The sequence below is a fragment of the Zalophus californianus genome, chromosome 3 (genome assembly GCF_009762305.2).
Source record: "Zalophus californianus isolate mZalCal1 chromosome 3, mZalCal1.pri.v2, whole genome shotgun sequence".
NCBI lineage: Eukaryota > Metazoa > Chordata > Mammalia > Carnivora > Otariidae > Zalophus > Zalophus californianus.
This window is the reverse complement of record NC_045597.1, coordinates 59,673,199-59,733,267: the sequence shown is the minus strand read 5'-3', so window position 1 is coordinate 59,733,267 and position 60,069 is coordinate 59,673,199. Positions and strand designations below refer to the sequence as shown.

The following is a 60,069-nucleotide window of genomic DNA, read 5'->3' as shown; positions in this document are numbered from 1 at the left end:
GGTTGTAACAGTATACTATAACAACATATGGAACTCTTATTTAAATTTTCCAGCACACACACACACACACACACACACACACACACACACACACACACACATTGTATACAGATCATAAAAAAAAAAAGTTAAATTCAGATTGAACTGAGAGGGACTAGAAGAGAGAGTTTTTGTATCTCTAAATGCTAATATCCACAACCATTAGTGCTGCAATTTAGGCAATTTGCCACCCTTCTAGATCTTTATTCTAATGTAACTCACATCGCAAATGTGGTCAAGTGACTAGTTTCAACCTACACACAAATAAATTTAACTTCTAAAAAAAAGTCCCCAAAGCAAATGTACAGCCAAAGAAAGACTCATTCCAGCCAGGCTGGTGGTCATGGTGGCAGAGGTGCTTCTAGGGTGACGTCTCCCTGAGGCCTGAATGAGGTCTGAAATCAAAAAGGGAGTACTCAGAATGTCCTCCAGGCATTAAGAGCCACAGCCACAGAGCCAAGCTAATCAGCCCTGCTCAGACTTCGCTGTGTTTTTAAGAAACACAAAATACAGGGGGCGCCTGGGTGGCTCAGTTGGTTAAGCGTCTGCCTGTGGCTCAGGTCATCCTGCTCCCTGCTCTGCGGGAAGCCCGCTTCTCCCTCTCCCACTCCCCCTGCTTGTGTTCCCTCTCTCGTTGTGTCTCTGTCAAATAAATAAATAAAATCTTTAAAAAAAAAAGAAAAGAAACACAAAATATTGAGATAGACTTTTAATGGTAAATGCTGGAAAATATCTACTCCCAAACCTTAAATACCCCCTCCTCCTTCCCAAATCTAGGAGTGGTGCACTCCTTGTCAAATACTGAACATAAATAGCCAGAATGTCATGGCAGATGAAAAGTAAAGCTCTGGTGTGAGAAGCAAGAACTTGCATCCATCCACAGCAGGAGTCTGCCTCACTACAACCATTCTGGAGGGCAGTTTGGCTATATATGTCAAACTGGATGCTCTGGAGCTGAGTGACATCCACGAATAGTTTGTTTGGTTTTTTTTTAAGATTTTATTTATTTATTTGACAGAGAGAGACACAACGAGAAAGGGAACACAAGCAGGGGGAGTGGGAGAGGGAGAAGCAGGCTTCCCACGGAGCAGGGAGCCTGATGCCGGGGCTTGATCCCAGGACTCTGGGATCATGACCTGAGCCGAAGGCAGACACTCAACGACTGAGCCCCCCAGGTGCTCCCATCCACGAATGGTTTTAAATGAACCATGGGTGAAACTATTCACCAAAATGCTCTCCCATTTAAGGTATTATATTTTACGTCATCTATATCTGCCCTGAAGACTTCCTGTCAACCTTTCCCACCCCTTAGCACGCACATTTTCTAAGTGGGTTTGGATTCTTAACTTTCACTGGTAGAGTATAACCTCACCCCTATCCACAGTGTCAGGGGCTAGGGGGCTGTTTTTCTTTAGGCCACTTGACTGTAATTAAGTGGTCTAGATCTTTTTCCCAAATGCTGATCTAGGCAGACTGCCTAAGAACTACGGGAAAATTTGTTTCAAATGGAGAGTAATGGGAGCACCTGCCTGGCTCAGTCGATAGAGCATGTGACTCTTGATCTTGGGGTAGTGAGTTCAAGCCCCACACTGGGCATAGAAATTAATTTAAAAAATATTTTTGGTGGGGGAGAGGCAGAGGGAGAGAGAATCTTAAGCAGGCTCTATGCCCAGCGTACAGAGCCCAATAGGGGGCTCAATCACACAGTCTGACATCATGACCTGAACCGAAATGAAGAGTCAGATCTTTAACCGACGGAGCCACCCAGGCACCCCAATTAAAAAAAATTTTTTTAATAAAATAAAATGGAGAGTAAGGCCCCACCTCCAGAAAATCTGACTGTACAAGAGGGAGGTACTATTCTATGTTTTTAACAAGCTGCTCAAGTGTTTCCTAGCTTGAGAAACAATGTTTCAGAAGGCAAAAGTCTAGTCTGAGGAAGGGAGGCTCAGAATGCTGTTGGATTGCAAGAGACCCCAGGCATCTGTTATAGCACATTTTCATAATTTACCTGTTTATATGTCTCTTTCATCCACTAGACTTGAAGCTCCTTTTGGACAAGGAACTTCCCCTAATCTCTGTATCTACAGGCTCAGTACAATTCTACTACATCCAGTAAGTGTTTGGCACTGAATTAATTAATAAAACAAAGAACAAGAATAATTCATCAAAATCTGATCCTACTGGACTAGAAGTTCTTTTCCATCAATAGATTGTTAAAATAAACCTATCATTAGAGTTCATATGCTTTTTATCCTGTGACATTAAATTAAGCTAAACAATTGCTTTTGGGTTTTAACAGTGCTCCATGAGGTAAACACGGTAAGAATAATTATCTGTTTTAGCTGAGGAAACAGGACAAGAAGGGATAAAATGACTAGCAAGTACTCACAATTTTTAGTATCTGCATGACCAAGGATGCATAGTGGGGTAATGAAAAAGCATAGTCTGTATTGCTGGGTTTGAACTGGAGCTCTGCCATTCACTAGTGCGATCTTGAACAAGTTATTTAAATTTTCTGAGACTTCCTTTTTTGTGTATATACTGTATCTACAGGGACAGACAGCAGCCTTTTCTGAAAGATTAAATGAGTCTCAGAGAGTGTTTAGCACATAGCAGGAGCTGAGCAAACATTGTTTTCCTTCCTTCCTGATACACTGTCCACAGCAAGGACTCAGTTTGTCTTGATCAATGTTATATACTCAGTATATAGCACAGTACCTGGCAAGTAGTATGGGTTCAACAGATATTTATTGAATTGATTGATGGACTGATATAATCCTAGGATTAAAAAAAAAAACCTTGTCCTTTTACCTATCAAATGTTATCAGTCTATAAAATTGTAATATTATCATAGTCTCCCCCAATCACAAACCTCAGATGATCTACATACTAATGACAAGTCTCCTCAGTCAAAACCCAAGGAAAGTGACCTAGAGACTGCAGGTTAGAAAATCAAAAAGGGAATTTTCATTTAAATGTAAGACTATACACACATGTTTCTCTGTATAATGAACAAAACTAACATATAAGCATGTCTTTATCTTGAAATTTTTCTAGCAAGCAAAGGATGGTAAAGAGAAATTAATCACATTGTGTGAGAATTCAACTTGTATAAAAACATTCCTGGTGTTCTAATTATTGTGATCCCTTAATTTTAATATTGGCAACTCTAAAATATAATTTATAGGGATACTGTAACTTCACCCAACCCTATATTTTCCAGAAGGATTTAAAGTCTCAAATGTGAATTCTCTTACTATGATTTTCTTCTTTAGGACCATCACCCTCTGGTTGGGAACAGACTCCATGAGAAGAATGAAGAGAACACAGACTTGGAGTCAGATAGCTCTGCCGTTTACTTGCCAAGTGACCATACATAAACACACTGAGCCTCAGTTTCCTAATCTATAAAATTGAAATTAAAAACACCTATTTCACAGCGCTGTTATCAGGATTAGAAAAGGCAATATGTATGAAACGTCTATGTCACACAGCAGGTGCTCAATGAATTGTTCCCTCCTGGCCCTATAACCACACAACAAAGGAATTTAGTAGCTCTAGTTAAAGGTACCAGTCTAGGTATTTTCATACTTAATAACTGTGACATCAAACTAACACTTTTTTTTAAGTCTAATTAGTTGCAAGATCTTTCTATTGTCTCTCTGAAACAGAGTTATTAGCTGATAGCACGCCTAAGACTCACAAATGTTGTGAAGACTCCAACATTTCCAGAGAGGAAAAGGGCTGTGTCAACCCACAAAGGCTTTCTCTTTCCTAGGAATGTTCTCTGGGATTTCCCCATGGGACTTCCCTGAGCTACCTTGAACTAAATGCCCCACCCCTATGACCTGGCCTCCTGAGAGTTTAAAGCTTGCTTTGTCTGTTGCCCTTTATATTCCAGGATGTTGAACATCTTGTATTTATTTCTCCATAACTTCCACTGGATTTTAAACTCCATGAGGACAGGACAGTGTCTTTTTCACTGTCTAAGATTTAGTCTCAAATACAATTCTCTAATTGCAATATTTTCACAAAATTTTCTGCTAGATGGTTCTCTTAAAATTAGTTTTTAGTTTTCTTCTTTTCAAGGTCTGAAGTGTCAATAATCTAGGTATAACAGGGATAGATGTGTTTTATTTATTTATATGTGCCTCAGCAGGTCCTGGAATGGAAATACCAAATCCCTTAATAAAATGAAAGTGAATCTTTCTTAGCACCAGAAGAAAATCCTAGGAGGCATCTGATCTACTGCAGCACCACAGCCTCCTCAGCTCTATTTTTCTGGGCCATCCAACACCCTGAAGGTCCCATGATGCACTGCTTACCCTTTAAACTCCTCTCTTGGATCCAGGCTAATCACCTAAGGCTGTCTCTCTACTCCCCCACCCAGTCCTCTGACCACTATATTCGAGGGATGTTGTAAATATGCCCAAATAACCATGTTCACCTCACCATGGGTGTGTCCATGTCTTCCTTTCACAGCATATTTTAATTGCCTGGTTTTTTTTCCTCCTCTATAAAGAAAATTAGATTGTAAGCTCTGTGAGGACAGGAACTATCTTGCCCAACACACAGTAGGCTCTCAATAAAGATCTGCTAAGTGAATGACTTCCTTTTGCAAGATTTTCAAAAACACTTGACTAAAGAGTAAATGGAAAACAAATGGAAAGAATCTTAAAATACAGTACAAGAAACTTAGCCAGGAACATACAGATTTCTGACACTAGCATAGTCTCTGGAAGCTTCAGCCTTGTCCTATTCACCTTTAGACTGGGCATAACCAACTTGTCTTTTAGGCAGGGCTACTAAACTCCCCAGGCCTCTTTTTCATAGGGAGAAAGCTATCTTAACCATCCCAAGTTCTCCACACACATTCAGGTCCTGTCTCCTGGTCATTTTCATGCCCTCCTGCTGTCCCTCCCACCTCTGCAGAATCCACCTCTCATTCCCATGTCAGACTAGTCCTGCAGGGAAGCTCACCTCCTCAGCTCAGTGCAGGACCTCCCCTAGCAAGCCCAGGAGTGTGGAGGACACACAATGTCCCAAGAAGGAGGCACATACATGAACAGGGGATGAACCCTTCGCAGGCCTGTAACCCACGTTTTGTCTGTGTGACCACCTCCCTCGAGGAAAAGAAGGTAGTCCCAAAATCCACTTCTACAGGCAAAAATATCTATAGGATCCTAAGAAAACAGTCAGCCTTGAGTTCATTGATTGCAGATTTGGGAAACTTGTGTAGTTCTTTTTGGTGAAAGAAGAAACCTGACACTGAGCTAACCCCTGCCCAGAGGCCGCTGGGGCCTGGAAATACCCTTGTGAATTCTCAGCGTCTAGGCCAACGCCTGGGAGTTCCCTGCCATCGGGCCATCTGCACAGGCGCACTCTTGAGAGTTTGGCCCGGCCCAACTGTATGACCTGTGGCCAGACTGTGTGTGGCACCCATAAGGCTAAGGCCGCTGCACCACCCTGACAGGGAGAGATTCCTGGTAGCTGCAGCGAGGCCCACCTTTGCTGCTCAGAGCTCCCGGGGTCCTTCGACCCTCACCCGGAGTGCCTCTGCTGAAGGCTGAGACCGCAAGATCCCTGATGAGAACAGAGTTCGTTCCCGCCCCTTATCCCTTCCCCGCCACACTTGCCTGCGCCACGAAGCTCGCGAAGTGGTTCCCCCTGCGTGCCCCTCGCTCCAGGCCGAGGCTGGAAGCGCCTCTGCCTTCGCTGCTGCGCCAGACCCGCGTGGGCTGCCCGCGACCGCCGCCGCTCCTCCTTGCCCCAGAGTCGGTGCGCGACGCCGTCCCCGCTGCCCCGCTGCAGACAAGCCGGTTCGGTGCTGGGCCTGCCCGGACCCCTGGACCTCCAGATCGGAAAGCCCTGGGGTTGCTCCCGGGCCGCGGGGGTGGGGTGGAGGATGGGGGCTCAGTTTGCAAAAATAATAACATGCTCTGGTCGCACTGATGCCAGGACCCCCGCGAAAGGCAAGCAAGTGATTCTGCGGGCCCTTCAGGTGTGGCGTCCAGTTTGCTCAAAGTATAGCAATCCGCTACTTTTGCAATGTGAGAAGGATTTTGAGGGGGCTAGGGCGGAGCCCCAGACAGCAGCTCCTAGCTGGACCTGGATATCCCCCCCCCCCCATTTCTGACCTAGGTCCGCGGCTCTGACCTGAGTGTGACCTCCGCGCCCCGCCTTGGGCTCTGCGCGAGCGGGAGCCCGGTGCGAGACTCCGGAGGAGTTGCGCTCGCACCCGGGGCTTGCAGACCACGGGAGTGGAGGCCGGGGAGGAATTTATATAGGCTCACGTCTGGTGTCGTTTTCCAGAACGAGCTAAATAGATCTCAAAAGTAAAGTCCTCGTCCCAAAGCCGCCACTGCGCCCCCTCGTCCTCTCCACAGATTCCCCAAGGGTGCTTGTCCAAAGAGAAGACTATTTGAGCCCCAAGTTTTCCTCACGTACGGCGCTTTGAACCTGGGTATAGCGTTCGAGATGCACGCACTGTGCTCACCCACTCACGTCTGTGGGAGCCACGTACTAATTAGGCGCCACTGTCGCCAGGTCCCAGGGAGAGGCAGCCCCGCTCCAGGAGGCTGAGACCCAAGCAGATGCCAAGGTCACCCGCCGTGACCGGCCTCGACATTTAGAAGGAGAAAGGCTGCGTGGAACACTCTTTAAATACTTAATCATTTGAGGCAGGAAAGCCTGTAGGCGGACGCGAACGTGCGGGAGTTCTCTTAAAGAGCAGCGCAAAGTTGCCAATGTAACTGTTTCCTCCCGGCGAATGGGCCGCAAAGAAAACACATCTGGACCAGGTACTTGCGCAAGATCCGCAAAGCCGCTCCCGGCGATTCTCTGAGACCTCCAGCGCCTGCGCAACCAAGGCAGGAGGAGCGGGCAGGTGGGTTTTCTCCACCCGTGAGTGCTACAACCTCCTTCTCTATTTTCTCATTTTATTTTTTAAAAGAAAAAAAATGAGCACAAGTCTCAAATGTAGCTAACTGAACAGGGTCCAGATAAAATTTGCATTGTGAAAAATATGAAGTCGAGATAGATCAGTTTGTGGGTGAAGGCTGCTCTAGCAGAAACGCGAGAAGTGAGCAGGAGCCCACAATTTTCGTTTTTACTGTAGAAGTTGGTAAACGAAATCAAATGGTAATGATTACCTATTACAGCCACTGAAAAGTTTGAAATAATCTAGTGTGTTTTGGATTTATATGTATGTAATCACCATACTTTTTATTTTGTCTAGCTATTTCCATTAAGTTTTAATAAGCTATTAAAGCTCCCTGGATAAATTTTGTGAGGTATATTTTTTTTTAAATGAGTGTAGATTACCTGAACCAGAAGCGAAGTTTGAGCATAATTTCCTTAGCTACTGGGAATCTGTACCTCCTGCCAAAATTTCCAGTGATGAGGAGAAGAAAGGGAAAGAAGGAGATTAAATATTCATTGAGTACCCACTATGTGCATGCACCCTGTTGGGGCTAGTTTTACCCATTTTATTTCATATTAATCATTGTTTATAAATAAGAGCTCTTTTTAAAAAGACGGAAACCTCCTTCTGCAACCGGACCTCAAATGGATAGCTTCCATAATTATATTTTATTCGCAAGAATTTCGTTTTTATTACTTCCTTCTTCGAAGTGACATAATTGCCAAGGTTAATGGAGAGATCCATATTTAATGATATTAAAGTCTGTTTTGTTTAACCGATTACATCGTTTAGTGTTAATCCTGACTGGGGGTTAAGGGGGGGGAAGGTGAGTTAGCAAACGCTGAATTTCTCCTAACTCTTTAGGTCCCTGTAAGAATAAAGAAAAAGAAATCCTGAACTGTTCGGGAGGAGACGGAACTTGTAACTGGGAGGAGAGAACCATCACTGAACGCGATGAACCAAAAAAAAAAAAAAAGAGAGAGAGAGAGAGAAAGAAAGAAAGAAGAAAGGAAAGAGAAGAAAGGAAAGAACATGCAAAACAAAACCTCCGTTGCTGTGGATCAAAGGAACCGAAAACATGACCCATTTTGTGAGGGTTATGCAAACACTGTGGCTTATATTGACCATTGATAAAGGCTGAGTTAGACTAGCGGCTACATATGTTACAATGGATACGGTGTGATTGAGTTTAAAAAAAAAAATGAGAAAGGAGTTAAACCCCAGATGAAGTGGGAAAGGAGAGGAGAAGAATAAACCCAGGAGCTCCAGCAGGCAGGTAAATCATCAAAAATTCAGTTCCTGGAACTAATGAAAAAACCAATCTCACTATAGTCCGGGGGAAATGGTTCTCTGACGCAAGCCTGATGGTGAGTCTATTTGTCGTGTTTCTTTTCCGGACTATCAAAAAAGTTATTTCGAGATTCAGCCAAATGTTTTGACTGGGAGACAGAAAACGGGACGAACCGTTTCCTGCTGTAACGCCCGGGCCGCAGAGCGGCCCAGCGAGAGCGCGCCGGGAGTCGCGCGCTTCCCACCCGGGGCTGCTCAGTAGGAACGCTCCCCCGCGCGCTGGGAGAAGCGAGCCCTAGGTCAGCTGGCGGTGCTGCTCCGGTCCCACATGGGGCCTGCTCTTCAGCCTTCCTTTGGAGGAAAACTCCTTTAGTTTTGTTCTGGAAGGGGAAATGGGCGCAGCTCTTCCAGAGCTAGCAAGATTCCCAGTCGCCTGACAAACGTGGAAACTGTGGGAAGTTCTAAACTGAACTTCCCTCATTCCCTGAGTCCCTTTCTGTCTCCTTTACCAGGACTAAAGGGCTGCTTGCCGAGGGGTTGCTCTTTCAGATGAGTGTTTCCACGTAGACTGGCGAAGGGCCGCCGCCCGCTCCGAAGGCTACTTGTCGACCTCAGCGCCCCGGGCTCGGCGCGGCGCACCGCCAGCCTCCCTGCGCCCGCCCTGCCCCGCTCGCGGAGAAAGCCCGAGGGCGAGTATCTTCTCCGCTGGTCAGACCTCCATGCCAGAGAGGTCTCCTGACATAATCCTGTCCAGGGGGGCCAAGACGTGCACTAACCAGTGCTTGGCTCTTCGGCTACGGGTCCCATCCCCATTACCGCCCGCATCTTCCTTGAAACCAACCCCCAACAGCAGAAACCCTCGCCTCACACCCTCCCTCCTTGGTCCCCGCTTTCCCAGCCCTTTCCGGGATCCCACACCCTCACCCCGTTTCTCCCGCCCGTCGGGGCCGAACACAGGCACCACTCCCCACGCCCACCCCGCCGCGCCATTTAACCCCTTACAGGTTTCCGCAGCCGAGGGAGCGCTAAACAGAGAATGCTTAACCTCTACATCTCACCCCAACCCCACCTCCCACCCTACCCCCACTCCGCCTGGGTCACCTCCTAAAGCAACCTGAAGGGAGGGGATTGTGAAATGAACCAGTGGTGGGCGGAGGTGGAGGACATGCTACTTCTGGATTCTCGAAACTTTGGCAAAGTCTGGGGAACACTTGTGCTCCCCCAGGACGGTTGTCTTCACCTCGAGTGGAGCGCGGGGTGTCCGAGTTCCTTGGCACTAACTGCGAAGAGCCTCTCCCTTTCCCAGCCCCTTTAAGGACATCTGATCTCAGCCTCAAGCTTTCTCCTCTAGTCTAAAAGCTTCGTCAGCCGCCGAGAGCGACCCCAGGCGAAGCCGGGAAGGGAGAGCGCCAGTGTGGGGTTAACCCAAACCAGGGCGCCCAGAGGTTGGCTGAGGCCCTGCGGGTCGAGGCCCCGCGCACTGTTTGCTGGAGGGAGCCCCCAGGGATCCGCACGGGGCATGTGGCCACGCCTGAAGCAGGCGTTCCCTTTTCCAGATCATATTCCCCATAAAATCTAAAGCCAGATGCATCGCTTGGGCAAGTTCCCATTTCACCGCGAAAAGCACAGATTTGTTTCCAAACTGGACTCCAAATCGAGGTTTCTGGTGCGGGTTCCAGTGGAGTACGCAAGCTTGGGCTTTCGATGGCTCAAGGGACTGCCCGGACTGGTAACGTTTTAGGTGCTGCAGTTTTATCCTAGACCAGGAAATGTGTCATTTGCGTGTGCGGAGATTAAAAAAAAAAAAAAAAAAGAGGGTGCGTAATAAAGACAACTATGGCTTTCAAAGCCATGCATGTACTTTTTATTTAAGTGGGGTGGAGAATAGACCAACTTCATAATTACAGACGCCCAGGTAAGCAAGATAACCTGATGGAACCTCTGTTTCACAACAGTAAGTTACAAGAGGAAAAACTTGCAAGAAAGTGAGAACAGTGGCCAGGTATGAAGCCAAAGGGCGAACATAGTGAAAGCAGGCTTTTTTTTTTATCAGTCTGCTGCGTCAAAAACAGCTTCTGATGAATATTTTTTTTAAGAAATAGATGGTTCTTTACAAAAGGGTAGCCTAAGGGTCGATAAACCTAAGGTTCTATTTAACCTGTAGCTCTTTTCTCAACATTGTATAAAGAAATTTGGGTGGAATAGGCCGTCTTTTTTTTTTTACAGTTAGAACTTTCTGGCATTTGCAGTTGTGGTGAAAAAGGAAGGAATAAAAACGAACGCTAGTCTGGGATTGACTACTGCCTGTTACCAGCGAAACACTAGCAGGAAACCAAGACTGCCTTCCCAAGGCTCGCCTAAGCGAACTCAGTTTTGCATCTTTTAAAATTACAGCTGTTTTAAAGTCACTTTGGTGAAATGAATGACCAGCAATATGGGATCTAAACGACGCAAACAAGTACACATTCCCAAGTCTCTCTATTTAAAGAGCGAAAGGGTGAGATGCGAAAGCGCCTCTGAACAGCTAGAGATGTAACAGCTGTGGGCTGCACCGTGCAGTAGGTGCCAGGGAGAGAAAGCACAGACCCAACTACTCGTACAGAAAACTGTTTCCACATTCGACTCATTTAGAATCAAATGATTTTTTTAACACTTGCCAGAACTCACAGATATTGCTACAACAAATGTACCATTAAATAGAATAAAGTTAGTTGTTTATTAGGGTAAGGTGGTGCTTTTCTGGAGTTTGGCATTACATATATGTACTGGAGCGACAGAGAGAGCCTCTAGCAGGCCAGTCTTCTAGTGTTGGGTCACTGCGGGGGTGGGTAGGGAAGCGAGGACGCAATTTGGGACTGGCTGCCATCCCTGAGAGATGATTGTGGGGGATTACCTTCACCTAGTGAAGATATTCTCAAGCCTTCCCTTAACCGAGAAAATCTGCGGCCGGTAAGGCCGCCCACACTGGCCGCGCCTCATCCAAATCTGCGCAGGCCGCCTTTGTCCCCGCGGTGACTACTGCGAGGGAGGAGGGCAGGAGCAGAGGATGTCACCAAAGTTTTCTGAAATCTTTATACCACGTAGAACTCTGGTTTTTGCAGGGAGTCTCGATGCTTATTCAACGTCAGTGGATCATCAATTCTGTGGGCCTCTGCGGCCTCTGTGCGCACTCGCTCGCCCAGGCCTCTCCCCGGGATCCGCCTCCAAGGGCCAACGCTCGCCTCCGCGCCACGCTCCTTGGCCTCCGCGTCCCCTCCGCACAGCCCTAATCAGTCTCGAATTTCAATTCCAGATCCAGGCCAAACTTTCCCTTCTGGACTGGCATTCGCTTCTCCCAGGGGGAGGAGGAGCGCTAGGGTTCATGGCAGCCCCCGGACGCCCTCCGGAGACCACCCCCGACCCGGTTTCTGCGCAGCTCTGGCATCCACCCTCGCCTCCCTACCCCAGACCTTAGCCTCCGGCGGCCGCTCTCAGGGAAACCCAGGGAAGCCGCTGCGACTGATGCGCCCGGGTGCTTTCGTTTTACTTTCGCTCCCTCCTCGCCGCAGCTGAAAAGACTGCGGAAGAACAAAGTGGGGGTAAAAGGCACGTGTCCCGACAAAGTGGCGGGGACACTGCGGTTTGGCCCGAAACGGGAAGGGGGAAGGAAGGCTAAGGCTCAGGCCTGGACACCCTGCCATCTGCAGGGGCGGGAAGGACCAGGAGGCCCTGGCTTATTTTCTTCCTGCAAAGAAACGTGGTTTGTAGGTATGGATATAACAAAATTGGCTCGTAAACGAATTCGCCTTCTTAGGCAGGCTGTGTCTTTCAAATACAGAAGACAAGGCAGAGTGGAAAGGCGGGAAGAGGGGCGGCCTGGACCTCTCACTAAGTTGGAAAAGAGAGGAGGCACGAAAGCCATAAGATTAAGAGTGGCTTCCCCTACCAAACTCTAAGACCCGTCAGGTGTCAGGGGACCAACACGTCGTCCAATTTGAAGCGGGTCCGCTCAGCTCCGCGCTTTGCAAACCCAGCAGCCACTATAAAGGTTTGCTTTATTTCTTCTCACCTCCGTCTTTATGGCGAGCGAAGCACACGTTGCTAAACTGATGAACCCATGGCCTAAGTTCTCCCCCTTCAAACAAACAAACAAACAAACAAGGCCCAAACTTGGAACGGTTAGTCAAACAGTGGCACACTTATTGCTGCCCCATGTGGCCCGTGCGAAAGCTCTCCTAAGTTTGGACAAGCACAGTGCACGGCCAGGAAGCGCGGCTCGCGGGCGCGGGCCGGTACAGAGGTCCCGCCCCCGCTCCCCTGGTCTGCACTTGAGCCAGAACGAGGCTGAACGCACGGGTACAGTCTCTCCAAAATCCTCAGAAAATAACATAACCCTTCCAGACTGTTTACCACACCGTCCAGCTGCCCGGAAAGGTCCAACGCATTTCCTGCACTCCTCCCAGCTGAGCCTGGGCTTTCCTCCATCCGTGATCTGATGGGCTACAATGTTTTACTCCGACTCAAACTTCGATCTAAATAAATTAGCTAGGAAAAAGTCCCATAAGGCGAGAAGGTAAATTACACTCAAACTAGCTACTTGCACTTGGTATTGTTATAAGGCCTTCCTCTCGTATTTACCGCCTTCCTTGTTTACATCGAACTCAGAAACAGAGGCTTTAGGCCGGTAGGGAGCTCAGTTTCATTTCGGGGGCATACCGGGGCCTATCATTTCATCAGGTTTTGAAGGAAAGTTCCAATGTTTTTGTCACATATCTAACTTACAGTAACTACTCAAAAACCATATTCCCCCCACTGTGGCTTAGGTCTGCAAACTCCTCGATTCCTAGCTGTCCGGGAAGCGGTAAGTAAACTCTCTTAATGCCTCGTTGCACCTGCGGAGTAGAGAGTGCGTCTCCGCGCGTCCTGAAACGGCCGCACCGCGCTCCCCGCGCTCAGCGGACCAGCTTGAGAGCCGCTGCGAGCCACCTCCGCAAGCCTCAATCCCCCGCCCTCATCCGATCATGCGGGGGAGGGTGGGGGCGGGCATCCCAACGCCAGGGGCAGCGGCCGAGCGAGGGACAAGTCAGGCCCCTGGCTCCGAGGCGAGGCCCGAATGCGCGCACACTTCGCGACCGGGGCGGTGGCGCTCCCGAAGCGGGGGGGGGGGGGGGGGGTTGCTGTGGAGGGCGGAAGCGCCGGACCTTTGTGAGCACACCCTAGAGCTGCGGACCAGGGGTCCCCGCCGGGTGGCTAAGACGTGGGTGCCCACGCTGTGCGCGACACTCGGGCTACAGCCGGAGCCCACGAGCTGGGCGCACAGCTGAGCGAGGCAGCCGCAGCCGCCACGGAGCCTGGCGGGCGGCGCGGAGCACCGGCGAGCTGGTTTTCCCGGGCGGGCACGTGATGGGGTTGGCAGCGCTCTGGCCCGGGCTAGGAGGAGGGGGAAGCGGCGAGCAGGAGGCCGGGGGCGGGCGGACGGCTGGCTGCTGTGTACTTAGGTCGTGTGCTGGGGCTTTTCTCTCCCAGGAGCCGGCGGAGGGAGGGGGAGGGGCCACCGCTCCGCCTTCTCCTTTTCGCAATGTTGACGCAATCTATAAATAGTGGAACAAAAGGACCAACTTCCTCGGAGCTTTGCTGAAACTGCACAAAAAATCGAGCTGGGGGGTTCCCTGGTCCCTGGCGACGGGGCGGGGAGCGCGGCGCCAGGGGAGGGGGCGGGCGCGGTAGCGCGGGCCCCGCCGAGGGGGGACACCTGGCTGAGGCACAGCTGCCGCCGCACCGCTCCGCGCGAACCCAGGACTCCGGTCCCTGCGCGGGCTCGAGAGTTCGCCCCGAACCGGGGTCTTCCTCCTCCGCCGTTGACAGGTCAGTTCGTACCGCCCCTTTCTACACTGGGTTTTCTTTTCCCTCCCCCAAGCCTCTACTTTTAGAAGGGAATTGAGGGAAAAAATAGAACAAGGCGAAGCAGTGACAGCCACCAAATTTGCAACCCCAGCAGTCCACGGCGGGGTGGCCGAGGGGGCTCAAGGAGGCGGTCAGCGCCTGGACCCTCGTCGTACGGCCGGTGCCGGTGTCGCGGCCGGAGACGAAGCCAGGCAGGACTAGCGTGCGCCGCCCAAGCGGCAAGGAGAGCGGAGGCGGGAGCGCTGCGGAGGTGCGGGTCGAAGGCTGGCTCCCGGTTGCCGCTCCCGCCCGGGGGCCGACCCCCGGCGGAGACGTGCCAGGTCCAGGAGGCCGCTGAGCGCGCCTCGCCCCCTCCGAACTCGGACCTGGCGTCTCCGCCTCATCCTGCGGCTGCTGTGGGAGGGCTGAGCAGAGAAGAGCTGTCGCCACACGCCGCCGCGCACCCTGGCTCCGATGCCCACGCACCCAGGGCGCCAGGCATTTGGGGGGCAAGGTGGGGTCAGGGGGCAAGTTCTCATTCGGGAGCCCGGGACCTGTGCGCGAGCGCCTGCCGCGCCGCCGTGGCGGTTACTCAGGGCGCGGGGGAGGGGGCGGAGCTGGTGCTGTTGACAGCAGTGCTGGAGCAGGGAGGGCGAAAGTTGGGGAGAAGGGGCGGGGGAGAGGTGGGAGTCGGAGCTGGGGGAGGGAGGCGCGCGCGAGATTCGGCGGCGGGGGGGGCTGGGTCACGTGACGGGCAGACGCCCCCGCTACAGGCTGGCTGTAGGGGTGACGTCACCATCCCCTGACTGCAGGGGGTGGCACTTCCGCTCCCTCCCCCATCTCTTCTGCAGCCTTCTGTAACTGCGGCTGCAGCCATTTCCAAGTGTGGGAGTGGGCGGAGGGTGGACAGGGGTTTTCCTCACTGCCCCAGCCCCTGGCTGCTTCCCCAGCAATCCAGAGTCCCGGGCCTGAACCGGAGTGGGAGCGGTGGCCACCCCCTCCCGACGCGTCCCATTGTGTGAGCGGGAGGCGCTGGGCGGAGGCTGGTGCCGGCCCCCCGCGGCTCCTAGCTCCGTAGGGGGCGGGGCGGCCCCGGAGCAGTCAAGGCCAAGTCCCGCTGCGTCCCCAGAGCGCCGTCGGAGCGCGCGAGGTCCAACACTCTCGACTCCCGGTTGGGAATTTGGCGGCTTTGCCCGCGTTCCCGGGGCGCCGAGCGGCTGGGGGGCGGGGAACCCGCTCAGTGGCGCGGGCCTACAGTCCTGCGGGTGTGTGGTAGGAGTCGGTCACCGCTCCAGGGGACGCGATTCCAGCAGTCGTTATAAGCTATTTGGGGAAATTCGGGGTTTTGGTGACTCAGCGCGGTAAGCGCTATTTATAAGTTGACGCGTTACTAGCAGGGCAGTACACTTCACTCAGATCCGTCCGCCGGAGGAGGGCAAAGAGCTCTGTTAAGAGACAGCTAAAAAACTTTTTTTTTTTTTTAAAGAGAAAAGGTTTGACTCAGATCCTATGCTGTAAGACCCAGCAGCTCTCACGAGTATAGTAGTCAAAACACGTTTTCTCTCAAAAAGTTGGAACATCTTCCAGGGTAGATGGAGAAGTTTAGGGACACGTCGTGATGGTAGACTGTTCTGGTGCTGCGTGAACCAGGAGCAATAATACAGATATATGACCCAGCAGCCCTCCTAGCAGGTTACAAAATATCAGAACTGCATTTTTACAGGATTTCTTAAATAATAGACCTAACACCTTCCGGTGGCTAGGCATAAAATAAAGGAAAATTGGTTGATGTTGAAAATTCCTATACAATATTCTGTAACAGGAAGGTGTGTGTGGTATTTACCATCACAACTGCTGACAAATATAAATTACACGTTTACCATCCAGTTTCTTCCCAGAAAGTACTGTAAAAATGTATATTGCAGCCTGGAGTTTTACAGTGTGTAAGTGCTGCAGGAACAATTATCAGTCCTTGCTTGTTTTACAGGCTTTATGGGTTTTATTTTTTTCTTTTTCTCCCATCCCCCCACTCGCCCCCACCCCAGTTCGGAAATCCAGGGGGTAAATGCTAAAAAAGAGCCATTGCTAGTCGGGCTTCACAGAGCCAACAGTTCATACCCAGCTTGCCTAGCCCCGCACAGTTTTCTATAGGTAGCAAGATCTGAGGTGTTTCCTGAAAGAAAGAAGGTGGTCTCCTGGATGGCCAGTTAGGCCAGCTAGGAAAGGAAGGGGCTTCCTAAGCTGAGAGAGTGAAGCAGAATGTATAAAGGCCTGGAACTACAGAGAGAGAAGTACAGGACAAGAAGAGAATAAAGACGGATGAGAAAGGAAGCCGGACAGAAGGCCAGAGGAGTCTGACCTTTATCCTGAGAGCTACAAGTTTTTAACCTTTTTGTAGACACATACCCTTTTGAGAACCTATGGGAAGCACTGTGGCCTCTCCAGAAAAAATGTACCTATAGACCTATACTACAGTTTTGCATACATTTTCAAGGGGTTTGTAAGTAAAGCACTATTGGGCCTCAGGATTAAACCTATAGGAAAGGGAGAACCAAGAAAGATTTTTTAATGGAAATGCATAGTCAGGTGTGAAAAGATTAGAGGTCTTTGAAAAGATTACATTGGCTGGGGTCCTGGAGACTTGAAGATGGAATGTAAAACAGCCTGTAATCTAAGTAAGAATGGACTGGGACCACTGCTGTGTGCCTAATGACAGTGGGAATAGAGAGAAGAGGGAATCAAGAGAAGTAATTAAAATGAATTGAAATGGGAAACTGATTGGTTGTATGGGGCAAGGGCAGGAGATCCCTAGGTTTCTGGTCCAGTGTGTGGACTGGGATGGGGAGTGGGCCTTAGGTCCAGGAGGAGGAACCCTCTTTTGTCCCTGTGGAATTTGAGCTATCGGGGAACTAGCCCAGGAGGGTTGGAAGTAAAGTCTGGCTCTCTGGAGTCAATAAAATGTAGATGGTAACTAAAGTCATGGGAATCTATAAGATGAACCAGAAAGTGTGCAAAGTGAGAAGAGGTCTGAGAAGAGAACCCTGGGGAAAGCCCACATTTAGGGGAAGGGGAGGAGCCAGAGGAAACTTTCAAGGGCACTGATGAGTGACTAAAGACTGAATGGTGTCCTTAGTGTATAACTTTGGTCAGTAAATCCTGCTTCCTTGATAAGGAATGAAAATATGTTGCAGCTTTAGTCCTTTCATAAGATTGAAAAGTCTGTATTATTTCTTGGGGGGGGGGGCACCTTTCCAAAGATTTTAATTCAGAAGAGAGATGAGGGCAGGAGATGATTAAATCTTGCTTTCCCCTCTTTTTTGAAACTAGGGATACCTAGGGGAGAAGAAAAGAAGAAATAGACTCAAGCTTTCTCTTTTCCCTGCTCAGACACTAAGCCTTCATTCAAGGAAAAGGAGTTTAGATAGGTCCCCATTATGGTATTTTTTTGGTTCCTGATGGCACTTCAAAAGCATACTTATACACCAACAATTAGTACTAGGAGGTGCTAAGGTCTCAGTCTGGCTAAGAAAACAAGAAAAAGTGGAGGGAAAGCGTTTTCTTTTGCTTCCTCCATCTCCTTCCTACTTGTTACAGCTAACCTGAGCTAGAACTAGTCCCTACAAACAGGGGCTCAAGTACATAACAAACCACCCCAGAATTTACTCATTACTTTACTTGAATATGCAATCTGGGTAGGGCTCTGCAAGGATAGTTTGTTTCTAATCCACTTGGCCTCATCTGGGGCAGCCCATAGGCTGGAGGCTGGCACCATCCAAAGGCTTGTTCACTTACATGTCTAGTGATTAGTACTCACTGATGCCTGGGACCTTAGCTGGGGCAGTCAGGTCAGAACACCTACGCAATGACCTCTCCTTATGGTTTGGGCTTTCTCACAACAGGGTTGCTGGGTTCCAAGTGTCCCAAGACTGAGAGCCAGGTAAAGCTGTATCACCTTCTATGACCTAATCTTAGAGGTCATGCAGCATCATATCCATCACATTAGGTTCGTTAGAGAAAAATCACTAATGCCATACATATTCTAGAGAGGGGAATTCCACTCATCTTTTAATGGAAGGAGCATCAAAAAATTTGCACCGTGTTTAAAATCACCACACAAATTAACTTCAGATAAATAGATTTATAAACAATATATTGTATATTAAAAATGTTTAAACATAAGAAACCAAACATCCTCTTTTGATATCAGAATGAGATACAAAAACTCAAACATTCCATTGTTACAGCAAAACCAATTCTAAAGCAATCCAAGTAGGCAATTTGTCTCATAATCTTTCCTTCTTCTTCTCTCTCCTGACCATTCTCCCCACTCCAGGTCAGGCCTCCTATACACAGATACCCCTCTCTCCCAAACCAGGTAGGATCCTCACAGTGGCTATACCTCTAAAGCAATAATCAGGTCCTAAAAGTTTTTCCCTGAATTATCCCTGACTTTGTACCTTACCAGATCATTGGGAAGGCCATCAGTGACATGTCTTTACTTCTCAGAGTCAAAAAGCAAAATGCTATAGGGGGATTATTCCAATAAATAATTTTATAACAAATTCATGTTACATAATTAAAACAAAATGACATTTCTTTAAAAGGGCTATATGTTTTTAGATACAGGATCTTGACTTAGGCTTGTTTATTCTTAAAACTCAGTGATTCTAAAAGGGATGGTTGAGATTTTAGGTATTTTATAAGAATTTGTATGTTGCCTTGAAGGTCATATACCACTTGATTATTATAATACAAAATTTAAATGACCTTTCTTCCATGTTTATAATGCACATTGTATTGTTTTTCTTTAAAACCAGTACACACAATTATTTGGTTGGTAAAAAGGCTCAAGAGTTCTCTTAGGAACTGAAAATGCTACCTTTCTTTGAGTAATCACGAAAAACAATCTTTTCTTATAACCTAGTATCTTTTTAAATTCTCCTAAGCAGATATTATTATAATTTATACATCTTTGATGTTCTCTTAAAAGATTTATGACTTAGAAATAGTGCTTTCTTGGCTTAGAAATAGAATTTTATTTATTTTTATTTTTTTAATGACTATTCATTTGAGAGAGAGCGAGAGAGAGAGAGAGAGAGAGAGAGAGAGAGAGAGCGCACACGGGAGCCTGCAGGCACGTGCGCACGGTGGGGGAGGGGCAGGGGAGGAGGCCAAGGGAGAGGGAGAAGCAGACTCCCTGCTGAGCGGGGAGCCAGAGACAGGGGACTCCATCCCAGGACCTGGAGATCATGACCTGAGCCGAAGGCAGACACCTAACCATCTGAGCCACCCAGGTGCCCCAGAAATAGAATTTTAATAATTCATACTCTCCGGCACCTGGATGGCTCAGTTGTTGAGCAACTGCCTTCGGCTTAGGTCATGGTCCTGGAGTCCGGGGATTGAGTCCCACATCGGGCTCCCTGCTCAGTGGGGAGTCTGCTTCTCCCTCTGACCCTTTTCCCTCTCATGCTCTCTGGCTCTCACTCTCTCTCTCTCAAATAAATAAATAAAATCTTTAAAAATAATAATAATAATTCATACTCTCCTAAAGGCTGTCTAATACCTCTACATATTTTGGTAATTTTGCATAATCGTTTATAGTTATACTGAGTCAAAATGATACTGTGAATCCATAGTATGGAATACAAGTTTAAAAATAAGTATATCTAAATAGTGAGCAAACATATATTTATGAACCCTTTGTTTTGTGTATTTCTTAATGATTTTAAAGAAGCACATGTGTTTTAAAAAACAAAATGAATTAAACATATCTTTGTTTTTAAAGGTTCTTATACAGCAATGATTAAAAAAAATTGACATAGTATTCACATTAAACTAATAGACTTTGTTATCAGGCCCCAAACTATTCCTAATTCTGTGAATTCATAGCTACCATGGAGGCAGCCCAAAGGAGCTTAAGTAAACACTTTTAAATTATGTAATGAAGTTCTGAGGGAGGAACAGCCCCAACCAAACTGTATAGTACTATACTATATTACCTTTCTGGGGTCTTAAAAATGTCCAGATTTTTGATACAGTAGTTCTACTTCCAGGAACCAATCCTAAAGAAATAAATAGGAAGTCAAAGATTTATATATATTCACTACAGTATCTATAAGAGGAAATAATCTGAATATTCAACAGTAAAGGAGTGGTTAAATGAGCCATGGTGCATCAATCAAATGGAATATTATGTGATAACTAAAAGTACTTAATGCCACAGAAAAATATTAATAGTAATTTAATGTACAGTTAAATTTTTTAGGTTATAAGACTATTTCTCCTCATTTGAAAATGCACTTATTTATATGCATAGAAAAAGGATGGGGAAAAATATATCAAAGTGTGTTATATGTGGTTATAGTAATTTTACTCTTTCTTTTTTAAAATGAGCACAAATTGGGTGCCTGGGTGGCTCAGTTGTGAAGCATCTGCCTTCAGCCCAGGTCATGATCCCAGGGTCCTGGGATCAAGCCCCACATCAGGCTCCGCACTCAGCCAGGAGCCTGCTTCTCCCTCTCCCTCTGCCTGCCACTCCCCCTGCTTGTGCTTGCTATCTCTCTGTCAAATAAATAAATAAAACCTTTTAAAAGAAATAAAATAAAAATTTAAAAAATGAGCATAAATTACTTTAACAGTCAGAAAAAAATCACTAGTACCTATGAAACAAATAATGCAATATAAGAAAAAAAAAGAAGATAGCAGGAAGGGAAGAATGAAGGGGGGGAATCGGAGGGGGAGACGAACCATGAGAGACAATGGATTCTGAAAAACAAACTGAGGGTTCTAGAGGGGAGTGGGTGGGGGGATGGCTTAGCCTGGTTATGGGTATTAAAGAGGGCACGTTCTGTGTGGAGCACTGGGTGTTATGCACAAACAATGAATCATGGAACACTACATCAAAAACTAATGATGTAATGTATGGCGATTAACATAACAATAAAAAATTTAGAAATCACTAAAATTAAAAGATCTCCTCCCAAATATGTAAATCAAATGACATATGTTTACATTCTTACAACTCTAGGATATTTAATAAAGTAACACATCATATTAGTTACTCTTTATAAGTACTTTTTCATTTTGTATACTTATAATAATGTCTACCAGTGAATAATCTCTGCTTTCTAAAATTAAATTAGATAAGGTATAGGCAAGTAGAGAGTATTCTGTGAATGGTATAATCTGAGAGGTAATCTTGGTGGAAAAGCTGATTTAAGAAAAATTTAGCATAGTCAAAATCCATCTGTAAAGCTATAATGGCTGGATCTATTTTATAAGTTTTATAACAGTATGTTTAAAATTTTTTATTTTAAATTGTGGCAAAAAACACATAGCATAAAATTTACCATCTTAACCATTTTTAAATGTACAGTTCAGTAGTACTAAGTGTATTCACATTGTGTATAATAGTGTTTTTATAAAAATAATAAATGTTCATAAAAATAATACAGGTTTACTTATAAATAATTTAAACAATATAGAAAGTTACAGGAACGTTTTAAAATCTCGGATTCCAGATTTTACCATCAATTTTAAATGAACATCATGGTAGGCATTTCTGTGCATTTATACAAATAAGATAATCTTATTTAAGATCAGAAAATGTACATTAAAGTTAAAAAGTATTAAGTTTAAAATTATTTTAATTTGGTAGTGGTAAGATAAACTGAAGGAATTGCTGAACTTTCAGAAAAATGTTTCTTTACTACAAAAGATCTTATTTCCTAAAATATCTGGTTTAAAAAAGAGTTTGGAGGCTTTTTAAATCTATGTTTCAAATTTAGAAATACTAGCAGACTCTGCTATGAAAAATGTATTTTTACATTATCATTATTTTTACAAAGTCAAGGTTTTAATGTTTATTTGTTTTATAATCCTAATTTCTTTGATCACTTGGTCTTGATCTGTATCTTAATCCAGTGCTCACAACATGGCTTGATTCTCAATATCCTAGTTATTAATTTTGATTGATCAGTTATCTGTTCTTCACTGTTTCGTTTTTGTTTTTTCCTCTACATGGATCCATGGATGCTGTGTTTGCCTTTTTCATCAATTCTCAAATGACACTTATTTAGATGTAATAGTTTGGGGTCATGCTGGCTTTGCCTCAAAACCATACAGACGTTTTTCCTTTGTTTTCTGGCTTTGAATATTGCTTAGAGGAAGTCTACGGCCAGCATGATTTCCTCCCTCTTGATAAGTTATTTAGTTTTCTGCCTGGAGTTCTGAGAAGTTTTTCCTTCATTCTTTATGGTTAGTAGCTTAACCAGGATATGCCTCAATACTGAATATTATGTGTCCATTATTTTTCTGCAGGTTCAGGTTTTTCGTTATTTGGTGGAAATTCTCTTCTGCTACATCTTTCTGTGCTTTTTCTGATTCATTTGTTATATTATGTACTCAGGAAGATGAAGCAGGTTTATTATGATATCTTCGTCTCACTTACATGATTTTTGTATTGATTCTGCAATTACTTTGATCTGCTTCTTTCCTACATTCACTGCAATTTATTAAATTCATTTCTCAACTGGAATTTATTGAGTGCCAGCACCAGTGGTAAATAAGATCATATTCCTGCCTTGATGAAGCTTTTAGTTAGGGATAGGGGAGGGAGAAATAAATAAACCTGTAACAATGTCAGGTAGGAATAAGAAGAACCCCAGGTAAGAAACTAGAAGGATGGGGGAAGGAATTGTGCATTTTAGATGGAATGTGAGAGCAGGCCTCTCTCTGTAAAATGACACCTGAGAAGAGATCTGAATGAAGTGAGGGGGGAAGCCAGGGAAAGACCTGGGCAATCCAGATGCAGAAAAGAGCAAATACAAAGGTCCTGTAGTGGGAAAGTGGTGTGTGTTCAAGACAGAATCATTAGAGCCAAATGAGTAACCAGAAAGTGGTGAGAGATGAGACTAGAGAAGTGGACAGGCCAGATCACAAAAGGGGTTGTGAGGAGGCTGAATTTTGTTCTAAGCGTGATGAGGAGGGAGATGATGTATGCTTCAGAGGAGTAATTCAGGTTGCTGCTAAGTATTTCAATAGCAATAACTGAGTATAAAGAATCAGTCAGATAGGTGAAGAACTGAAAATGCAAAAAGGGAGCACTAAAATAAGAGTAACTTCAGGAAGCAGCCACTACCCCTGATACTAGATAAACACAAGGAAGACCTGAAGTTTTTAGAACCCAGAAGCTAGAAGGGGAGACGCTGGAACCCTGGCCTCAGAAGATAGGTTGCTGCCCATTTGCTGCTGATACCTCTGACAGGGTATGTTGAGTATGTTGGGGCTGGTTCTAGGGAATGGAAAATAGTTGAAATTTGGAGCTGAGTGCCACTGTGACAGTGAAGGTCCATAACTGGGGCAACCCTGACGTGTGCAGAAATCCAATAAGAAGGAGCAGGTTATTTTCCCCTCTCTTCTTGACTTTCAGTCTTTCTCTAATGCACCTTATTAAGAGAATGCAGCAAGGATTCAGCTGGGAAAATAGAAATGTAGTTTGCAGAGTCCCATCCTAGCATCACAAAATGTATGAATGTGGAAGGATTTATTATTAAGAGATAACAGCTTAGTAACCAGCACAGAAAGGAATTAAGGATGACTTCTAGATTTCTGTCTTGAGCAACGGGATGAAAGTAATGTCATTTACTGACCTAGGGGAAGACCTGGAGAAAAGTAAATTGAGGGGGAGAAGAAAATTACAAGATTGGTTTTGAATGCGTTGACTTTGAAGTCCTTGCTAGACGTCTGAGTGCAGTTCCTAGGTAGGCAGTTGGGTATGAGTTCAGAGTTCAACAGAGATATGAGGGATAGAATACAAATTTTAGGAGTCCCAAGAACATCTGCAACATTAAAAAAGGAAAAGAAAACAACTTGATGAGATTACCCAAGGGAAAATAAATGTTGATGGAGAAGGAAAAAAGGGGTGAGGAATATGCCTGGGGCCCCAAACATCTGAGAAGAGGAAAATGATGTGGCAAGAAGTTAATCGGTGATTTCAACAAGCCCAGTTTCGGTGGGACTGTGGAAACGGTAATCCTAATTGGAATGGACTGAAGGGATAATGTAAGGCGAGGAAGTGGAAACTGCAAGCACAGTCTTTAAAAAGTTTTATTATAAAGGGGAATAGAAAAATGGGCTCACTCAGTAAGTAGAGGGGGAAAGGGGGTGATGGTATATTTAGAATGGGAAAAATTACAGTGTATTTACTGGTTAGAATAATCCAGTAAAGAGAGAGAAAATGAGGATGCAGGAAATGGAGGAAATAATCACAGGAACACAATCCTTGAGTTTACAAGAAAACATAGAATGGGGGCACAGGTGAGGGGCATGCCTTATTTAAGAGAAGGGATAGTTGATCCTTTATAAAGGAAGACAGTATAAGTATAGATGAAGAGAGGTTGGTAGATAGGGTGTAAGAAAGAGGAGTTTTTCCTGTGACAGCTTCTATTTATCAATAAAACAAGAGTTTGGGGTGAAGAGTGGGGAGATGTGAGAGACTTAAGAGAAGAGACAAAGTGTAATCATCTAGGAGAAGAGAAGAATGAATTGACTAGGGGAGTGTGCTGGGATTGCCAGTCTTCCCTTTTGTTGAGAATTTGATTTCCAGCCATTCTTGATATTCCAAAGTATTGGTTTTGAAATAATAGTATTATTTTGGTCTTCAATGGTTAGGTTGTAGACATTCTTTGTTTTTAACGGAATTTTTACTGTTGTTTGTTTCTCCTGTAAGATATTTGAAGTGGAAGACTTTGTGGTCTGCCTTTACTCCCCCATCTTTGTCTGGAAGTCTAGAATAATGTTTTAAATAGATTGCAATTCATATTTTTTCAGCTCACCCTATACATAGGAATTTAACAGTAAGATGTCACAGTACTATTATATATTATTATAATAGCCACCATTTACTGAATGCCTGTGTGCAATGCATGCTAGAGACCTTACATACATGATCTCTAACACTTATCACAAGCCTACAAGGTAAGTACTGTTGCCAGTCATTTCCACAAGAAACCTTTTTTACTAGTGATGTCAGATCACAGAATCTTACCTGAAGCTCACAGCTGACCAGAATAGACAAGAACAAATTTTTCTCTCTTGTGTGTTTTTAAAAAATTAGCACATAAGAGACTCTTCTTTTTGAAGTACAAAATAATAGTTTGCAAAAGTGCACCACACAAACTAAGAGCAATTTTAGGGACAGCTTTTTGACACTGTACTATATCATTAAACCCTTGGTGGGAGAGGTGCTACTTAACTGACAGATTCAAGGAACTTGGTAAATTGAGGTGCCCTTACTCTAACCATCTTCATCATCCACGAACATATTGAGAGCCTGCTATGTTAAAATCATTACTAAATTATATGAAACCTTTATAATTTTACAACTTATAGGAGATGTATCAGCATTTGTTTTGGAAACTCCATAATTTGAATTTAAATAATATCAAACTTTCCTATTGGTCAACAATATTTATATTCATGTGATGACACTGAAAACATATTGAGACATAAACTTATATCTATGACAAGTAATGGATTTCTTTTTCTGATTATAAAAGTAGTACATGTAAGTGAAGAAAATTTTGAAGATATGTTTAAATAAAATAAGTAAAGAAAACATCTTTTTTAAAGGACAGCAGGAAAAAATAACGAATAATTCTCTTATTTACAGGCAACTGACTATTGAGGTTGAGTATTTCCATGTAGTTTTTTAAGCTTATGAAGTTTAAACTACTTGAGTACACTGCCTTTTTTCATAACAATGTATCAGAAATGTTTCCTCAAGTTATTTAAAAGTCCTCAAAAACATTTTCAATGGCTGCATAATGTTCCTTGAGTAGTATTTCCTTAAGTGCTCATTTAAGCTATTTTCCTTAGTTTCTTGTAAGTAGTGTTACTATGAACTTTTTTATGCTTAAATCTGTTTTAGCATTTCAGATTATTTCCTAAGTTAGGACAAATTCCTAGAAATAAGCTTAAAAGGCCAATATTTTTAAGGTTCTTCATCTGGTAAAAATTTTGCTGTAAAAAAATCTTTTCATTTTTTACATACTCGTACTGAAAATAAAGCTAAGGAGAAAAATTTATGTGGACTACCTTTTAAAATTGAGACTAACATTTAAGTTTAGGTTCAGTGTTTTGGTTTTGGTTTTAATATCTTACCTTTAGGGAAAAATCCACTCTTCAAAATATTTACTTGTTTTTGTCAGGTTCAAAACTTACACTTAATTTGAGGATTTAAGTTTAAATATATATTTATTTCAGCCTAAGGTATCATCATCTCTTTTTTCCTATTTTCAGATATGCTCACCCAACAGTGTTGCCTCCTGACTCATCATCAGTTTAATCTCACATGTACACCACTAATTCATGGTACAGATGTACACATTCATCTGTGGATGGAAACCTAAATAAAATTGCAGGCCAAGGTCATTTCCAAACTAAGCAAACTTGGCACAAGAATTTTAAGAGTGCCTAAATTAATACTACAAAACAGTTCTATCATTCTAGACTGAAATACAGAGCATATGAACAAAGCAGTTTCACCTAATTCTAAAATTAATTTAGACTGGTGATGGAATTGCAAAACTTGAGAAAATATCCAGAAGAAATCTAGTCTAAGTAAATAAAGGATTACTGTTTTTTAGTAGCTATCATTTATTCATTCACTCACCAAATACTTACTGATTTGTGTGTCAAACACTTGCTAGGTGCTGGAGTCAACCGACAAAAGATATAGGCCTGTCCTGCTGGAAGATACATTCTAGTGGAAGAGACAGACAAAAGCAAATGAATAAATGAATAGTCCTAAGCTGTAATCTAGGCACGTCCACTACCAGTATTACTTAAGTGAGACAAAGAAATGATTTGGGTTCTACACCAAGAGTTTTTAAAGTTGTGTTATTGAATAAAAAAAAAGTTAAAGATTTATAATTATTAGGAAATATAGATATGTCCACATATAGATACCTCTACAGATCTTTTATGAATAGTCATTATCATCCCCTTATGCCCTGTACTCCCCCCCAACCCCCCACCAATAGAAAGGATAGACTAGGATATCTAGACTTTGGCCTTCCCTTCATTACTCTCTGGACTCTGGCCTGACCCAATCTCTGCTGTGGCATGTTGTAGTAGAAAATAAAACATTCCAAATTTGGGGAGTAAGAAAACCTCAGTTTTAGCAAGTGACAGTGCTAAAGGGATTGAAACCTTAGGTGAGACACTTCATTTCCTAGAGTATCAGTTTCCTTTGCAAAATGATGGATTTTGACTAAATGATCTCTAAAAATCACTTTGGGCTTTAAAATTCACTATCTATGCATCTTTCTGTTAAACATCTCTTCCATTATGCTCCTATTTATATTGGGGATGAAGAGGAATAAGATTGATTCCTGTTTAATAGGGATAAAGGATTTATAGTTTTTAATGACCATTCTTTCATGTTATTGAATATTTTTTAAAACATGTTTTTAAGGGGCGCCTGGGTGGCTCAGGCATTAAGCGTCTGCCTTCGGCTCAGGACATGATCCCAGGGTCCTGGGATCGAGCCCCGCATCAGGCTCCCCACTCAGCGGGAAGCCTGCTTCTTCCTCTCCCGCTCCCCCTGCTTGTGTTCCCTCTCTCGCTGTGTCTCTCTCTGTCAGATAAATAAATAAAATCTTTAAAAAAAAAAAAACATGTTTTTAACATCTGCACAGCATTCCAACATATGGATATACCAAAATGTATCTATCCATACCCTCATTCTAAAGATTTTTTCCCCAATTTCTGCAGTATTGTAAAGGATTTTTTTTTAAAAGATTTTATTTATTTATTTATTTGACAGAGAGAGAGCGAGCACAAGCAGGGGGAGCAGGAAAGGGAGAAGCAGGCCCCCTGCTGAGCAGGGAGCCTGATGCGTGACTCAATCCCAGGACCCTGAGATCATGACCTGAGCCAAAGGCAGACATTTAACTGACTGAGCCACCCAGGCGCCCCAAGAATATTTTAGAATCTCTATTTGTCTTCTTTACTCAAAATACTACTACAGGCTTTCTCTTTTGTTTTATTCCTTTTGCTTGGAAAAAAAAAATCACTATGATTCCTTCTTATCTACTCCAGCCTCTACATGGCTTTCTATTAATATAAAAACTCCACTTTGGACAATGTGATAGAGGCTGTCCTTTCTCCTCTCTAAAACAGTATCATCCCAGAGTAAGGTCCATATTTCTGCAGCTTCCTGCTGTAAAAGAATGTGAAGTAAAGCCAATTCCACGCCTGCATCAAATCTGGATAATGTACATTTTAGCTTTAACCAAAGTTGAAATCCATGAGATTAAAACCCCAACAGCAGACAAATAGGCAAAGGTTCATTTCTGTTAGCTATACCAAAAATGTGATTTAGTGTGTTAATTACAACAAAGATAACTGTGACTGGTGATTTTGCCATGATCCTGAACTTGCTATAATATTAGCTATTACTACATTGAAACATTAGAGCATAAATATACAATTAGGAGAAATAAAATTTAAGGTTTTAACTACTAAATTCAGTGAACACTATATAATCTGCTATTTAGTTTTTTACTTTTTTTGCAATATGCTATATTATTTCAATAGATATCATGTTCTGCATTAGCATTGGTACTTTTCCAACCATGAGTAAAGAAATCAGAGAGGTGACACCTACTTTAAAATTACCCTAAAAAATATGAGTTAAATACCTTTTCAACTTAGAAGTTTTTACTTAGGAAAAGAATGGAAGCTCTGTTGTGCCTCTTTGATTATGAATTGGTGCAAGTTAAATACCTTTTTTAAAAACTTCCAAGATACTATTAAGGACCTCTATAGAATCAGTTTGGAATCCAAAGGAACACTCACATTAACAATTATTTCTACCAATAGCTTCATAACTACTGATATATCAATTATGTCAATTGACATTATATCAATATTATAGAATTTTAGTGACAGGATCTTTGAAGTCACATAATCCAACTCTCATCTTACAGAGAGGGAAAGTAAAACCCAGAAAATTTGTATTACTCATAGCAGTAAGCTTGGAGTGGGTGGAGGCAGATGAGGGATCCTAACACTCTCTTTCAATCTAATGCATACCATAGGGTATTAGATTATAGGTAGGTAGCTAACAGGTAGGTAAATATTCTAACAGATAGCTAATAGATGAACAAATCTAAGAAAGATATCTGATTTGTATCCTTAGTATACATATTCCCCTTAAGATTCTTATTGGATGGGGGCACCTGGGTGGCTCAGTCATTGGGCGTCTGCCTTCGGCTCGGGTCGTGATCCCGGGGTCCTGGGATCGAGCCCCGCTTTGGGCTCCCTGCTCAGTGGGGGGCCTGCTTCTCCCTCTCACTCCCTCTGCTTGTGTTCCCTCTCTCACTGTGTCTCAAATAAATAAATCTTAAAAAAAAAAAGATTCTTGTTGGATGATCCATTCCACCTCAATCTGTTAGCACAGATACAAAATTATACAAATTGATGCTTGTGTGCAATAAAACCCAGGAGAGTAGTTGGAGTTAGTTTGGCAGAACTATATTGTTGCATAACTCCTGGGATGAAGATTTATGTATATCCATATGTATATATACCTGTAGCTTCTTAATCCTGCTTCAGGAAATGCCATTTACATACATTACAATGTAAATAGTGCCCAATGGAGTTGTGCATCATAGGGACACTGCAAATATAAGTTTTGTATGTTAAATTAATTAGGGTAGGCTAATTGCCATACAGACCAACCCCAAAATGTATAATGGCTCAAATTATATTTGCTATAATCAAGTTTCTTTCTAAAATAAACAGGTAGTTCAGTACTTAGTTTCCAAGGTGTTCTAGTACCTAGGCTTTCAGTACTGAACTTCCAAGGTCTCCTGTGGGGTCTTGTCTATTCCAGTCCATTAGAAGGGGAGTTTTTTTAGGAGATTCAAAAGTAGTGCATAAAACTGCCATTCTTATTCCATTGGCTCTAACTCGGTCACATGCCCACACCTGCCTGCAAGGGAGACTGGAAATAAGTTTATCTGTGTGGCCAAAAAGAAATGAAAACATGATGGATTTGGATGTCTAACTAAGAGTCATTGCTCACTTGGGTGCTCTCTTTCTCTCTCTCTACACACTCACCCCCCCACACACACAAACCCTGAAGTGGACACCAAAAAACAAACTCACATTATTATGCTTCAAATAAAACAAATAAAGGAGCTTTTATTTAAGAATTGCATTCACCTCTACCCTTTCCCTCCTTCAGGTTGGGACTGTTAATTAATGCATAACAATAACCAATTGGTAACTGACATCTGAAAAGGAGGATAAAAAGCAAATTTTTGCAAGTATTACCCTTGTGTGTGTGTGTGTGTGTGTGTGTGTGTGTGTGTGTGTGTGTGTGGTTCTGTGTCTGTGTGTGTGTGTGTGCACATGCATGCATGTGTTTCAGGGATACAAGACCACCAAGTTCTCCTTTTTAACTACACTATTAGTAAATGATGTTTGAAAAATATTCAACTTTTTATACAACAAAGATAGCAGTTCCACAAATGAAGGCAGCAGTAAGGTTAATGGTTTTATTTCCTTTGGATAAGTTGTCATTATAATCCTCAAACTGTTCTCAATCACTCAGTTTTTAATAGAAGCACTGCATGGTTGCACTTCTCAAATCATAAACAGGAAGTATGATATATAAATGTCAGTAAAACTAAAACTCATTTCTATGGCTTGATATTTTCATTTTAATGTCTGATTTTGTATGTACTTCAAATGATTACATAAGGCAAATAGTAATATTACCTGATAAGTTTTCTTTGGTAACCTAACACTTTGGGTTTTGGGGGAAATATTTAGAGTAACCCATGTGTTGTAGATTTTCACAGAGGAAGAAATGGGAATGATCCAGAAACTGCTATTAGTTTGGCATCCTTAGAAACTGCTTTTTTATATATGTTGCCCAACTTTATTAATGCCAGAAGATAGCATAGATGGAGAAAGAAGCCAGAGGGTGCATGACTCTTAATCTATTTAAAAATACATTACAGAAAATAGTCTTAGACTTTGTATATTCTTATTCTGATACCTCAGCAATTCCTCGAATGTGTTCTACTACATTAATTCCTTCATGAAACAACTAAGGAGTAGCTTAAGTACTGCAAAAATCAGGATATTATCTCTGTTTCCTCTCTGAAGAAATTAGGGGTCTTTTTAGGATTGGTGATATTTTCTACATAATATTATTTCAGTTTCTTTGGTACATGGACATCTCTATGGAAATTACAAGAAGCGATTCACTGCTCACTTCAGCAGCACATATACTAAAACTGGAACAATACAGAGAACATTAGCATGGCCCCCACGTAAGGATGACACGCAAATTCATGAAGTGTTCCATAACAAAAAAAAAGGGGGGGAAGAAGAAGAGATTCAAATTGACTAGCCTAGAACTTTTATATTACATTAAATATTTCTGGAGAAATGTACCAACATATAGATAACTTCTATAACTTTAAAATGTTTTTTTCTTTAGGAAATCGTTTCTTAATTTGTTCTTAAACTGAGCACTGAAGGAATGATTTTACTCAAAGTTACATAATATAGGAGGGAAATAGCAAAAAATAGAACCTATCTATGTATCTAAACTCCCTTTCAAGGCAGATCACAATGATCCAGAGAATGTCATAAAAGGTAGCCTGCCCACCTGCTGAGTACCTAGCTTTCTACAGCACGTGAGGCACTGCTGAGCAGCATATATAATATATAAAATTTGAGGGCTTTTAATTTTTAATTTTTTTTAAGATTTAGAGAGAGCGCACATGAGCACAAGCAGGTGGAGAGACAAAGGGAAAGGGAGAGGGAGAGAATCTCAAGCAGACTCCCTGATGAGCATGGAGCATGATGCTGGGCTCAATCTGAAGACCCTGAAATCATAACCAGAGCTAAAATGAAGAGTCGAATACTCAAGTGACTGAACCACCCAGGTGCCCCAAGAATTTGAGGTATTTTCATTGAAAATACAGCATATGTAAAAAGGATTTGGGAGTGTTTGAAAAGTAATAAGAATATATTAATCAAATGCAAACTATAAATAACTGCTAAGGGGAAGTGGAAGATGAAGTGATTTAAAACTAGATTGATAATGGATAGAAGTTTATTGGAATAGGCAAATTTTATGTCAATTTTTTAAAGTGGTGATGGATTTTGATTGCCAGAGAGAAAAGATAACCATTCATTCACTTATCAAAGAGTTATTGAGGGCTCACTATGTGCCATATGCTAGACACTGTTAAAGGCACTAGAGATATGGTAATACACAAAACCATTGGAGAGCATGAACAGATATTTCATTGCCCAGGAGGCATGATAGTTTGATAGAAACAGAAAACACAAATATGAGAGTAGAGAGAAATGAAATAGAAAGGAAAAGAACTAGTAATGGGCTTATAGTAGAAGGCCTTAAATACGAGGATATTTCTAAATGGGAGAAAGATGTTTGGTGTGAACTGAACTCCTTTGGTCACTGCAGTCAGAATAGACTGCCTTTTTTTTTCCCTTCTGTCAGTCAACTCTCCTAGCCTCTCAGATAACTTTATAGTAACCAGGATAACACAAAATAAATACTGCATATGGAAAGATTCACAGCTGAAGTATGTGGAAAGCAAAAAGGGAAAGAATAGGAAGCAAAAGTTGAATTTTATGTCTCCTTTTATCTTTCCAATGGCTATTATATATTATCAGTCCCTTTCTAGCAACAGTCTCCCTTTCAGTATTTGTGATTCAATTCCTGAAGGTTCTGCTCTTCTTTCCTTCTAGGTAGAATCACTGAAAGGAAAGGAGATTCCATTTAAATTCCCTTTTTTGAGTCAATCAGGTGTTCCTTATTCACCTAGCAATACTTCTCTACAGAGTGTGATTAAAAGTATTTCAGGTTTTGTGTGGGATGGTGGGGAAAGGGGTAAGACAAGATGGGCGCTAAGGAGAATACCAAGAGGCTGTAATGCAATATAATATAAGAGCCTAGAATACAAACTTGACAATTAAGAGCTTGGATTAAATGGGCAGTTTTAAAAGTGAAAAGAGACAAATCTGAAGTATACAATAAAGAACAATTATAAAAAGTAACAAGTTTAACCCCTGTTTACCTATGGGAGGATAAGGAAATAAGGAAATGAATGTAAGTTTTTAAGTTTGAAGTTCTGAAAATTTGTGTTGTCAATAAGAATAGCCAAGAAATTTGAAAGAAATAGCTTGAAGGAAAAAATGAACTTAATGTCAGATCTAAATGAGATGTCTCCAGAAGATAGAGGACTCAGACTTTCTTGATAAGCTACTGGACCTGTTGATGGACACGTGTAAGTCAGCACCATATAGAAATTGATTGAAACTCTATGGACTAATGAGGAAATACAATGAAGATGATCAAATGGCTATGTATGAACTTTGACTGTAAGATTAGGTATCAATTTCAAAGCAATTTCAAAGAAGGTAATCTAGCTTTGGAACCCTTTCCTTCAGGTCAAAGCTGTCCTTTATTAAACATCATCTCTTCATTTTGACTGACCCCTTAGTAAGTGAGAATAACAAAACAAATGAATAAAATTGAAAGACTTATTTTTTTCTGGATTATCTCACTGGAAGTTCTGGATTTTTTTAAAAAAAGATTTATTTAGGGTGCTTGCGTGGCTCAGTCATTAAGCGTCTGCCTTGGGCTCAGGTCATGATCCCAGGGTCCTGGGATCAAGCCTCGCATCGGGTTCCCTGCTCAGTGGGAAGCCTGCTTCTCCCTCTCCCACTCCCCTTGCTTGTGTTTCCTCTCTCACTGTCTCTCTCTCTCTCTGTGTCAAATAAATAAAAATCTTTTTAAAAAATTTAAAAATTTAAAGAAAGATTAATTTATTTATTCATTTATTTATTCATTTATTTATTCATTTGAGAGAGCGCATGCACAAGGGGGGGGACGGGGTGGGCAGAGGGAGAGAGGGAGAATCTCAAGCAGACTCCCTGCTGAGTGACGAGCCTGATGCGGGGCTGCATCTCAGGATCCCAAGATCATGACCTAGGACAAAATCAAGAGTCAAGACACTTAACCAACTGATCCATCCAGGCACCCGTGGAAGTTCTGAATGTTTAACTGAATGTCCTCCTAGCCAATTTATACAAATTATGTGTCTTAAGATACAATAAGCAAAATAAATTATCTGCAACTTTTCTTTGACTGTATACCTTTATATAAAGGCTATGGCTTAAAAAATACAGAATATAAAATTTACATTAGCATAAGTCATTCGAATTATTTAGCTGTTAAATATGGAGTTTGTTTTATATAACACTGTCAGGGTGAACATGAATTTCCATCCCTAAAGCAAATCTTGGTTGTGGAACCACATAAATAGAAACTTACCTTTAAAGAAGGTTCAGTTTTAAAATGCACTAGGCTGGGGCACCTGAGTGGCTCAGTCATTAAGCGTCTCCCTTCGGCTCAAGTCATGATCCCAGAGTCCTGGGATCGAGCCCTGCATCGGGCTCCCCGCTCTGCAGGAAGCCTGCTTCCCCCTCCAACTCCCCTGCTTGTGTTCCCTCTCTCACTATGTCTCTGTCAAATAAATAAATAAAATCTTTAAAAAAAATTTTTTAATTTTAAAAAAATGCACTAGGCTACATGTTCCTTTAAATAGGAAAGGATCAATCCTGACACTCCCTGAACTAAAAGTTTTTAGAATCTATTTGATATTTTCTGTACACAGATTATATCATAAAATAATTTTAGCATTTCTTCATTATCTAATATGGCTTTGGATTTCTATATTTATGTAGAAGCACCTTCAAAGTGGCTAGCAGTAGAACATTTATTAGAGTATTTTCTATATGTTGGACACTATGTTAAGTGCTCCAATATTTACTATCTCATTTAGTTAACATTCACAACTCAATGAAGTATAACTAACCCATTTCACAGATGGGAAAACTGAGGCCCAAGTTAAGTTATATCTTCAAGGTAACATAGCTGGTAAGTGGGCAGAGCTAGGGTTTGAGTTCAGATCTGTCTGATTCCAATGCCACTTTTCTTAATATCCTATTGCCTCCAAAATTCACCTAAAAACATTTTTATTATAAAAGTTTTATGTCTATTGAATTCTTTCAATATAATGGAATACTTTTTTTTTGGCAATTTAGAAATGTTCCTATGTTCTTGCTTATTCTCATGACTTTAACCAAGAAAATCTTCTTGGGTGCCACTTGGACCACGTATCAAACTATATCTCCCAGATTAGTAACCATAATTTAACACACACACACATACACACACAGAGACACACACTCACAGGAAAGGAAGATTTCATGGAAAAGTAAAAAAAAAAAAATCCTCCAGCTCAATTTTAGGGATATAGGAACACATCTATTTAATTCCACTTATAGAAGTGCATAGATAAATTACTGTCTTTAATATTAGCCTGAAAAAATCCTCCAAAGTCACGCATTCAATTTCTTAATTTCAACAGACATAGCTATACTATGAATACTGAAAAGAGAATTGTCAAGACCAAAAGACAAATAATTTTTGAGCTCTTAGTTGCTTACTGGTGTAAAATATATTCTAATCTATAGTTAACAAACATGCCAGACAGCACTACTGAATGGTAAAAGGGGTATGGAACAGAGTGGATCACATAGTCTGAGATCTTAGTTATCAGTAGTATTATACCATCAGTCCTGCCATTGAACCACAAATCTAAATGGAGGCAATCTAGTATAGAAGAGTATATATTTTGGAGTAGAACAAATTTGAGTTTAAATCTTGACATTACTTATAAATTCTGCGATCCAGAAAAAGTTACTGCCTTTGTGAGTCACAGTTCTTTCATTTTGTAAACTGGAACTAAAACTCTGTAGCCTAATGGATGTCATAAAGATCTATTAAAAGAAGAGACTTCCCAGGTTCAAATCTCAGCTCCCTCACGCAGAAATTGTGACTTAATGCCTCCTTTCCTCATCTGTAAAATGAGGGTAATAAAAGTCCCTATACCTCAAAGAGTTGTGAGGATTTAACACCTTAATATATTTAAAGTACATATAACAGAACTTGGCACATAGAAAATGATATATTTACATATACTGTCATTCTTATTTAAAGTACCTACCTAGTACTTGCTCCTTAGTATATTTCTAATAAATGTTAATTCCCTTTTATATTTCAATTGAAATTATTTTCCTTCCTTTTCTTTTTTAAGATTTTATTTTTCAGTAATCTCTATACCCAACATGGGGCTCAAACTTACAACCCCAAGATCAAGAGTCACATGCTCTACTGACTGAGCCAGCCAGGCGCCCCTCCTTTATTTTCTAGATACATTTTTAAATGTATTAAGCTAAGGTATAACTGATATTCAATAAACTATGTATATAAAAGGTGTACAATTGATAACTTTTAACATGTATAGAATTTATAAGTATACAATTGATAAATGTTAACACTGTGAAACTATCACCAGAATAAGACAATGAATATATCCATCAACCCTAAGAATTTCCCCTGCTTTTATAATCCTCCTAGTACCTCTCTCCCCAGACAACCATTGCTCTGTCTGCCCTTAGTCTCAATAAATCAGTCTGCATTTTCTAGAATTTTGTATTTTCTGTCCTCACTCAGAATACTGTTTTGAAATTAATCCATGATATTGCACATAACAATATTGTACATTACCTTTTATTGCTGAGTAGTATTCCATTGTATGAATATATCACAATTTATTTAACCATTTATCTGTTGGTGACATTTGAGTTGTTTCAAATTGGAGACTGTTAAAAATAAAGCTACTATGAATATTCATGTACAGATCTCTGTAGGAACATGTACTGTCTTTTCTTATGGAAATACCTAGAATGAAATGGATCATATATTGGTGTATGTTTAACTTTTCAAGAAACTGCCAAACTGTTTCCAAACCGATTATATCATTTTACATTCCTATTAGGAGTGTGTAAAGTTCTAATTTCTCCACATCCTTAACAACACTTTTCATTTTAGCGTTCTAATAGATGTGTATACATTTTTTTTTGTATATGGATATCCAGTTGTTCCATCATGGTTTTACTCTATGTTTCCCCTAAAGACTAATGAGGTTAATAAGTTGAACTTCTTTTCATATGCTTATTTGCTATGTGGGTTATCTTCTTGGTGAAGTTATTATTCAAGTCTTTTGCCTATTTTTTGAGACTTGTTTGCTCATTGTTGAGTTTTGAGAGTTGGTCACATTCTTTTATTTTTTAATCTTTATTTATTTATTTTTTAAGTGATCTCTATACCCAATGTGGGGCTTGAACTCATGACCCCCGAGATCAAGAGGCACATGCTCTACTGACTGAGACAGCCAGGAACCCTGAGAGTACGTTACATTCTTGATACAAATCCTTTATTACATGCTTTGCAAATATTTCTCTCAGGCTAGAGCTTGTCTCCTTTAGCAGTGTATTTTAAAGAATAGAAGTTTGTAAAAATTTTATGTAAAAGTTTGTAAAAAAGTCCAATTTCCCAATTTGTTCATTTATGGATTGTACTTTTGATGTCACATCTAAGAAATCTTTGTCTAACTCAGAGTCACAAAAATTTTCTTACATTTTCTCTAGAAGTTTAATAGTAATGTCAGGTTTTATGTTTAGGTCTGTGATCAATTTTGAATACATTTTTTTACATGGTGTGAGATATGAATCAAATTCCTATTTTTATATATGGATATCCAGTTCTTCCAAGCACACTGTGTTAAAAACAACAACAACAACAACAGCTATTCTTTCTTCACTTAATTACCTTTGCACTTTGTCAAAAATCTGTTATCCTTCTGTATGTGGCCTACGCCTGTACTCTCTATTCCATTACATCAATCTATTTGCCTATTCTTACACTAAAACCACTGTTTTGATTACCGTACATATTTAATAAGTCTTGAAATCAGGTAGTATCAGCCCTCCAACTTTGTTCTTTTTGTCAAAGTTAATTATTTTGGCTATTCTAGATCTTCGCATTTCTATATGAATTTTAGAATCAGCTTTCCTTTTTTTTTTTTTTAAACTTACTGAGATTTTGATTTGGTTTGTGTTGAACCTATAGATAATTTAAGGGGAGTTGACATGTTAACAATATGAGCCCACTGAGCCAGGTAAATCTCTCCAATTATTTAAGCTGCCTTTACTTCCTCTCAACAGTATTTGCTGGTTTCAGCATACAGATCTTTTATGCCTTTTATCAGATTTTTTCCTAAATATTTCATATTTTTATGCTATTGTAAATGATACATTTTTTTGCATTTCCATTTTCGGTTGTTTGTTGCTAGAGCATAGAAATACAGATGATTATTGTATATTGATCTTGTATCCTGCAATTTTGCTACATTCACCAATTAGTTCTAGTAGCTTTTTGTAGATTCCACCAAGTGGAACAGATGGATAATTATGTCAGTTTTATTTCTTCCTTTCCAATCTGAATGTATTTTTTTCTTTTCTTGCCTGACTTCACTGGCAGAACCTCCAATGTTGAATAAAAGTAAGAGCAGGGGCACCTGGGTGACTCAGTCAGTTGAGTGTCCAAGTCTTGATTTCAGCTCAGGTCATGATCTCAGGGTCATAGGATCCAGCCTCGTATGGAGCTCTGTGCTCAGCATTTGTCTGCTTGGGATTCTCTCCCTCTCCCTCTCCTTGTGCCCCTCATCCCACTCACACTCTAAATGAATGAATGAATGAATGAATGAATGAATGAATGAATGAAAATAAAATCTTTAAAAAAAAGTGGTAAGAGCAGACATCATTGTTTTGTTCCTGATTTTAGGGGGCAAGCATGCAGTCTTTTACCAGTAGGTATGGGATTATCTATAGGTTTTCTGTAGATGCACTTTATCTGGTTGAAGAAGTACCCTTCCATTCCCAGTTTGCTAAGTTTTTAAATAGGGAATGAATACTAGATTTTGTCAGATGTTTTTTCTGCATTTATTGAGATGATCAGTTTTTCTTTTTTAGATTAATTTGGTGAGTTACAGTGATTAATTTTTGAATGTTAAACCAATCCTGTATTCTTGGAATAAATAGCACCCAATAAATAATATTTTTATATATTGTTAGATTTGATTTGATAAAATTTTGTCTAGAATTTTTTACATCTGTGTTCATAAGGGAAATTGGCCTGAGTTTTCTTTTCTTGTAATGTCTTTGTGTAGCTTGGGTATCAGGGTAATACTGGCCACAAAGAACAAGCTTGGAAGTATTCCTTTCTCTTCACTTTTCTGTAAGAGTTTGTGTGTGATTGGTATTTTTTTTTTCTCTAAATGTTGGAAGGATTCACCAGTAAAGTCCTGTGGGCCAAGACTTTTCTTTATGGAATGTTTTAAACTAAAAATTCAATTTTTTGGAAATGGATAGATGACCATTCAGGTTATCTATTTCTTCTTGAGTCAGCTTTGGTAGTTTATGTCTTTCAAGGAACTTGGTCATTTCTAAGTTGTTAAATTTTTTGCCTAAAGTTGTTCATAATATTCCTTTATTATCCTTGAAATATCTGTAGAATTTGTAATGATGTCACCTCTCTCATTCCTGATACTGGTCTTCCTGATAAGTGTCTTCCCTTTTTTTTTTTCCTAACCAGTCTGGCTAAAGGTTTATCAATTCTATTGATCTCAAACAACCAGGTTTTGATTACATAGATATTCTCAATTGATCTTCGTTTTCTATTTCATTGATTTCCACTTTGACCTTTATTTCATTTCTTTTGCTTCTTTGTGTTTAATTTGCTCTTCTTGTATAGTTTCTTAAGGTGGAAGTTAAGGTCATTGCTTTGAGACTTTGTATTTTTTAATGTAGGCATTTCGTTTATATAAATTCTGATATATTGTATTTTTATTCTCCCTCAGGTCAAAATACTTCCTAATTTCACTTTGGATTTCTTCTTTTAATCAGTGGGATATGTAGAAGCATGTGATTTTGTTTCCAAATATTCATGGATTTTCCAGTTAGCTTTCTGTTACTGATTTCTAATTTAATTCCACTGTGGTCAGAGGACATACTTTGCATGACTTAAATCCTCTAAAATGTACTGAGACATATTTTACAGTCTAATACAGAGATTGGCAAACTTTTTCTGTAAGGGGTCAGACAGTAAATATTTTAAGCTTTGTGGGTGACATACAGTTTCTCCTGTCACATATTTTCTTTTCTTTTTTACTTTTAAGAAATCTTTCAAAATGAGAAAACCATCCTTAGTTCATAGGCCATACAAAACCAGGCTAGATTTGGCCCCCCAGTCATAGTTTGCTAACCCCTGGCCAGGAATATGGTCTCTCTGGGTAAAAGTTTCATGTACTCTTTAAAGAGAATGTGTATTCTACTGTTAGTGGAATGTTAGGGAAGTTGGGTAATATTGGTGGATAGTGTTGAGTTTACTATATCCTTGCTATGTTTCAGCTTGTCCTAGCAATTACTGAAGGGGAAGTATTGAAATCTCTCACTATAATTATAGATTTGTCTGTTTCTCCTTGCAGTTCTATCAGATTTTGCTCTACATATTTTGAACCTCTTTTTATTTGGGGCATAAACATTTAGGATTGTTATATCCTCCTGATTGACTCCTTTATTATTATGAAATGACCTTCTTTAACCCTGGTAATATTCTTTGCTCTGAAATCTTACTTTATTTCTACTATGTTAATACAGCCCCACTAGTTTCTTTTGACTAATGTCAGCATCAGTATGGTATATCTTTTTCCATCCTTTCATTCTTAACATTTTTGTGTCTTTATATGTAAAGTGTGTTGAGTCATGCTTTCTATCCAATCTGACAATCTCTACTCTTTGATTAGGATTTTTAGGTCATTTACATTTAATGTGATTATTGATATAATTAGATTTAAGTCTATCATCTTGCTATTTTCTATTTGTTCCATTTGTTCTGTGTTCCATCTGTTCATTGTTCCTTTTTTTCTTTTTCTGCCTTCTTTTGGATTGAGTACTTTATTATTCCATTTTTTTCTTTGTTGGCTTATTACCTGTAACAGTTTTGTTATTATTCTACTGGTTGCTTTAGGGTTTATAGTCTACATATTTATCACACTCTACTTTCAAGTGAATTTATACCATTTAACATATAATAAAAGATCCTTATACTATCTTATTTCTATTTTTCTCCTCCTGGTCTTTATGCTATTGTTGGCATATATTTACTAATGCATGTTGTAAACCCCATAATACAATGCTTTTATTTTTGTTTAAACAGTTGATTATCTTAAAGAGAATTAAATGTAAAAAGAACTTAAACATTTACCCTGTAGTTACCTTTTCCAGTGTCCATCATTCCTTTGTGTAGATCTATATTTCCATCTGGTATCATTTCCCTTCCATCTGAATGACTTTTTTTTTTTTAAAGATTTTATTTATTTGTTTGAGAAAGAGAGAACGAGAGAGAGAGCACATGGGGGGGGGAAGGTTAGAGGGAGAAGCAGACTCCCTGCTGAGAAGGGAGCGTGATGTGGGACTCGATCCAGGGACTCCAGGATCATGACCTGAGCCGAAGACAGTCGCTTAACAACTGAGCCACCCAGGCGCCCCTGAATGACTTTCTTTAACATTTCTTGTAGTGCAGTCTGTTGGCAATGATACTAAATTTTCATTCTGTGAATTTTCAGAGTCTTTGAAACACTCTCAGATTCAAAGTAAGTAATCATCAGTTAATCTACTCCCTACCATACACTACTATAAATAGCCTGGGCTAAAGTATAAAAGAGAAAACTGAAAAGGAGCATATTGTACACCATGAAATAGCCTAGAACCTTGCCTCTAAAAGTAAGTTGGAGGCAAAGGAAACTTATAGTATGCAGGGTGCTAAAAGCTACTGAATAAACATGAGGCATCTTCTTAGATATCAATTTTACTCAGGGATTTTGGAAAAAATATATAAGCATTATATTTATACTAAACATAAGACTGTTATGATATGTAATGCAACATTTACAGTAAATTTAAGACAAAACAAGAAACTAAAAATTCTGGTTTGGGATCAAGCTTCTAGGGCACTTTTTTTCACTTTTCTCTACTATTAACCACACTTTTGTGAAAAAGTTTAAGAAGCTGTGAACTTGATGATTATTCATGATTTATTAAAACCTCCCCTAAAATTGGATGCTGTCAACAAATGTAGGTTATTCACAGAGGTTTTTATTTAATTTATGAATTGACCACTATATCCTGTTATTCAGCTCATGAATCATTTCTTATTGTGCTCATGAAAACTACACTTAATTCCAAGTTTTTTAAATACTTACTTACCAATTTTCACTTTTGCGGCTATCAGCATGCCTACATCAATCAGTACCTACAACACTGTCCAATTTTCTGATTCCAATCCAGGATAGAATAATAATACACATAAACAAGGCTGTTAGAAATAAGCCTAAAACAAAGAAAAATAGGCTGGCTATGAAGATCCTACTGGAAAATCCACTTGTAAGTCTGCATCCTAAGGAAATAAAGCAAAAATTTAACTATTAGATTGTCCCTTTTACAAAGAGAAAAACATAAGTATAATACCCCCCAAATAAGAAATTGCCTAAATTATGCTATATCCTTATTCTATATGGAATACCTACTCAGCCATTAAAGGATATTATAGCTGAATATTTATTACTAGGATGAACAACAAACAGGTATGAAAATGTAATAAAAGGGGTTAACAGTGGTTATTTCTGGGTTTGGATTAATTTTTTTTCTACATCTTGCTCATCTTGTTGTATATTCTTTAATAGCAACTGCATATAATAAGAAACACCCAAAGTTTCCAAAAATACTAATTCAACATGAATACTTATTCCAAACGATGAGATCATCATTTGTTTATCCATTAATCAACAAATATTTGCAGTATTAAATAAGACAAGTTCTTGCCCTCATGACTCTTAATTTGTGAGGACAAAAAGGGCAAAATCAACAATCTTGGAAATTTTTTATTCCTCTTCTTCATTCTCATTACTTGATTGCCTAGTCATTCCCTCCCTTATTTATAGAGGACTTTGGCACCTGACTTCCAATATCTGCCTCCCCTGCATTTCCTGCCATCATGTGCCACTTCAGTGTCCACATGGACAACCCATCCAACAACCTTGAGCTCTGACTCCACCAGCTTACAACCACTTCATTCAGTGATCCATACCCAGACCCATACCATCCATCAACCTTCTGATCACCAGGAAATTGTTCCACAGCCTTAGACTTCAATATTATTGATCTCAGACCACAATCACTTATCATTCTAATTTTTTCACTCTCTTATTCCCTAAACACCTGCTTTTTTATCTTATTTTAACCTCTATTCCTCAACTATTCCCTTTTCTTTTTTTCAAACTACAATCTCCAGCATGGCTTCATATCTTTTCCTATCTAGCTTAGTTTCCCAGGTACATCAGTCTATCTCGATAATAACCTTGCCCCCTGGCTAATTCCCTCTTCCATTCCTTAGGGCATATATTTTATGCCACCTTACTACAACCCAAACTTGCTACTTCACCTATGCCCTTATCTTTAACATCTCCTTTATCAGAAAAAAAGTCAAAACTATAAGCTATGAACCTCCTAACCTTCTTGTTCCACATTTACAAGTTATATATGAACTATCTTCACCTCCTTTCTTCTAATCTTAGAGGAAGGAGTATCCTATCTCTTCTTCCAGGTCAACTCTTTTACTACACCCTTGATCCCACATTCCCTCATCTCCTACAGATCTTTCTTTACCTTTATCCCTCTTCTCTTTAATCTCTTCTCTTCCTCTTCTGATGACTCTCCCCACATTTTATAAATATTAAACTCTCTTCACTGGAGAATCCCCTCCTCAATTCTATAAACTACTCCCTATAGTGATCCTTTATTTCTGTTTTAAAGAAGAAATGAAAAGCCTTGAAATAATATAAATCTATTGTAACTTTTCTCAATTTAAAATACTTTTCAGGATGCCTGGGTGGCTCAGTCGGTTAAGCGTCTGCCTTCGGCTCAGGGGGTCCCAGGGTCCTGGGATCAAATCCTGCATCTGGCTCCTTGCTCAGCAGGGAGCCTGCTTCTCCCTCTACCTGCCCCTCCCCCTGCTTGTGCTCTCTCTCTGGCAAATAAATAAATAAAATCTTTAATAAATAAAATATTTTTCAACCCAACACAGAATTCTGCTATCATCAGCACACTGAAAATGTTCTGGCAAACATTACTAATAACAAAATTGCCAAATCCTATTATCTTTTTCAATTTACTTGACCTGTCTTTATCTTCTGATACTGACTCTTTTTTCCTGAATCCTGTCCCCCACTGGCTTCTAGAACTCTGAGCTCTGTTGGTGCTCCCTTCCATCCTTCTGCTATTTATGTTTAGTTTATTTTTTTTGCTGTCTTCTGTTACTTTGCCCATTTACTAATGTTGGTTTTCATTTCCTCTCACTATATTCAGTTTCTATGAGCAATGGCATCCAGTTCCCCCAAAATTTCAACTACTACCTTTTTAGTGACATCCACTCCCAGCTCCAGCCTTTCTCCTAAGCCTCAGATACACATGCTGAGCTCCCTACTGAACTTCTCTATATGGATATCCCAGTGACAATCTTCCATATTCAGTATGTCTTCATTGAGTTTCTCATCTCCTTCCCCTTTCCTAGTTTTCTATTCCACATCCTTATACACACATACACATAAACCAAAATCCCTGTTCTTCTCCATTTGCCTCTATCCTGGTTAATTATACCACTATTGTACTCTACAACCAAGCCAGGAACTAGAAAATCGTTCTAGATTCTTCTTCATCTCTATCCCAACCATTACTACCCTAGTCCAAAATCCTATTATTTGCCCCCATGATTGTAAAACCACATAAAACTACTTCCATTTACTTAAGTAATAATAATTATTACACATAATAATATGTAATAATAGAGCACATTTTACAACATTTCCCTTAGTATTTAAATAATGAAATTACGATCATGTTACCTAATTAGCAAACCGTGAAGGCTTATACAGAAGCATAAATAGTCTCCACTATTCCTAGAGATCAGAAACCTTGTTTATACCCCCGTACCTAAGTTTTTAATCACACAGCAGTTGTTGCTTTACTATCTGTTCACTTTTGAATAAGGTAAACATGGCACACTTAAAGATAATCATAATAATCATTAAGCTGCAAATTAAAAGGTCAATAAATAGTAGGATCCATATTTTTATATAACAAAATACAATTTCATACCTTGTTAGTTCACCAGGATTTCTTTAAAACATATACCACACACATACCTATACACATAGACCACGTTAGGAATTACATAAACTAACAAACTGAGTTTTCCCTATAAACTGAGCTTCCTTTCATTCCTATTCTACTGTCTTTAACAGCACTCAACCTATCCATGCTTCCAAAATTATGAAAGTGAATGCACCCCCACAGCCACCCTTGTAGTTAGTGTGGCATAGGTAGATCAGAGGGGTCCCACTGCCTCCCCAAATCTTTTCCACTTTGCTTTCTAATGCCTGAAAGATGGAACCATCTATTCCACAAGATACAAACTGCAATTTTCCTGAAGAAGAAAAACAAAGTATAGTATTTAATAATGCTAAATGAATGAAATTCAATAATACCAAGACACGAAAGACAAATACAGTCTTCCTTTGTCAATTGGGAGAGAGAGAAAAGTGGTATATTGTTAAGGGGCCTTCTGAAGCAATGCCTTCCAAATCATTCCTGATTTTTTTCAGTATTCTTTAATACACATGATGTATTTTATAACTGGGGGCCAGGGGACGTTCAAAAGTGAGTCCACAGGTCTAGTGTCCCAAGGGCAAATAAAAGTATTTTTACATCGAGTGATTTACAAGAAGCTTTGAACTTATCGTAATTAACAACTGTATTACTAACATTTTTTACATCTAAAGGATTAAACTTTAGGAACTTTCAATTTTATATTCCTTTCCTTTTAAAGGAAATATGTGTATAAATAAAGGTAGATGGGAGGATCATTAGGTTTGAGCATATGCTATAAGAATTTCTTGTCAGGAAAAGTTGTGTATCCACCATAATATATTAGTAGTTTTGCAGTTATTAAAAATATTGCAGTTAAGTCACATGAGCTTTGGGTTGTTTTGCCAATGGCATAAATATCTAATTGTTAAAGAAAACCCTGTGCTTATAAAATACATCCTCCCAAAAGGGGAAAAAATTAGTATGTATGATATTCAAACCACTTATTTTTCTTTAAGAGTTTTCTTAAAATTAGGTATATGCATTGTATATACCATCCTGGGTTCACTGGGTCAAAAGTTAATAGTATAGGGTCATCAAGTAAATTAAATGTTAACAGCAAAAATTAAAGGACTTAATTTAAAAACATAGGGCCTAATCCTATGATGAAGAAAAGTGGGGAAAAAGTGTTCCCACAAGAGCTGTAAACTGTTCACCTATTTAAAATAAATTACTTCTTCAGAGCTGCCTTAAAAAGTTAATTTGTTTTAAACACATAAGCATTTCTTTGCCAAAAAAGAATGTGCTATATTTTATTCTCATTTCCCTACAGATTTGTGCTACATGAAAGAAATAATTTTTTTACATATGAAGAATAGAAATGTAGCATGAAGCTCAACTGTCATAAAGAACTCATCACACATTCTCAGTCACATCTCCTAAAGACCAGAGGGTCTCAATTTTACTTCTGTTTACTAAAAATAAGTAAGAAATGAATGATCATAGGTTCCTGGCTCTCTGTTCTTCTCAACTTCCAGGACAAGGCTCGCCCCAAATCAACAAAGTCTCTGAGAAGGTCATGAGTTATAATTTTTAAAAGTTTTTACTCAATGTGAAGTTTATTTTATTAAAACCCTTCAATTTTCTTTTGACAAAGGATCAATAGATCCATTTCTATTATTTACCAGTCCTTTTTATTATCTTAAATTTTATTATCTTGAATTTAATTTAAGACATTTTAATGGCTAGGACAAAAAGTTAACTAACACTTGGTATATTTCAGACCATATATGGTATATGATTTACCGTTCTGGGTGTGTCACTTTTTGAGAGGGGCCCCGTTAAACTGGAGCATAACCAGAAGGAAGCCAAGATGGTGAAGGGTTTAAAATCACAGAGCCACTAAGGAAACTAAGGATCTTTGGAGGGCCGTGATTCAGTTGTCTTCATGGCTGAACATAATAGTGATCATATTTTTTTTTAAGTTTTTTTTTTTTTTTTAGTAATGTCTACACCCAACATGTAGAACTCATGACTCTGAGATTAAGAGTCTCTCGCTCTTCCAACTGAGCCAGCCAGGTGCCCCAGTAGTAGTCATATTTAAAAGGTTATCACACATAGATGGGAATTAATTTATTCTCAGTAGCTGCATGGGGCACTTTGACAATGGGTAGTGGTTACAAAGAGACATGTTTTAACTACTAAGACTTTATGACTCCAAAGCTATTATTTTAATAAAACAACATTCCAAAACATTCTATTTAATATTTCATCTAAAAGCAGCATGTTCACACGAATTTGTTAGAAAGTAGGTAACTGAAATAAGTGGGTTTATCCTTTTCCAGGTATCCTTATTGGTAAAGGGAGTGAGGAGAGCTCAGACTTCAGTAAATATTAACCATTATTAATTGTAAATGAATTTTAGATCAGTCTCATAATCTGTGCTCAAGAATATGGAAGTAAAACAATTATTCATATGGAGGGAAAAAACCCTTATACTTCTATAACCTTAAGTCAGAGTTGAAAATGCTATGTATGAATCTGTTCTACTTCCATAATACTCACCCATAATACTATTTTTTAATTGAAATAAACTGATATTTGCCTAATTTTCTTAAACATTACAAGAACTTAAAATACATAGATCATTCCTACCTAAGCTATAGTAGTATATGCCTGATTTATTAAATTATTCTACATTTAATTTATATCTTCCTGAGGCTAAAACTATGACTTACTGGTAAAAACTGTCAACTCAAGCAAGTTAGGGTTACCATCCCAGGCACTGAAGTTAATTATCAGAGCCCCCCAAAAGAGGCGACCTTACAGACATATAAACCAGATTCAAATTACACATAACTTAATTCTTCCATGTACCACTAAGACTGTAGCTAATTTTCATTACTACTTAGTTAATTTTGCATATCTCTGGATACCTTAAGATCATCCAGTTGGATTCTCCATCTCTCTCAAATTCTGCACTAAAGTCATGCTAACAAGTGGGATCTAAATTTTTATGAACAAGAGAAGCAAGTGCTTTAAAAAATAGATTTTTAAGAATTATGTGATCCATCAGTCCATCAGCACCCTCCAGTCTCTTAACAATGTCCTCAATTATTGATTTTAAAAAGTAAATCAATAAAAATGAGATAGATGGTGAAAACTTGCAAATTTCTTTACTTTCACTTTCAGGTTTTGCTTTTTCAAATATTCCTTAAGCTTTTTGTGTTTGTTTTCCTTCTTTTGTTAACTGTGTATTTGTTAATGGTTCTCTTTTTCTTATAGACTTATCTCTGTACATTGAGGATATTAACCCATTATCTGCTTTATAAGTTAAAAACATTTTTCAGTTTGTCATGTGTCTTTTGTATTAATAGTGAATTTTTCCCTTTGTATTTATTTTTTGTGTAGCTACCAATGTTCTCTGAGATTCTGTGACCCTTTTTATCACTCTATATATCTCAGTGACCTCATCCAAGCCCATAGGTTAAACTACCATCTATGACTGGTCAACTAGTAAATCTATAGACAACATGCAAACCAGACCTTTCCCCTAAATTCCAGACGTCTAAATCAAAATCCAATCCTACTATCTAGTTATCTGTAAAGTGAGGATGGGAGGATGTACTTAACCCACCAGGCATCTCAGAATCAATACTTCATATATCAAAATCCATCAAACCTGTTCTAGTTTCCTTATCTCAGGAAATGGCACCGACAGCCACTCATGCCCACACCAGAAACCTAGGAGTCCTGTGACGTATCTCCTCCTCTCTTCTCCATAAACAAATTTTGTTTGTTTAAACCTTCTCTGTAGGGGCGCCTGGGTGGCTCAGTCGTTAAGTGTCTGCCTTCGGCTCAGGTCATGATCCCGGAGTCCTGGGATCAAGCCCCACATCGGGCTCCCTGCTCAGCCAGGAGCCTGCTTCTCCCTCTCCCACTCCCCCTGCTTGTGTTCCCTCTGTCGCTGTCTCTCCCTGTCAGATAAACAAATTCTTTAAATAAATAAACAAACAAACAAACAAACCAACCAACCTTCTCTGTAGTCTTACCTTCCAACTTTTTCCATTCTTACTCTGCTCTAGCCATATGGGCATTGAATTTACCAGTCTTTCCTGCTCAGGATGTTAATATACACTCTTCCTTTGCTTAGAATGTTCTTCCTTTCTTTTTGGCCTGGCTAATTCCTAAGTCTCCGCTTAACTGTCCCACCTTAGGAAGGCCTTACTTAAACCTACAGTGTTAGGTCCCCATGGTGTATGCTTTCATTGCATTTGTATTTTTCTGGTACAGTACTTATCACAGTTGTAATTTGTGTAACTATTAACTTAAACATTGTTTCTCTCACTAGACTATGAGAAGCAGTGACTAATATGCTCAGTACCTTGCACAATACATGACACTTTGCATGTGCTAGTTACCTGGAAATACCTACATATTAATACTGAATAAATAAATTCAATCCCTTTCATACTTCATTTCATTCCCATTTCTACTTCTTTAGTTCAAGTACTCTTTATTGCTTGCCGGGATACTACAATAGCCTCTTAAGGCCTCAACCACTGCTCTCACATTTTCTAATCTGTTCTCCAGGATCCTTGGATTTTTTTTTTAAGATTTTATTTATTTATTTGTCACAGAGGAAGAGAGAGAAAGAGCACAACCAGGGGGATTGACAGGCAGAGGGAAAAGCAGGCTCCCCACTGAGCAAGGAGCCCAATTCAGGACTCGATTCCAGGACCCTGGGATCTTGACGTGAGCCGAAGGCAGATGCTTAACCAACTGAGCCCCCCAGGCATCCCTCCAGTATCCTTCTTAAAGTGAGTTTCTAAAATATATATCTGATCATATTACTTACTGGTTTGAGATTTTTTTAAGTGCATTTTATAAAGGTGACATGCAAGACCCTTCATGATTACCTCTATCCACTTGATCAGGCTAAACTTTCTCAACTCCTCCAAAGACATGTAGCAACAAATCATATAAACTACCTGAATTTTCCTGAACATGCAGGTTCTTCCTGACTTGTTTTCTTACAATCCAGTGATTATGTTTAAAATGCTTTCTATGGCTTATTTCTACTCTCTCTTTCACACTGGAATAATCCCAGTCCTTTAAGGTTCCGTTAAGGTATCCCTCAAGATATAGCTCTACTACTGAAAAGCTTTCCTGAGCCACTTATTCCTAACCTGGTTTAAATGCTCTTTTGTCTATTATTTCTCTAATTGTCATTTTTAGAGAATTTATCTATCTTCCATTAGGCTTTCAGTTTCTTCCTAGCAGGGACTACATATTTTTCATCTCTATATATCCAACCCTGGTTTGGGCTTTGGTAATTGTTTGATTACATGTGTGTGCCAAAACATATCAAACCCATTAAAACATACCTACCTGTGGGAACTGGTATTCCCACTTCTGGGAAATCTTCCAATAAATAAGCAAATAAATAAGAAGGTCATTAGAAAAGGCATATGCATAAAAATGTCCACTTCAGAATTATTTGTAATAGCAAAATATTAGAAACAACTTAAATGTCCAACAATAGAAGAATGGTAGAATCTGCTGAATGACCTGTAGCAATTTAGAATGAAGATTATAAAATGATACAGTAACTCACAGATGCTAACGACATGTTAAGTGGAAAAAGACAAAACTGATTTCACACTATGACCCTTTAAAATTGTATGTATAGATAGTGACTAAAAGGAAACATGAAAATTGTATGAGTGGTTTGTGTGGATTGTGATTTTGTTGCCTTTATTAAGAATTTTACAAATGTTGCCATGGTATCTTCTCAATTATAATTATAATGAAGATAATTTAAAATTAAGCCCATATCATTAACATATATATGTAAGTGTATGCACATTTGTATGTACGTACATTTTTGTTTGTGTATATAAATATTCTATATGTATGTATATATTTCCTAGTTCAGTCTTATGAAAGATCCAAGAAGCAGAAACACTTCATTAGCAAGAGCATACCTAGCCTTGGTCTCTAATACCATTCTGTACTAACAGGAAACAGGGCTCCTTAGAGAAAAGTCTAATTCCAAGGCCGGGACAGAGTAAGGACAAGATGAACATGGAACATCTTATTATACCAGAAAGTAAGGAAGTGCTCAAAAAAAAAAAAAAAGATATAGGCATATCACAAAAACATAGTACCCAGACTAAAAGTGCTCCCACTAGCTTAATCTGGGACAATGTAAATAACAAAATAATTAAATATAGACTTAAATATTTTAGAGGTGAAAGGTCGTGACATAACAACTTACCTTCAAGTGATTCATTTTTAAAAAGTGTACAAAATATACATATCTAAATATAGCTAGAACTCAAGAAATCAAAGCAAATACAGAATGGAAAAACAGGAATTCATAAGTTAATGCAGATAATAGAGAAGAAAGGGCTCTTTGTTCACAGTAGAATGCTATGGACTGACTTGGTAGATGTGGAGACAGTACTAGATTTGTTGAATCATTTTGCAACCATAATGGCAAAAAATATCAGCAATAATTGATGCTAAATTTAAATGGGAATTTTGATGATGAGCAGGATGTATCTTCAAATGTTTCCCCACAATTTGCTTTTTAATTGCTGGGAAGAAAAAAAAAAAACAGTAGCTATACAATGGAAGATTCAGTCCACATATGGACCAGGTGATCAAAACTAATATCACCTGGGGCGCCTGGGTGGCTCAGTCGTTAAGCGTCTGCCTTCAGCTCAGGTCATGATCCTAGCATCCTGGGATCAAGCCCCACATCGGGCTCCCTGCTCCGCGGAGAGCCTGCTTCTCCCTCTCCCTCTCCCCCTGCTGTGTTCCCTCTCTTGCTGTGTCTCTCTCTGTCAAATAAATAAATAAAACCTTAAAAAAAAAAAAAACCTAATATCACCAAGGAGGGACAGATGGAGCATGTGCTTCCAGAAGTGATACCCTACAAAGGACACATCTATCACCTGTGTAATAGTCCGGTTGAGAATATATATAACCCCAATTTAATCATGAGGAAACATCAGACAAAAACAAAATAAGGAACATTTTATTAAAAAGAGTGGTGGAGGGGTGCCCGGATGGCTCCCACAGTTAATCCAGCTCAGGTCATGGCCCCAGAGTTGTGAGATCATCAGCCTTGGGCTCTGTGCTCAGCGGGGAGTCTGCTTCTCTCCCTCTCCCTCGTGCCACTCCTCCCACTCTGGCGTTCCCTCTCTCTCTCAAGTAAATAAATCTTAAAAAAAAAAAAAAATGCAGTGGAGTGAAAAGCTATATTCTTTAAAAATTCTTTAAAAATGTCCAGGTCATAAAAGGTAAAGGCTGGAAATGTCCCAAAGTAAAGAAAGCTAAAGAGTCATGACATCTAAATGTATTACCTGACCCCAGACTGGCTCCTATACTGGAGGGGTAAATGCTAATAAGGGTCAAGCTACAAAACTGGAATATGGTGGTAGATTGAAGTATTATTTCAATGTAAATTTATGAATTGATAGGAAATACACTCTTAAATATTCATGGGTGACAGGCCAAAATGTATGTAACTTAACCTCAAATAGTTCAGAAAAAAATGTATTTAAGTATACATGTATGTGGCGAGAGAGAGACCTTGCACAAGAGCAAGCAAATGATAAGGATGTTCTTTGAACTATTTTTATTTTTGCAATTTTTTGTAAATTTTAAATTACTTCCTTTTTTAAAGATTTATTTATTTGAGAGAGAGAGCCTGGGCGAGTGTGGGGGGAGGGGCAAAGGGAGAGAATCTCAAGTAGACTCCCCACTGGATCCCAGGACCCATGAGATCATGACCTGAGCCAAAATCATGAATGGGACTCTTAACCGACTAAGCCAATTTTAAATTATTTCTAAGTAAAAAGATTTTTTAAGAATTAAGTCCACCTTGGAGAAACAAGACCAACAAGAAAATAAAAGTTACTTTAAAACCCATCTAAGCAAATTGTCTTTAAAACATTCTCCAGTGTATACTGTTTTCAAGTTACTGTTCAAAATGTTTTCAAGAGTCTTCATTCTTTTGTAAAAGATGAAGAGACCTATAGCTTTCACAGTTTTATCTAAATAAGTCAATATGTTGAAGCCAACATTCCATCAGTTGTAGCTTACTCTGTTAGAAACAGCAGGAGGGAAAGAAAGCATTGAAATTACAAAACCTCTGTTCTCCACACTACCCATATTTACCATTTGTTTGCTGGTGATTGCATTCCAGTTTCCAAGTAAAACCTCAGATTTTAAATTATGACTTTAGTTGTACTGTTATGACAAGTAGAGTATGCAGAGACACAAATGGGCTGGGTGGAAAGGAGTGGGGGTAGGGCTGATGAATTCTTCACCATGTTGAAGATGAAAGCTGAAAACTTCTGCCCTAATTGAGTACCTAAATAATTGATTTCTTTTTTTCATAAAGTACGTAACTATGTGGAGTATTAAAGTTTGGAGAAGGTATTCTTACCAGTTTTTACCTGTGAATTTGATCATCTGAAGTAAAAAACACTTTTTCCCCCTTTAAAATTCAGCTCAATTATTTGCACCCCCTTGTGGTCACAACATAAACTTCTTGGTTTTCAAAACATTTTTTCCAATTGGGCTTTTTGTTCAGGCATGGGAACCATGTTACTCGATTTTGTTTTCTCCCATTTTGGTGAATTGAGAAGATTTATAAAGGGTTTTGGTTTATTGAATAGTATTTTAAATAAAACAGGACTTAACTTTTCTACAAGTGACCGCCATATAAACTTTAGTCTGTGCAAAATGGAGATTACACCAACCTCAAGTGTTACTATGAGGATTCAAGGGGAAAATGCACATACAGGCTTAACTGACACATAGTAGGAACTCAGTAAATATTATTTACCAACAACATCATCACTTTAGAGTTCTCTTGACAGAATATATCTAAAAGGGGACTAGATCAAAAATTTACCAGTTCATGAAGTTCAAGTACAATTGTGCAAATAAGTTCCCCAAATATACCACTTATTCAGATTACTACTAGCTGGTTCTCACCACAGATACATTTTTAAAGAACAAAGAATATGTATTTATCTCTGGATGACAGAAATTTGGATAGTTTTTACTTTATATTTTAATTTATATTTTAGACTGGCCTGATTTTCCCTTCTCCCCCTTAATTTTAATAATTAGAAAAAGCAATAAAACTATTCCATTTCCATATGCATATTCTTTTGAAATGGTAAGAGTTAAATTTAACATCCTTATTCATCTGGCAGAAACCATTACTTATATTTGGCGAAAATAATTTGTCAGGCTGATTTATCATTTTAAGGGACTTTTGAACCCAAATACTTAACTCCTAATGGTGTTAACTTAAAACTTTTTAAAACACAAGAAGTTGTTTTAAAAAGGTCAGTGTTAATGAGTCACAATAGCTAACATTTACTACTAATAAACCAAACACTGTTCAAATGCCTTTACTATATTAGCTCATTTACATCCTTACAACCCAGTGAGATAATAAAAGAGCAAACTGAGAAAAAGTAACTCACATAGGGTCACAAAGCTAGTTAGTAACAGAGCCGAGATCCAAATCCAGGCAGTTTGGTTCCAGAGTCCACGCACTTAACCAGTGCACAAAAGAACCATAGAGATGTAAGACAAACACTACTCTGCAATGTTACTTCTTGATGATCTCAAATTATTAAAATCCATTTCTTTTCTAATTCTACCTCAGTAATGCAAATCATGCTAGCCTTCTCCCATTTCCTTACTTCTTAGTACGTCAGGCACTTTCAATATCCATCGTCTTCTTTAACCCTCACAATGATATGTTTTTGTACACTCCTACAGTTATGTCTATCACAAGTTGTTTTGCAACAAAAACTGGGAAAAAATGTAGCAATACCCCAGATTTTAAATTGTTGGATTCTTTAGAAAATGTATTATAACTTGGGATCAGGAAAAAAAGTAACCAAAAATAATCTTAAAATATAATAATTTAGAATCAATGGCACTGGTTTTGTTTTCATTTTCATCTTAACTAGCCTGGTGGCGGGTAGGATAACTCTCCCAAGCATATGAATGATTAAAAGAGGTTTTTAAGGAAGGTGTTAAAATACTGACAACTTTATCGTCATTTATTGTCATATCTTAGCGTCCAGTTTTTGAAGGTGACCACAGATCTGCCTAGGTCTTGTGCTTATACTTACTAGTTTTAAGATTTAGGGGCACATTTCTTAATCTGAGTCTCGGATGTCCTCATGTGTAAAATGACGATAATACCTTCTTAATAGGGCTGTTGTGAGCAGCAAACATCACCAATCCGTAAAGCGTTTATTTTGAACCGTACCCGTACTGAGAGTACAGTCAGTACGTGATATCTGGCTACTATTATTTTATTAATGTGTCGCACAATGGAAACCCGTCTTTGGTAGTTTCGGTTCCCTTACCACCCTTAAAAGACAGACACACACACACACACACACACACACTAAGTGATGGCCAAAGACTCCCCATTCACCTCTCCAAAACAGCAGAACATTTAAGAACAAGTGAGACAGTGAGAGAAACTGGACTGGATGAAAGTGCCTTCGTAACAGGCAGCCTAGAACCGGGAAGAAGAGCTCCAACGCACTGAAGTAATCCTTAACTCCAGACGCGCGCGAACGCATACACCGCACACACGACACACACAATTGTTGAGCAGGGGAAACCACGCCTCCTGTGTGTGCTCAGGTTGCATCGCACAGTAAGATAGAGAATGGCCCATGTTCCAGAATCTGACAGATGCGGACTCATCCACGTGCTTGCTACCTGTGTCTCCTAAGGCATATTACTTAGTAGTCTCTGAGCCTTCCTTTCCTGGTCTGCAAACCGATAATAATAACAGTACCTACCTCATAAAGTTGTTCTGAGGCTTAAGTGCAATAGCTCCTGTAAAGCGTTGACACAGCAAGTGCTATACGCACAGGCGGGGCTGTTTTTAAGCACACGTGTATCCATACAGAAGGTCTTAGAGACACATTCCGTTGTTAGGAGTTTAGACACTGGCAATAAAACGCTTTTCTTTTCGTCTAAGCTGCACCTTATTTGTTTTCCTCGAACAGTAGAATAATACCTATCGACTGACATGTCATCTATGGACCCCCGGGCCCACAGTCGCACGGTTCCTCCACGTCCGCGGCTGAGCAAAGGAGCTGCACGCACGCGCAAGAGAGGAGGTCGGAGGAGTGAGATTGAGGAAACGAAGTGAGAGCGGCGAACAGCGACGATTCTGCGCATGTTCAAGGCGCGGAGGTTGGGGTAGGAGTTTGCGCATGAGCAGAAGTGTCGGGAAAGCTGGAGAAGGGTTCGGAGGCGGTATTGACAGCTGTGGAGGCAGCCCGCGTTCCCGGCATGCCCCGGGGCGGCGGGGTTGGCTCTAACGAATTTGAATGAGGAGCCTCAGCGCTTTCGGCGCCATTTTCGAGTGATGCCTGATCTCATCAATCTAGTGGGAGAGACGGGATAACCTGTCCGAGATTATAGCGCTACGAGGACTCCGCCGAAAAATCACTAAAAAAATCGCCAAAAATTACTTCGAGCAAAGGGCAGTCCGTGGGGCTTCGCCGGGGTTGGCGCAGACGGTAAGAACCTGAAGAAGTAATAGTGGGACCTGGGAGGTGGCAGCGGTGGGACCGTCAGGCGATGGGGGTGCAGGGAGTGGGCACTGGGTCCGCTCTCATTTGAATGGCTAAAAATGCGAGGAGATGGGGTTAGGGGTAATTGGGTGCCTGGGAGTGGGCGGCGGCGGGCGGAATGTGGCGGGAGCGCGGAGAGACGGGGGCGTGGGGGGAGGGGAGTTGCAGTTTGAGCGGGACGCGGACGGGCTGCGGCGGAGCAGCCGCCGCCCAGCGGATCTGTCAGCCGGACCCCCCGCCCGGGGCCGGGCCCGGGGCGCGGCTGGGCTCCGCAGGCCGCGGCCTCTTGACAGGAGAAGGGGGACGAGCGTCCCCTCCCCCATTTGCCGAACCGAGCCGTCTTTTATCGCAGTTTTCCCGGCCCGCTGACTACCGTCTTCTGGTGACATGAAACTTAAGGTCGGCAGAAAATTAACCCGGAGTGGCGGGTGCCTCCAGTCCGTTGTGCGGACTTACCGCCCGCGGGACCCAGCACTGTATATTGTGCTTGATGCTGAAGCGTGAGGTGCCCTAGGCATGTGAGTTTCACAACGTAGCCCTCCCGCTCTGCGCTCCTCGGTCCCGGCAGGGGTAACCCTGACGGTGTCTGGCTTTTCCAATTTGGGTGAGATAGGGCGGGGGCAGACTTTTGAGGTTTTAGCGGGCTCCTAGGAAAGATGCTGGACTTTCGCTTTTTGCCCGGGATTTTTGTCATTTGCTCTCACGGTGTTGTTTTTTTCGGGGAGGGGCCGGGGGGAGACAGGGTTTCGAGCTTGCAATTTCCTTCACCCAGTTGCACTTTTCTTAGAGGACTTTTTCCTTCTCCAGTCTTTGAAACATGTCGCAAGGATAAAAGCAATCTGTGAAACTATTGATGTTTTCCTCCCGAAAAGTCTTAGCCCGGACAACTTAACGGTAATTTTGCAATCCCCACCTTTTCTCGGGAACTCTCTTGACTCTGAGGCGGAGGGAAGAGAGCTGTTATTTGTCTTTCCCTTTAGTGATTTTTTATCCTCATAGTTTCTACCAATTCTTAGTCGACAACTCTTGCATGATTTGGGCCAGTGACGGCTTTAACTTTAAGTAGTACTTTATAAATAATGGCCTTTGTAAAAATTCCTCATTAGAGATATATTAGGTTTTGTGTCTTTTTCGGCGCTGAAGGCACCACTGATTAACCCTTTCCTGGTGTGGTGTTTTGCGTGTGGGGTGCGCGGCTTTGGGTTGCGAATGTGCAGGAGATGGGTTTTGCAGCAGCTATTCAATTGTTCGCAAAGAGGAATAACGCTTTCTGGGAACCGCAATCTCACACTCTTTAGGACCACCTGCCTGAAGAGTTTTTCCTCCTGGAATTGATGTAACAATTGATCGATTTCTTATTTCTATAAAGACTAGAGGACCCGCCCTCATTTAGAATCTGTCCCCGAAGAGAATAGGAGAGCGCAATGTGATGTTTTTCAAATTTTATCTAACGGAGTTCCCAAAACACCGGACTTGTTACCCCCCCTGATTGGCTGGAAGAGAGCGGGACTGGAGGGGGTTTGAATGTTGAACACTAGATTACAATTCTCGACTTTCCGAAAATTTTTACTTTTAGAGAACCACGGAAATAGGAAACGTTAAGACGGGGATTGGGAGGGGGGAAGCTGGGATTTAATATTTTTTTCTTCCATAAAGGACTTTCGAATGATTCTGAAATGTATATTAAAAGTAAAACTGAGGAGGCAGTTTTCTTAAAAAATGTAATTCTGCTGGCTGAAATTGCAAGACTTTTATGTATTTGCCCCTGTTCCCTTTTGGTTAAAAACTGTACGATCTAGGTTTTTTATTTCTTTAACAAAAATTTTTCAGCTTAAATTACATATTCGATGCAGATTACGGGAGAATTGTTTCTTTTATTTTGATGAAAAGAAACTTTAATTTTCTTAGGAATGAGCTTCTCCACATTGTCCATAAAAATTGGTGTATTTAAATTTTTTTTCACATCTAACTTAAAATACATGGATTTTGCTAATTCAGCCATTGCTGTGGACTTAAAACTTAATTTACAAGAAATTTACGTTGCTTAATTATACAGTACAACAGGTAAGTATGCACAGGTGCCTATGTATGATTTCATTCCTTTGATAAATTCACTGTGAAGAAATATATTGCATACAACAGTGTAGGTGTGTTGTGTCTTACTTGGTTGGTTTTCAGTTGATTTTTGTTTAATGTTGCTTGAGACAGCAGTCAATATATTTCTATTTATTACCAAGCTTGTCATTCCGTTTAATTGCATCTTGATAAAAGGCGGGTGTGGTTTTCAAAGAAAATCGGTAAACTCAGTGATAAATAAGATAGCTGTAGATGCTTTTTTAAAGATTTTTTTAATTTAATAGAAATTAATGCTCTTTTATGAATAACAGTTGAAATTTTGAAACTTACAGTTTATATTCTCACATTTAGATCAAATATGCATTGTTAGAAAATACTCAAATGAAAAGATCCCACTACTTTTATAAATCTCTTTAGGGCTATAAATATAATTTATATTGAGTGGAACAGCTGAATTTATAAATCATACTATTTTGTATTGCCTTTATAACAGGAATTGCAATTACAGAATCTTTGTTCATTACCTTTTTTCAAAGCTGTTTATTTTGAAGCATCTCATGAAAATTTCATGAAAGGTGCTAATTATCCTTTCTATAAAATTTGACTTAATGAAGTTGTAGGAGACCCCATTTCTATTGTAAATGTAATCTTACCTGTGATACCAGATCTAGTGGGTTTTACTTTTTTACTGTTATTTGGGGTTTTGTGTTTTAATTTTCATTCAAATTATTATGTGACGTAGAGTTTTGAGGGTGGGGTGGGGGAAGGCTTTAAATTCCACCAGGCTGGTTAAATTTAACCATACTTTTTTAGTACTTTGGTTTATGGGGTTTTTTGTTTGTTTTGAGGGGTGATGGTGAAGGATTGTTTTGTTTAATAAGCCATTTTTTTAAAAAGTGAAAATTCCTTTATTTAAAATACTGCACTTAAAGCTTGAGAATGCACTAGCACCTAAATAAAATCCACAGCATTCAAAATATTTTCCCTTTTATGTGATGCTAGATA

At 40.2% G+C, this 60,069-nt stretch overlaps 2 long non-coding RNA genes and 1 other non-coding gene across 3 annotated transcripts; 1 reads left to right on the top strand and 2 right to left on the bottom strand.

Moving 5' to 3' along the window:
• Positions 1-19,678: 19,678 nt before the first annotated feature.
• On the bottom strand, positions 19,679-36,832 carry LOC113919354. Its single transcript, XR_003518966.1, has 3 exons — positions 36,810-36,832; positions 26,801-26,879; positions 19,679-20,178 (listed from the first exon to the last, which is right to left on the bottom strand). It is a non-coding gene; the product is annotated as an uncharacterized LOC113919354 (long non-coding RNA).
• On the top strand, positions 31,402-31,508 carry LOC113921123. The gene has a single exon (XR_003519528.1). It is a non-coding gene; the product is annotated as a U6 spliceosomal RNA (small nuclear RNA).
• Positions 36,833-36,843: 11 nt separating the features above from the next.
• LOC113919353 lies at positions 36,844-56,341 on the bottom strand. Its single transcript, XR_003518965.1, has 3 exons — positions 56,206-56,341; positions 42,410-42,599; positions 36,844-36,983 (listed from the first exon to the last, which is right to left on the bottom strand). It is a non-coding gene; the product is annotated as an uncharacterized LOC113919353 (long non-coding RNA).
• Positions 56,342-60,069: the final 3,728 nt, after the last annotated feature.